Source organism: Rosa chinensis, chromosome 6 (assembly GCF_002994745.2).
Source record: "Rosa chinensis cultivar Old Blush chromosome 6, RchiOBHm-V2, whole genome shotgun sequence".
NCBI classification, from domain to species: Eukaryota; Viridiplantae; Streptophyta; class Magnoliopsida; order Rosales; family Rosaceae; genus Rosa; species Rosa chinensis.
This window is the reverse complement of record NC_037093.1, coordinates 36,965,281-37,034,981: the sequence shown is the minus strand read 5'-3', so window position 1 is coordinate 37,034,981 and position 69,701 is coordinate 36,965,281. Positions and strand designations below refer to the sequence as shown.

Below are 69,701 nucleotides of genomic sequence, written 5' to 3'. Positions count from 1 at the left end.
CGAATGTCAGGACCTGTTTGGTTCATCAGAAAATTAAAAATGGATTAAATCAGTGACTAGATTCTTGTTTAGCTGATTAGTATGGATGATTTTAGTCGTGGTTGGATCAATAATCATTGAGTAAGCTTGTAATGTTTTCGCAGGTTACGTCGGTTTTCTGGAAGGAGAATGAGCTTGATTCGCCGGGACATGCAGACTTTGGTGGGGAAGGTCTGCTAGCACAGACCAAGTTTGTGCTTAAAATACGGGATGCGTCCTATTCTTCTTCTAAACAAAGTAGATTGGCCTGCAGGTACTTATTCTCGTCTTCAATTTGCAAATTAAACAATTGCATGAATAATATGATAGTGGAAAGACTAATTAAGGAAAACATGTAGTAGACCCGTTTACCCAAATCATTGTAGCTCCAGCATGCTGGGTGAATTCCTTGAGTTGAAGAATTGTTTTGAGTTGTGTGAGAAGATGAAGATTAATGGGGTTGTTCATAACATGCGTACTTATACTTGTTTAATCAGTGGCTGTTGCATCGATGAAAATATAGTGCCTTGAACCTGTTCGATGAAATGCGTGAGAGAGGAATGGCCTGCAATGTGGTCACAGACAATATCCTAATTGGTGGGTTGTGTCGAGAAATGAAGGTTTGGGAAGACGACATATACAATTGTAATTGATGCCTTGGTTCGATCCAATGACATTGGGAAGAGCTTTTCATGTTTTTTTTTTTTTTTGAAGTACATGTTTCTCTTCCTTTATATTGAGAAAATTGAAAATAAATATTACTTTTTTTTCCTTTTTTTTTTGTTCATTTAGGTTTGACAAGGGGTATTATAGAAATTTCACAATTTTGTATCCTGCCACGTCATCACTTGACAGAAGAATTGGACGGAGAATGAGACATTGGACACGGTTGAAGAAAATTGAACAGCTCGGGGGTAAACTGATTAAATTAAGAGGACATATGGACTAACATGAAGTTACCCCTGAACCTCAGGGGGGTAAACTGAATTTAATTCTTTATTTTATATTGATGTATTGTTTAAAGACATCCCTTCTTGTTTTTTTAGTAAACAATTAATATTACAATTAAGAATGTATAACAACTAGTCTATCACTTTAAAGCAATTACTAATGCTAATAAATCAATTTGTACCAGGCAAGGAAAACTATTCTAATTAAGGACATTTATACTATTTAACAAAAGTTTCTTTCGGTTCACTAAACAACATGTATATATTTAGATGTATATATTTTTTATTTTGAAGAAAAAATTGATTTCAATATGAAAAAGTATAGCCCACTGGGTATGTTTGATATGGTTGTGCTTTTAAAAAAAGTTGGCTTCTGCTTGTTTCTGGGAATAAGTAGCTGAAAAGCAAAGCAACGGAGTGTTTTGGTAAATTCAAAACTGGCTTGTGTTTTTTGTTTGTGGAATGACCAATTTGGACATGAAAGATTATTTTATCTGGACTGTTTGATAATACAATATTGTTGTTCAAATGCTCTTGTTATCATTTTTTTATCTTTATTATGTCCTTATAAATTTTTGTTAATTTTTAATTTTTATTAATCATGGTGACCATATGATTAATATTGGACATTTTTAAAAATAATTTATACAAATATCTTAGTAACATTAATAACAATTGGTTTCTGAATAGCATCAAGTAACCACAAAAAAAATCATAACATATTCAAATGTCCATTATTACGCACATTCATCAAACTTTGAGTAAGATTCATTGAATAATTGAGCAAGATTTGTAACAGTGAATGGTACTGGGTGTCCTTATGGAATGTTTGTATGTGTCGTTCTGGCCGTTCTATTAATGGAATTTAGTTGAACTCAAAAAAAAAAAAATCAAACTTTGAGTAATATTATTTCTTATTGTTTCCATTTCTTGTGCACCATGACTATGATATTCTTCTTCTACATCATCATCCATCTCTATCCCACAACTTGACCCATCACCTTCTCTTTCTTCACTACGGACAAATATTGTGGATGTCTCCGTATATACTTATGAAGTGTCATGGTGGCAATGACAATCTTCATTTACTTCTCAAATGAAATTCCTTGCATGTCCTTTAAAATCTTCCGCTTTTTTCTTTTCAAAAGTGGAACTGTCTTCACTGTCAAAAGTACCCCAAGCTTTAGTAACAATGGAAGAAAAATGAATGCAAACATATCAATCGGAGAAAGCAAGGACACAGCTACAGTTGAAACAATAGTTTATCAGCCAAATAGGACACCAAACGTTGAAGCTAGCATGCAAACATGATAACCAAGAAGCAACCTCACTATACCTTTAGCCATTTACATGATAGCTATTTACATGATGCAAACATGATAGCTATTTACATGATGCAAACAAGAGTGATGACATTTGCAGATTGGAAATTGTATGAAGAAAGGGCAGCTTTCTTGAACATTATCAAGAGAACTGCAGAATGAAGGAACAAGCATAACCATACATGTTATATAGCTTCGAATAATTAGTGACCATTGCATAGAAAAGTAGATAGGATAAACTAGTGACAAACTTAGATGACATAGCACTGAGAAAGCAATGCTAAAACCCCATAAAAGAAAAACAAGTATAAGATCGTAAATCAGCAAGTATAAGTCTCCTCCATCATTTGTGCCCTTGATCCCATCAATTCATCCACTATAAAATCTTTTTATCTTCCCAGACCCCTATCCCCACCAGTCCACCACATTATCTCTTCAAAGAAACACAAGTTAACCAAAAAAATCACATCTCTGTGCGTATAAATCATATTACACATTATGTCCTAATCTTTTCTCATTCACTCCCATAGTTTTACAATCTGGTCCTGAACCTAAATAACAGTCTTTAACTCAAATAAGCATACATTACATATAAATTGTAATACAATGCCGGACCTCCTTCGCGTAATTGTAACATTAATGATCACATAAATACTCATACTTCAGAATTATTGAAACTATTTCCTCTACCAAAAACAAAAACCAAAGCAGATAACTGATATTACTTAACTGCACAGTGGCAGCCTAGATTTAAGACCATTTAAAAGAGATATAAGGTCATAACTCATAACTGTAGTTGCAAATACTAAGGCCAAGACCAATAACAAACTAAGCAACTGGCAGGAGCAAATCCTAATATTGCCGCACAGAGAGTGTAAATTCCAATATACAATTCTGAATCTAAACAAGTGAAATAAAAACAACAAGATCAGTACAGAGAGTGAGAACATAACCATCATGTTGAGATCAATACCCAAAACTAGAAGGCAACATTTCTCAAAATAAACACTCCTCGATTCCAACTTTACATGTACCTAGTAACCTAACAAAAACTATTTTTGCATTCATGGAATGAGAACCGAGGAGTGTTTATTGCTGCCCTTTACATGTACCTATTAACCTAACAAAAACGTAGAGATAGAGTGAGCCATATCCCTTTTTCCCATGATCATTGTGAATGAACCAAAATCACAGTTCCAACTTAAATATCTAGTTAGATGGGTGGATACCAATTTCAGAATCTCAACATCTCAAACATTTTAAAGCATCACAGGAACCAAGCCCCGAGTTCTAAAATAACCCGAAAACAGCTTGAAGTTTTAGTCTTTTGTGTCTGTGCTAGAAGTAGAAACAAAAGGAATAAGCTTTACCTTGCTTATCTCTGAGAAGTCAGATTTAGTTTATGTCTCTGTGAAGGATGTAAAAGTGCAAAGCTTTCTCTTGAAGATACTGATTTGATCTCCAAAACCAGGAGAAGGAATGACAACCAAGGAGTGTTTGTTGCTGCCCAAAACCAGAAAAGATATGTTAGTGAAGCCAAACCTGCAAAGCTAGTCCTACTAATTCAAGTAGTGGAAGCACCAGAAGAACATGAATAATGGCATTCCAAAAGGTTGGGAACAATGGAAACGAAGTAATCACAAAAATTAGACAACCATATTTATAGAAGTTAAACATTATGTCGAATAGTTACAATTTTCAGCTCAGATTTTTAGTAGCAAAAGTGGTGATATTAGAGGACATTTTGGTCTCACCCGTTTGGTCTGTCAATGGACTTAATGATGATGCATATATATCCGTCATTGCAACTAGCATATCTTTGACCTTTGCCGCCCTCTCTTTAACAGTTTGCACATCAAAATGCAACATCCTACAACAAATATGTAAAATAACCATATACATGCTCACAACATATGCACACAATCATAAAAGGGATTAAGGCTTACCTTCAGCAATTACTGGCATGGATTCCATCTTATGCAACTGCAAACACGAACACTGAATATAGCCTTCTGTTACTTACCAACTTGCTTCTCAATGGACAGAACAATATGCAAAACGTCGGTAGTAATCAGGGACCAATTCATCTGTATATATAGGTGACTTAAACCTCAAGAAGCTTCCCATTAAAGCTATCCATATCGGTTTAGGTTTCCTAGTTAGATTCTTAATGTATCACAACTTGTAGCCTTCCTTGTAGACTAAGCAATAGATTACTATCCTTAATGAATTGATACACTATTCATTAAGTCACTAGTATTGATTTACTGTTTGTATCCATGTTAAACTAGGATTGATATTAAGCTAATCATCAATTACTTTATGATGATATGTGTTATGTCCATATTTGATCTTACAATCTCCCCTTTGGACTCACACATATCATGCTCGATGATTTGCACCAGAGAACATCAAAACCTACTTAACTTACTGAAGTGCGCGCCAGATAACAAACTTAAATCGAAAATCCATTCCAACATGGTCAGATCACAGTTACTTATGCAGAGCAAGAAACAGTATACATTTTAACAAAAATGCAGAGTTTCAAAACCACAAACACAAGCTCCTGCAATCCACATATGTCAAACCAGAAGTGATACAATATATGTTAATGTGTATCAACAAGTAAACATATATTAGGTCCTACTTTATGTTTCTAAAACCAAAAACTCAAGCAAATTTACTGAACACTGATGGCTTAAAGATATTGCTTGAACCTTAACATCATGCTTCACATGATTTAAGCCATCTGATAGCAAGTATAACTTTAAACACAAAATCGATAATTTTCAGAACATTCAACAAAAACTGCAGTAATAACCAAAATCTGAAAATACCTCAAAATTTATTAATAATAAAATCTGTCATTACAAACAAGTTGTGATAAACAAAATAAAAGATCACAACTAAAACACAAGAACTCAAAAAACCTTAGAATTTTAAATGCTCCAACTGGACTAACTCTCTACTGAACCTAAGCATCTAAATTAGCTAAAATTCCAATGCTTGCTGTATGTTTCTGGAATGCTGCTACTGACAATGCCTTGGTGAAAGGATCTGCTAGCTGTGAATTTGTGTCAATACTCAAAACAGCTATTTCACCATGCTTTACTCTTTCTCTAACACTGTAATACTTTAGATCAATATGCTTGGAATTATTTGACCTTTTACTGTTCTTGCTAAAGAAAACTGCAGCCTCATTGTCACAATAAATCACAAGTGTTCCAGCCACAATGTGACTCAATACTTTGGTCTGCATGAGAAAATTCCTAATCCAAAGTCCTTCACACACAGTTTCATATACTGCAATAAATTCAGCTTGCATAGTAGAAGTTGAAACAAGTGTTTGTTTCATGGTTTTCCAAGCAATAGCACCTCCTGCAAGCATGAACACATATCCACAAGTCGACTTCTTGGAGTCTGGATAATTCCCTGCAAAATCCGAGTCTGAGAATCCTATGAGTTTCAGATCCTCCACTTGCCTATAAACTAGCATATGGCTTTTAGTTCTCTGCAGGTATCTCAACACTTTCTTCCCAGCTACCCAATGTTCATAGCCTGGATTAGATTGGAATCTTGACAAAATCCCTACTGCAAAAGACAAGTCTGGCCTAGTGCAGACTTGCGCATACATGAGACTTCCTACAAGTCTGGCATAAGGCTTTGACTCCATATTTTCCTTTTCAACATTACTATTGGGACTTTGCTTCTTGGTTAACTTATCTCCTTTGGACATGGGAACTTCTCCAGCTGCACACTTCTCCATACCAAACCTCTTTAAAACTTTGGTAATATAATTGTGTTGAGACAAACCAAGTAGTCTCTGTGCCCTATCTCTTTTAATCTCAATACCTAGTACATAGGATGCTTCTCCTAAGTCTTTCATGTCAAAATTCATTGACAGAAAACTCTTAGTATCTTTAAGCAATTTAATGTTACTGCTAGCCAAAAGTATATCATCCACATAGAGTACCAGAAAAATAAAATTGTTCCCAACTGTCTTCAAATAAACACACTCATCAACAAGATTTTCTGTTAATCCAAAAGTAGAAATCACAGAATCAAATTTCTTGTACCACTGTCTAGAAGCTTGTTTTAGGCCATAAATTGATTTTCTTAATTTGCACACTAAGTTTTCACTTCCAGCTCGCACAAAACCTTCTGGTTGCCTCATATAAATCACTTCATCTAGTTCACCATTCAAGAAAGCTGTTTTAACATCCATCTGGTGCAGCTCCATATCAAAATGAGCCACCAAAGCCATGATTATCCTAAACGAGTCTTTTGTAGAAACTGGAGAAAAAGTCTCAGTAAAATCAATGCCCTCCTTCTGTGTAAAACCTTTGGCAACTAATCTTGCTTTATGTCTCTCTACATTGCCATTTGCATCTCTTTTGGTTTTGAAAACCCATTTACAACCTATAGGCTTCTGGTTGGGGTCAGGTTCAACTAATTCCCAAACTGTATTTTGACTCATGGAATTAATTTCTGCTTCCATTGCTTGCTGCCATTGATGAGATTCATTACTTTCAATGGCCTGATTAAATGTAGTTGGATCATTGTCCTCTGTACAGTCCATTTCAATTTCTGCTTCTTGCAGATAAACAATGTAGTCACTCTCTTCCCCCCCATAAGTTGGTTTTCTTGCTCTCTGTGATCTTCTAGGTTGAGCCACTGGATGATTTTGAGGTTCAGTTACTTGACCAGTTACGTGGTCAGTTACTTGGTCAGTGACATGGGCAGTGACATGGTCAGTGACATGGGCAGTGACTTGACCAGGTACAGTTACTTGGGTAGTTACATGGTCAGTGACATGGTCAGTTACTTGGCCAGTTACTCGACCAGGTACAGTTACTTGGTCAGTGACATGGTCAGTTACGTGACCAGTGACATGATCAGTTACATCTTGTTCTAAAGGCAATGCTACACTTATATTCTCATCTGACACAATTTCCTCAAAATCTGAGGTTAAATCCTCAAGGTTTGTATTGTGAACTTTTTCACTTAGAAACTTTACTTGATGTGTTTCAAAAATTCTAGGTGAATGATGAGCAGAATATAATTTATAGCCTTTAGATTTATCTGGATAACCTATAAAATAGCAACTAACAGTTTTGGGGTCAAGTTTATTCAAGCTTGGATTATAAATCCTAGCTTCTGCATGACATCCCCAAACATGACAGTGATGAAGACTAGGTTTCCTGCCACACCAAAGCTCAAAAGCAGTATTTTCTATGGCTTTGCTAGGTGTTCTGTTGCAAATATAATTTGCAGTTTTTAAAGCCTCACCCCACAGAAATTTAGGCAAACCAGTTGTACACATCATGCATCTAACCATGTTCAAAAGAGTCCTATTCTTTCTCTCTGCAACACCATTCTGTTGTGGATTATAGGGTGTTGTGTATTGAGCTTTAATTCCATTGTCTTGCAAAAACAAGGCAAATGGACCCTTTTGTTGGCCGGATTCAGTGTACTTTCCATAGAACTCTCCCCCTCTATCTGACCTTACTGTTTTGATTTTCTTTTCTAGTTGATTTTCTACCTCAGACTTAAAGATTTGAAAGGCTTTCAATGCTTGTGCCTTTTCTGAAAGTAGATAAATATAACTGTATCTAGAAAAGTCATCAATGAATGTGATAAAATACACATTCCCACAGATAGTTTGATGCCTAAATGGTCCACATATATCAGTGTGTATGAGTTCTAATAAATTTTGGCTTCTATATGCAGTCTTCTTTCTAGTATTAGTTATTTTTCCCTTAAAGCATTCAACACAGTCTGTTAGATCAGAAAAATCAAGTTCATTTAGGATGTTGTTTTTCACCAAAATTTTCAGTCTCTCTTTTGAAACATGGCCGAGTCTTCTATGCCATAAAAATGCAGACTTTTCATTTAGTTTGGTTCTTTTAACACCTGTTAAAGTGCTAGTACTGTTTGTGTTATCTTCAACAAGTAAAATTTCTTGTTGAGCCATTGAACAACTTAACTGTAAATAATCATTCGAGATAACACCAGAACCAATTTGAACAGAATTTTTAGAAATAAGAATTCCATTACTATCAATAACAAGTCTACAACCAGATTTTACTAAAAGAGAAACTGAAACCAAATTCCTTCTCATGGAAGGTACATAAAAAACATTATCCAAAACTAACAATTTTCCTAATCCTAGATCGAGCTTTAAGGTTCCAATAGCCTTGACTGCCACTCTCATGCCATTGCCTACACACAGGTTCACTTCATCACTTTTTGGGATTCTCCTCCTTATGAATCCCTGCAAAGAATTAGTAATATGAATAGGTGAGCCTGAATCTATCCACCAAGACTGTGGTTCAACATTTATAAGATTAATTTCTAAAGAAAAAACTGTATTAGAAAAAATCTTACCCTTTTTGGCTAACCAATTTTTATAGCCAGTGCAGTCCTTTTTCATGTGTCCTACTCTTTTGCAAAAGTAGCACTTGAACCTAAATGGCCTATTTTCCTTGGCCACTGCAGCTGTTGAACTCTTAGTTATGGCTTTGATAGGCTTGAGCTTATTTTGGGGCTTTTTCCTTTTAGGCTTCTCAATGAGGTTAATGGTTGTAGCAGGTTCCTTTTCTTCCTTGATCCTAGATTCTTCATCCACACAGATGGATATAAGTTCATCTAGAGTCCAGTTTCCCTTTTGAGAGTTGTAACTGGTCCTAAGATGACTAAAACTGTTAGGCGAGGAATGTAGTGCATAATGCACTACCTGCTCATCCCTAACCCCCATCAAGAGCTCCCTGAGTCTGCCATTTATATTGATCATCTTCATAATATGCTCTCTAACTCCCCCTGAACCCATGTACTTCAAATCATGAAACTCCTTGGTTAGCCTAGCAGCTTCTGCCTTTTCACTTTCTTTAAACTTAGCACCTATGAGTTCCAAAAAATCTGATGCTAGCTCAGGTTCTTCTATACTTCCCCTGACAGTCTTGGACATAGAGGTACGAATGAGATTCTTAGCCATTCTATTGGATCTATGCCACTTCTTGTAAAGGTCAGTTTCTTTCTTGGTGCTCTTTTCATTCAACTCTATAGGCTTATCCTCAGTAAAGCAATAGTCTATATTCTCATGCATTCCCATATAGTTTTCTACAGAATCTAGCCAAGCTCTATAGTTGGTTCCAGTTAGCATCAAGACACTGTTCAAGTTCATGTAAGAGTTACCTAAGGAGCAAAACAAAAATTCGTGTGAGTTCTCAATTTGTAAAGAAAATAACTTTAAGTTTTCTGTGTTTTATTTAGCTTTAAGCAACCAAAACAAGAACATACAGAAAACCTAAACAATCCATACTTGCATTCATATCAGTCCATAACCAAAAATAATGTTAAGCAACACTTTTGAGCAGAAGCATAACATCCTGGAGTTCTTTATCAATATACCATGTTCAATGAAAACAAGTTATCCAAAGAAATTTATCCACATCTTTAGACAGAAGAAAAATTTCTAAGTATCCGTATTTATTTTCATCAAGCACGCATATTGCTGTTTTGTATTCTAAAACCATACTTGACCACTTCTTTGGAAGATAAAACTGAGGCATAGTTTTAAAACACAAAACACAATTTCAGTTTTGTTATTCGATCAGTTACTTGATTAGTTACCTGACCAGTTACTTGGTCAGTGACCTGGCCAGTTACATGGTCAGTGACCTGGCCAGTTACATGGTCAGTGACCTGGCCAGTTACATGGTCAGTGACCTGGCCAGTTACATGGTCAGTGACCTGACCAGTTACATGGTCAGTGACCTGACCAGTTACTTGGTCAGTGACCCGACCAGTTACATGGTCAGTGACCTGACTAGTTGGTCAGTTACCTGATCATCGTTTTCTGCCAACATCAATGAAGAATGCTTTGTGCATCATAATCACTTATGCCAACAGAAAACCACAAAACCCATGAGCTTTTAACTTTATATTCTACCCAGATTCATCCTTGTAAGAAAATTAAGCTCTCGTATCTGTCAATTTTAATAATGTGTAAACAAAATCTGGGAGATTTTTGTTCTTCATGCAATTTTTACACAATCACAGATACAATACCATATCATCAATTAATTCATCATGCATATTCAAGCACAATCAAAATTGTTTCGATTCCAAGAAACCACAGAACAATCAAGAAATTGTAAATTTCATCCGGTCACCATCTACTCTAACCTAACGCACGCCGGGAATGCAACTAGTGTTCTTGAGCACAATCAAAATTCAATTATCATGCTATGAATCGAAATCAATTTCACAGAAAAACCTGTTTTTGCTTTTTCCCCAATTTGCTGCTAAAAATCACAGCGGAAGCGTGAACTTGATATTTAACCAGATGCAGCAATTGACTTAAGTAACTTACCTTGATCAGTTACATGACCAGTTACATGGTCAGTTACCTGATCAGTGACTTGGTCCGTAAAGCAAAAACCCTTTTTTTTTTTTTTTTTTTTTTTTTTTGTGTTTGTTTTGCAAAACCCTAAAACGATTTTGATACTTGTGAGCCTATGCTCTGATACCAATTGTAAAATAACCATATACATGCTCACAACATATGCACACAATCATAAAAGGGATTAAGGCTTACCTTCAGCAATTACTGGCATGGATTCCATCTTATGCAACTGCAAACACGAACACTGAATATAGCCTTCTGTTACTTACCAACTTGCTTCTCAATGGACAGAACAATATGCAAAACGTCGGTAGTAATCAGGGACCAATTCATCTGTATATATAGGTGACTTAAACCTCAAGAAGCTTCCCATTAAAGCTATCCATATCGGTTTAGGTTTCCTAGTTAGATTCTTAATGTATCACAACTTGTAGCCTTCCTTGTAGACTAAGCAATAGATTACTATCCTTAATGAATTGATACACTATTCATTAAGTCACTAGTATTGATTTACTGTTTGTATCCATGTTAAACTAGGATTGATATTAAGCTAATCATCAATTACTTTATGATGATATGTGTTATGTCCATATTTGATCTTACAAAATATGGCTGAAAATTGCGCAATTTATACCTAGGATCCATAATCAACACAACCAAAAATAACTAATTAATATCATCAGTCTTGCCAAAGTATTTTTGGAACTTATTTCTAATCCTCACTGCCATTTGAGCCATAATCCTCTCGATTCACTTCCATCAGCCATCTCAGGGCTCACAAACAAGACACTAATGATATTAGTCTATTGTAATAATATCATGAAAGCCTTTGGGCAGTAGGCTTCATTGATGCATTTATCCCCATTGTAACATAAAAAATAAAAAATAAAAAATAATAATAAAAAAACCTCTTTCAAACTTCACAAAAATTTATGCCATTTCCCAATCTGCATCATCGGGTGACCCAACCCTCTTCCTACAAGTTTTAGACTTTGAATCCTCTGCATTTCTAAATCTTCCTCAACTAGTTGATCATCCTCATCGAAGTAGGAGTAATATATATGTTTGCTCTTCCTCTTCTGCTAACCTCTCAAAAGCTTTTCTTAACTCGATTGTTTCTCCAACATTGAAAAGGTGGAGTTCCACCTAGTCGGAACATCAAGAATATAGACTTTCTTGCAGTTACGCATCTCATTTTCAACACACAACTTGAAATCATCGAGCCTAGATGGAGAAGACCTAACATACCTGCTCATTGCATTTCTAATACAAGAACTTGTCCAAAATAAAACCGGATCTGACTATAAGGTTTAAAATATGAGCTAGGCACCTCACATGTAAATGCTGACCTCCCGAAACAAGGGGAACGGTCCAATTCAGCATTTTCTTCCTAAAATACTCCACTGCACCCTTATTGCCTACAACATTATCTACTGAAATGGTCAACTACATGGTTACCATTAAAGGATCGCATTACGGGACACACTAATTTGGTGTACACATTCTTTAGTACAAGGAAGACTAGAAGACGCTGTTTTTAAAAAGATGGTCTCATAAGTGAAGTTGGTTTAACATGATGTTAATAATCTCACCTGCAAGCTTTAGTTCAAGCGCGATGTATCATTGATGCATAAATTACAAATGACACATAATTGGAGAAGATAGAAAAAGCTTAAAAGAAGGTTACACGCAGAACTCTCAGAGCTCGTATCTATTATAGGTAAATGAACTGTACAATGATTTCCACTACTGTTGTCCATCTCCTAATTCACGCCTAACATGTCAATCTTAAGATACAATGGCGAATTCCTTCTGCTGCACAGGCACCAATACAGCTAACTTCAGTTGGCGAAGCTGGCATAACTTTGCCAGATTGTTGTACACTCTGACCTTTGCAACATTATTATCTAATAAGATGACATGAGCTATGCTAAAAGCTTCACCTTTCTCAACTGCAAATTGCAACTCATTCATTGATATTTCAAACCAATCTTTTCTTGCAGATTTCGTTGCTTTCACTTCAATGTACTCCTTATTGTTCTCCCCCAGCACTATGTCATAGGGTAGCCCTGTTTCATTGTGCTCATTAACCCACTTGACTGCTGACTTGCCGCCTTTCTCAACAAAATATTTAAAAGCAACAAGCTCTCCAAGTCTCCCGGTCATAATTGCTTGTGTAGCATTGGGTGTGCCATATCTAAGCTGCTCTCTCTTGCCAACACTGGATGAGCCCAACTCTGGAGGGTCGGAAACAAGACCAAGATTGATGGGATCAAATTCAATATGTGAGGCAAAGTCAGAGTCATTGAAATGCTCCCCACGATGTTCTAGCAAATCATTATTGTCTGGCAAAGCTAAAGATGCAGTTGCTGAATAATCTTCCAACGTCCAATTAGCATCCACAGAACTGTGAGCCAAATTATCTATTTGTCCAACAATTCCTTCAGAATCATCATCCACCTTATTTTGTAAGGCGCCATAGGGCTGTAAAACTGTTGGCTGTGTCTTAAAACCATGTGCACGAGCATACGCAAACCCTGGTGCAGTTTTCCAATCAACAGGCGGCCAGTTTTCTGCTTTCCTTTTGGGTTTCCAACTGTTTTGTTCATTTGCTTCCATTGAAGTATTACTTGTCTGGAGTGATTCATCATCCTTAGTCAATGAGTGCAAAGAAGAAAGGGACCAAACACATTCCCCATCAGGAAGCTTCGGCACCTTTTGGCTATTGAGGATAAATAACTCTATCTGCTCCTCGTTCGAACCTGATTTTTCCATGGTTGTGATGATATGAAGGAAATTCGCCAAGTGCAGTTCAGGATTTCCATTAAAAAACAAACGAGAAAGTTCCATAAATAATGTGTGAGAATCTGATTCTCGGGTTGTATACAACATGCTACCCTGTATTGAAATGAATAAAGGAACAAGGTTATGAGAGAAATCTATCAAAATCATAAACCAGTTGCAAAGAACATTTGATAGATTTGATTAAAAGGAGAAGAGTCTGCACATTTGGACAATACATTTCATATTACCTTTTTCTTTTTCTTTTTTAACAAACAAAGTAGGATTTTGGATGATGCATGTTATATAACTGACATGATATGTTATAAAGTGCTAATTCCCCGTAGTTTAGCATGCTGTATAAACATATTTTGGTTCCGATAAACCTCTAAATCAGTTCGCAATACACTAAAAGCAGTAACGTATAGACATGAGTGTGCATAATACGCATTCAACATACCTTCAGAAGACAACTACATGCAACCCGCTTCTTAGATTCACTTCCAGCAACTTTTATAACATTTCGATAGTACAGCTCTTCAACAACTACTACTTGCAAACAATTTAGGATATCAAATCCTGACTGCTTGAGTTGAGAATATTTATCTGGGTGTAGACTATGCAAGTAGCGCTGTGCATATGGAAGAGCTGAATTTACCAATGCAGCTTCATTGCTACTGTCTTGCAGGCCATAATATATTGCCTCACGAGTCACAACCTGCATATAAATGCAAGAAGAAGAAGGGTGATTCAAGTGTTAAAAGGACCTTTCATTTAGATTACAGGATTATATATTACACAATGTTGTATGGCAAAAATATGCATGGGAAATCAATGATTATTATGACTTATTGAAGTTAAACGGTTTTCTTAAATCATGTCTCCCACTGCACACATGCGTGAAACCACACACCTGGGTATAGCACATATCTTACCTGTGACAGAGCAGGAATCCCTAAAGTTTGCATGAGGTTCGACACTTTCGTACGTAGTATCTCTTCATTGTCCTTGGTCAATTGCCCAAAGTATAAAAAATCAATACCATCCAAATGCTTAAACTGCTTGCTTAATTTCTTCTCATCACACCAGCATACAAGACCGAAGGATGGATGTAAAGAAACCCACTTATCATGTACAGTAGGAAGCACCATGCATTCCATCTTCTTAAGAGAATCTCTAATGTAAACAATATCCTCAGAGCTCATTCCTGACTTCAGTCCATCAGTCCACTTAAGAAAGACTTGGAAAACCTGAGACAAGGAACACTTGGGTTATCCTGCAACTAACATTAGTTTTAATATTCTTCTATATTTGATTACTTACGGCATTAGCTGCTTGTGAAGGCAGAGCAACCTTTGATAAATGCAGCAAAATCTGTAGGTAGCTACGGAGAGGAGGGGTCTCAGGTACTCCACATCCATCAACAAAGAAGTCATGAAGGCCAGGATAAAAGTTGCACAATGTCTTATTCAAGGGGCCATGAGTAACACCTGTTGGGCTGCACTGAGGATGTATCTGCTTGATTTGGTCCACGAAGGAAGTCGAATCATACCAATATACTTCCTCAGGGGACAAAAATGTACCAGACACCACATCCTCATGCCTTGAGCTAGATGCATATGGAACAAAAATAGAAGGTTTGGAATGGAACTCCTCTAAAACTCTTGGCTTCGAAGTGGCCATTTCGTTCCAGATTAATGTGTAAAATTTGAACATTTGCGCTATGCTGGAAGACGTAAAATTCAGTGCCAAAATGTCAGCATCGTGCAAAACTAAACAAATAAAAGATAAAATGCAAATAAAGATTCGAGTTTCATTTGGTATCAGAAGGATAATGCTCAACGTAAGAAGATGCACTTAAATTGAGGTTTCTTTTATGTAATTCTTGGGCTTGATGGTAATAATGGTAACAATATCAAATGGCATACATTATTGAAACAAAAACTAAATCACCAAAGATCCTTCATCCAAATATTCTGTTATTGTCTTCATACAAATTACAGATCACGAAAGTTCTTTCATACTAACCCAACACTCTAGTCCTCAACAGCAAAGATAAAAATATTGTGGCCAGACCCAAACCACAACGAACAAGTGAGAAACTTAACCCAAATACCTGATATAAAAGCTAACAGAAAGTATTTGCACTGCAGATCAAATTGTTCAAAAGCTTTTTATTTTTATTTTTTTTTATACCCAGAACCAGAAATACCGGTCCCGCTTGTGGAGTCGGGCTAAAAACTGGGGCCACTTGGCGAACTTTAGGAGACAGTAAACTCTAGTAATTAGCAAGGTAGATAGCATGAGGAGATTTGGATTTTGGACCCCACACCACATGGAAGAAAATCACGGGCCTGATCAGTCCTATTAAACCCTCACCAGAACTTGCAAAGGTTCTTATCGTATGCATAGCTTAATACTTTGTGCGGATATAAAAAAAAAGACAGACATGAATTCTTTGTTCTGTGAGCAATAAATATATTGCCGAACCCCAATAAATTAGGATATGATATCCAATCTAAAAAAGAGAAGCTAATAAAAGCACTTCAAAATAAATGAGGAAGATCACTATAGGGAAAAGCATACCTGGCCCTGAATGGGTTATCACACCTCCATAGTTTCAATACCTCTAGACCATCGTCAAGAGAAACTAATGTCTTGAACCCCATAGCACTTGCAAAATTTCCACTCCCTATCTGTTTCCAAAAAAAAAAATGCACAGCATGAAAGATTGCTTTAAAAGGAGATATGATACTATCATACACCTTAAACTGTAATTCATGAGTAAACTGGATAAGCACAATAACAAGTAATCTATTGTCATAGAGTAGGAGGCTAAAGATAAAAAAACACTTGAATTATTGAAAAAGATACAAAATTTCTACCAGTGAAATCAATTAGGACAGAATTTGATATAAGAAAGATACAGCCATCTCCAGATTGTGTTAATGTATAACTATCATTACTCTAAAGATGATAAATTACCACAAAAAGAGGAGTAGAGGACACTAAAAGAATGCAGAAAGGGACCAAATAACTAACGGATTCTTAAAGGTTGGCCATAAAGACTTCTGGGCAGCATGTATCAAAAGGGAACATACCGCAAGTCCTTGCCTCTGAGATGTAGGGATTTGTGTTAAAAAAAAAAAAAATTAAAAGCTACAACTTCACATCTTGTTTTTCTATTGAACACATCCAATTTTACACTAGAAAAATTATGTTTAAATACTAGAGCAATAAGTATCATTTATAGTATCATAACAAATACAATTAAAAAATTTATAGCTTTCTCGATAAAGAATTGTGCACACACACACACACAATAAGGGATCACTTTTTTTGTCTAAGTTGAGGGACTGCATATGTGGCCCACTCCAGCCCGTACAATGTTTAGGTCTCTCTCTGTACCAACATCAGCCGAATCCGAAATAAGGTATCTAGTTGGAACCAAGCAAACACCCAAATGGTGTCCAATGTCCAATACTAACAGTTGATTATCATAATGAAAGCTATTTGCAAAATTATTTTTAATTTAACTGATGTTTTACAGAGATCTATGAGCCTAGAACTTGGACAGTTATTATCATGGAAACAGAATTGCATGGTGAGTCCCACATGTAATCTTTCAAATTGTGCAATTTAAGGGACCCTTATGTGATAGATATATAGATAAACAGACAAGTAACATGCATGTACTGCTAAAGCATAGCACATAAACTACTGTATATGCCAAAATTAAGCTCCACTAGCTCCATTTTTTTTTTCGTTTCCGCATATTTCAAACTGTAATGGGGTACATCAGGAATACCATGACCTTAGATCTCTTGCAAAGAGGAGAGTAGAGAATACAGGACAGGAGACTGAATTGAGGACATATTCACATATGCTAATTCTCATAAAGTCCCAATCCAACAACTCTGTGTTGGGAAGTATGGCTAAACAACTTAAGAAACAATAAAGCGGGAAGTAATTTAAGATGGAAATATTTCAAACGAACCTTTGGAACAGAAAATGGAGCAGATGGACCAAGAACCGAGCGCACTGCATCACAGTCGTGGAATAAATCTCTAGGATAGTGAAGTGCATCATCCATTGTTGATACTACCCATTGTGCATCACAGATGCTGCTTATAAATGAAGATTTAAAAGGCTTTTTCTCCACTACATCTTTAGAAGCGCAGTAGCCTGTAGCTTTTTCAAGATAGCATTCATCCCATAAACTATCAAGCACCTGTAAAAGATATTCACAGCCTTTTTTGTTGCCAGTTCTGGTCAACAGGGACAATAAACTGACCAATTCAGGGGACTCCCAATCTGTGACATTTGATCCAAGAGAAACCAAGTCCTTACATGTATCATTAAATCCTTTTTCAATGTGAACTACTTTCACGAAATCCACAATGCCAATTTGCTGGAAAAATTCCCTCCACTTCGTTAGTCCACATTGGAATGACTTTGTAACTGGATGCTTCAAATAGGAGATGTCAACCTCATGCCACATCATATCCACCATATTTATCAACTTATTTATGGCGATAGGATTTCCATATTCCTTACTGAAATGAATAGATATCTCAGCAGGTCGTTTAAAGCCATGATTTGTTAGTATATAAGCTTTATTTCGTAATTCTGACATTATGTATTCCTTTTCACCATGACAATCGGAGCAGGTCGACTGTAGGTGAACCATTACAAAGCAGAGATATTCGGTCATCAAATTCTTATCCCTAGCTGCATTTCTGTTATCAGATATAGCGGGCAAGATGTGTACCTTGACAATTTCATGCGCGGACAACTGCTGGACACCAATTCTACGAAGCATACGTATTTGTTTGTCAATTGTAGTCACATCCATGGATGACATATCTACACATGATGTTGAAAGGAAGGCAGGGCTTACGATACGAAGATTAGCATACAAGTTAGGAAAAGACTCAAGTCCATGCTGACCTTCAAACCCAGTGCTCAAGGCATCAAAATGTAACCAAATTGGGTCTTTGTCTACTGCACCATATGTACCATCTGAAAGAGGAATGAATGGAATTTTTCGGAGTTCTTCTATCAAATCCATTCCAAGTCCAGAGTCAAATGATGTTTCCACAGAAGCATTGAATGACATTGCATACAGTTCACTTAGCCAAGAGGTCAACCAACCCAGTCCCATTGATGTGAGGCCATTTTGCAAACGACATAAGGAGTCCATAACTTGAAGCAGAACTTTGGGTCCATAGTCTGCAATGCCGAGTGCTCTTGCAAGTGAATCAGGCAGAACTATATTTTTATCCAACAACCCAAGGCCAAGATGCTCCCGAAGTAAACTATCAGGCAGAAGCAATCGGGCCTGCTCATTCCAACCTCTTAGGACCTTGCAAGGAGGAACCCACTCGTTATTTCCTCCTTCCAGGAGTAAGCAATTTGACATCCGTAATTTAGAAATGATTAATCGAGGAAGAGAAGAAAAAAACCCATGCACTTCCCCAACAAGTGGAACAAATGACATATAAGCTGCCACTCCTCTCCCGGGGTTCTCTCTAAAGCAGGGAAGAGAACAAAAAGACCTCTCAGCATTGACAAATAAACCAGGAAATTCTGATAATAGCCACTGGTTCCAGGGACTATCTCCATCCACTTCCTCTCTAGATGAAGGAAGAACAAAATCACCCTGAACAATAAACTTCAGGCCATAGGTTCTTAGAGGAAGAAATGCAAAAGCAGGCTGTTGCTCTAGATCTGGTCCATAATCACCATTATCTAATTCCTTCAATGTAAATGCTATGGAGATTTCTGTTGTTTGTACATCACTACGTATAAAATCCGCTTGCAATTTCTGAGATACTAAGAACCATGTCATTTTCTCTTTCCCATGTGAAACCTTTACTATACCATCTCCCACAGTTTCTTTTCTCATGACAGTCAGTGAATTATCAAGCAAGTTTCTAAACTTTATACATTGGAGGCGGTGAAGGAAGAGTAATAAAGATGGATGAAGATCTGAAAACATATTTATAATGCTTTTCATGACAGATCCATCTGAAAACTTCAATCTGAAAGGAAGAACAATACAAGTGTTCCAGAAGTTACTGTCCTGTTGATCACTGTCACTAGAAGTCAGCCTACTTAACATGTCAATGTTGCAAGGAGGTACTACTGTTGGCAGAAGAAAACCAATCTGACCCTGACTTATATCAAACTTGATATGGAATCCATTGGAATGAATTTCTGGAGCATCTGTGACCTGCAGAAAACGTACATGTATTAAGGAAAGTAGTACAACAGGAAATTGGCTTTCTTAGTTTGAACACCAGATTACAGAGGCCCCTTCAACCTATATAACAAGTTTCTAACCAAAAGATCTCTCTTTTAGGATCAATGTATTACTTTGGGTATTTCTATTTGCACCCTTAGAGTCTCACCACACCCAATGAATAAGATAAAAACATGAGACAAATATCACCAGGGAAAGACATCTCCAACTACTATCAATAATCTGAGTAAGAAACATATTGCTGAGATTGAGCTTTTCCCCAGCAACATTTTCAACAATTACTCCATAGTGCAGGTGATCAGAGAAAAATAAAAATTAAGAGAATAAACTGATTAGCTGATGGACCATGACAGGAAACAAAATATTTTGTATGACATGTTCTGTTCCATCTCTCCCTTCTTTTGTCTCATATCTGGACCAAACAATATTTGAACCATAAAGTAAAAACTTAAGACTGTAGAGGGGGATCCCAAAATAACCATGTATCCAGTAGAGGAGATCTTTAAAACAGGAAATAGGTCCTATAACAGCGTGCATGCATGCTGGGATAGAGTAATTTTTGGGGTGTCCCTCTGTTCTAAACCAGTTTGTGAGATTGGACTACCACTGTCAGTTAATTTCTTTCTTCCATTCTGCAGATTGGGACTGTGGCTTTGGTTTTGAATCTCATATATGTATAGAAGTGATCTCCTTTTCATGCTATGTAAGATATGATTTGGTTATTAATAAAAAAAAAAAAAAAATTGGGGGAGGGGGGGGGGGGGGGGGGGGGGGGGGATTTAACAAGAATTAATATGCAATCAGAAAAACTAGTAATTTTAGTGACCTACCCGAAACACAGATTTGAAACCAATGCCCTTCCGCCCAATATAGCCAGCATTAGATCCTTTCTTGGTTGAACTTCCAACATCACAAAGTGCTCTAATGTTCTCGGCAGAGAAGCCTTGCTCATTATTTAAAACAATAATACCCGAGTCTTGAAGAATGAATGTTAAAGTTGGTTCTACATATGTTGGGTATGTATTATCATCTGCATTTTGAACCTGAACAACAAAGAAGAATAAATATGTATGGAATTGAATATAAAGCATCAAAAGGTTATCAGTCAGAGGCTTATTTTCAACTGTAGACTCAACTATAGTGTCAAATACAAGATCGTATAAATCCAAAATAATATAGACTTTAGAGTATTAAAAAGATCATGAAACAATCGTGCAATACATACTATAAACAAAAATTTGGTAAGAGTCCTGCCCAAGGGTGTTACAATAACATTGATGATTCCCCACCCCAGGGACAACTTTATCCCTGCACCAGGGAATCATGTTGATCCCTTTTGATGGAACTAGAAAGGAATCAGGGTTTGATCAAATTTGCTAACAGGATCACCCAAGGGTGTTAATAAATTTTTTTGACCACAGCAGTAACATTGGGAATTTCTTTTGTAGCCCAAGATAAATGAAAGAAGAGCAAAACAAACAAGGAAACAAAACTGTCCTATATGGTTACGTTCATCATTATTGTAGATAACTGCACAAAGCACAATAAAGAGTAAAAAATAAAAAAGTGGTCTTACCAGCTCAAGAAGAAAATGTGAATCCTGAGAATACAATTCCTGTGAAAGACAATGTAGAGCTCTCCCTAAGCGAGCATGATGCTTCTTCAACATGATACTTTCAGAGGTCGTTTGGCTTGAATGAAGACCAAATTCATCTCTTCTGATTGACTCAATCACCTGGGATGCATCTTCATATTCATTAATTTTGGCAGAATGTTGTGTGTAACCACAGCCAGCTCTCTCGTCAGAGATTTCCGCACCACCAATTTTCAGAGAGACATCAGTACATCCAACTTCCTGCACATCTTCCACAACAGATCCAGCCATGCTCGCTCCAGAAGTCAAAAACTTATCTGAAACATCTTGCAAGGGCTTTGAACCTGACCCCATTTCATATCCAACAGCATTGGAACATGAGGCCCCAGATATGAATGACTGACCCGTACCATTGGAAAGAAATGTGTAGTAATCATTAATCCACTCAACTATACCAAGAGACAAACCAACTTCATGAAGCATGATACGTTGCTCTGATTGGCTGCACTCACTCAATATGGCCGAAGCAGCATGTTTGACAACAGACTGCATTCCCGAAAGCAATACATCAGCAGCAAAACCACGAAATTCTGCAGGTAAATACCCAAGACATTCAAGGACAAATCTTGATATAATGGGTTTTCCAATATCTGTCTTGTGTAAGTCTCTGTTTGATAGTTTACCAGCTGCAATTTCACCAATCATTTGTTGTCCAGACAACGCTTTTCCATAATTAAGAGAATTCTTATTGTCATGTACTACCATGTCATCTATAAAATTTTTCAAAATGACTTCAAATGCATGTTGCATGTGGATTTTCAAAAGAGGCACAGGGACATGTTTTTCTCCCCCAACTAGTGAAAACAGAGATAACAATTTCACTGCTGTTTGGAAAGAGGATCCTTGAAGGGCAGCTTCCACGAAGGAATCTACAGTAGCTGATTGGTCTAACCGAAAGACTTTTCCATCTTTGGTCACCAAACACAACAATTCATCTGTGTTAACTTCATTTAATAACCATGGTACAAGAGGACCAAGTGAAGGAGCAAACAAAAGGTCCCAGTGTGACCATAAGTTTAAGTCAGACATCATTGGAGCCCTAGCTAAGACTTTAATTGCATCCTTGGATGTAACATGGGTTTTTGCTTTCTGGCCAGTGTCAGAACTCAATGACATGCTTTTCAATAGGACGTTCTCATAATGTACTAATGAGTCTATCGCATAGCTAGTGCCATGTAATGCCATTGAGAACAGAACACATTTGGAAATCACAGCATTTTTATGCTTTCCTACTATGCTTAAAAAATCTTCTACTGAACCATTTTCAATAGTTTTGAAACTAACCAATGGGAATTGCTTCCTAAGCAGCAACAGAATGTCCTGTTTTGTGATATTTTCATCCTCCCATAAACTATTTAAAGCTTGAGATAGTAAAACAACCAAATGGTGCTGGAGCATGCAAACTTCCAAAGGGCACTTCTCAATTACATCATCAGTCAGGAACTTGCACAGGTCTTGTGGAAGTAGACCAGCATAATTTTCTAAGAACCTTAAAAACTCTCCATGACCAAGCGATCTAAATTCCTTGACAGAAAATTCTTCCACTAACCACAGTTCACAACTGTAAAGCTTTGTCAAGAAGGTACATATTTTCTCCTGAAGTGATTTACCATTGCCATGTACACCTCGATCAATCTCAAAATACATTGTAAGTTTCCTGATTATGTCCTCAACAGAAACACCTGTGAAATTTAATTACAAAATACTATAAGGTTTACAAATCTACTGAAAGAACACATATAAAAAGGGGTGCCAATGTAAAAGAGGAAAGGGCTTTGTGAATATCTCTTCTTTTTTTTTCTTTTTTTCTTTTTTTTGACAAGAAACAGCTTTTTATTACTGAAAAGGGTCTGAATATCTATTAATAAAATGGGCACCATAATGATCATTTGCGAGGCTAACCTGCTATTGAATCCATTTACAATAATCAAACAGACATCTCTGTATTCATGAACATCAATAAATAAAAAAAGGAAAAAAAAAAAAAAAAAAAAACCTCTGAGACAGAGAATTGACCAAATATGAGTGCCAACCCTCTATTAAATAATATGGCAAGTGAACTCCAGCAGCTTCAGACAACCAATAGTCAATTTACTCTTTAAACCATAAATCTAGTTACCAGCTAAACTAATTAGGAAAGTTCATCATTGGTGTTGATTCAACAATAATCACCAACAACTAGCCTCGCCAGCAATATGGTAAGGATTCTGGATAGGGAAAGGGCTACTTCCAATGTAATACAGCCTTCTGCCATTGAACCATACCAGAATTGACTGAACTAGAGAACAAAACTGGTAGTGCTAAAAATATTCGTTGAGCTAATTTTCAACTAGCAAATAGTCAAAATACTAAAGATGATGTCATGTCCTAGATGGACATACTTTATGTTATTTTCCTTTCTACCTAAAGGGTACATAATGTATAATTTTTCAAAACACTATCTGATAGTGTACATAAGGCTTAGTTAGCTGTTAAAATATTATTTGATTTCTAGGATTCAAATCTTCTCAACAGTGGATCTACAAATAAAGAAGACATCTCGTTTTCCTTACTCATACAGGCAGTCCTAACCCATGAACTTTTATGAAGGACACGTAACTTTTGCAAAACAAGACAATTACCTTGATCAAGCAGTGGCTCTTACTTCCAAACACTAAACACTACAAATATTAATGGGATAACTGACATTTCATATACCATCCAAAGATATACTTTCAGCTGCTCACTTATTCAACATTCAGTTATCTAATCAGGGTTAGTAGAAAAAAATAAATAAATAAATAAAGAATAACCAAAAGAAAAAGAAAGAAAAAAAACAATGATGTTTTATCAAAGAAAATAGAAGATGAACGAAAAATGCAAACGAGACAATACATCACCACCCTTTAAGTAGAATGCCAACTTTTCAAAGCAGCATTACTTAGATTATATGTGCTCTTCAGACATCAGGACTAAACATTTAGGAGAAACCTATATGATGGAGGTGGAGGAATCTCTGTAACAGAAAGCGTGGACTCTTCAGGAGAGGAATCTCTGTAACACATGTTACTAGAAACTGTGGTATTTTCACTAACTAAATCTAATGCAAGGAGATACATTGGACTCTTTAGGAGAATTATCATGTGATTTGTATGTTATGCTCTTATACTTCAGCATTTCAGGCAGATTAGGGGAGCAAAGGCTCCACATGGAGTGCAAGTTTTGACATGGGAAAGTTTATATGTGTAAGGTAATCCAAAGTGGGTATTATGCATGCCTTTTCTCATTAAAGTATTTTGTGCAAAGCAGGAATGTAAAGTGGACAAGATTTTGTTTTATTTAATAAAATCTAGTTCTAGTCAAAAGAAATGAAAAGCCAACACGACTCACTCTGCCTGTGGTCTACAGCGTGTTCAGGAATGACTGGTGCATCCTTGGTACTTTTCACATCTTTAATACTTGGTTCAACATCTATGTTCACATATTCAGGACAGTTATCCGGAAAAATGTCAGTTAACTGACCAACAGTTTGGAATGTATCATACATGCTATCCCACAATCCGGATTTGATAGATGAGACCTGCAACATGGAAGCAACAACTTCAGCTAAGTGACCATATATAGTTCCATAACAGTAATGAAGCATTGCACCCATGTAGTCACAGTAAAATCTATATATTTTAGAGACAAGAGTATTGCAGAAGTTAAATAATTTGTTCATAATATAACAATCAACCATCAATAGCGATAAAACTAATCAGTAGTCTTTCAATAAGAATATTTAACTTTCCTTTATACAGTAGAACTAGATGGCAAAGCAAACTAACAGGAAAAATAGCTAAGAAACTGAACACTTTTTGTATTTTGCCGCATAAACCAAACAACCATTTGAAGCTATTACTGATCGAGGATTTATGCTAAAAGCCACCAAAAAATTTCATCAATTTCATTAAAGATCATATTCTTTTGAACCTGTTTGGCACAGATGGAGACATCAAGGGAATTAATTATATAAAGGTTCAGTTGAAAGTTACCCTGAAGGAGTAAAGTACAGGATACTTGAATGTATCCAGTGGCAAAATTAAAATGAAAGCATGTGGATAAACGAGGATTTTGTAAAGCGATATACATACACGCATGACATAAGCCATATTGTTATTCAAACTTTAACAACTTCTTGAACAAAACAGTTAAACATCCGCAAAATAATGTTATATTACTTGAACAATAAACCGATAAATGGAACACAATGACTTACAGCAACATTTAACAATCCAATTAATGGATCCAAAGAAAACATTGACCTGATTTCCTTTTTCTTCTGAGCTTCTATGTTATTAAGCTGCAGTAATCTATCAAGTACCTACAAGAAACAGAAGGTATTTTCTAAGAACCCATTATTTTTAGAAACAAATATAAATAATAAAACAGTAGCTAAAAAGTTAACACTAAACTAATTTGACATGTACTTATTCTTGTGAGAAATATCAGCAAATACCTCCAATTCTTCCCAAAATGATTTCCCTTTTTAAGTAGCCTTCCCATAAACCCATTATATCAAAACTTCTACTCAGAAAATGAGGCAAACTTTCTAGCATTATGTTTCTTCAAAAAAGTGATTTGGTCAAATTCAATATTACTTTTATTTCAATAGAAATTTCATTGGAAATTCTAAATAGCAGTCACAGTATGTGGAAATGTAAAGTTTGTGTATTCTTGTACGACAATTTCGACCACATGATGTAGCAGTCAACCATTGTCATGTGGTCTCTCTAGCACTATCCAATGGTAAGTGCTACATTCATGTGCTTTGAATGTAGTACACAAAAAAATTTTGCTGTCTTCAGCATTATTCTCTCTTTCCTAGTTAACAGAAAACAAAAATTAATTTCATAATGGATACAAAATTATATACAGGTGTTACTACACTGTAAATGCAATCTTATGGTCAGCTGTACATATAATAACAACAGGATGAACATACCTCAGCCACAGTTTTCTGCCGACATGCCTCCTTCCAAGTTGTAATGAAGGTCTTTAAACAGCTATCAGTAATTGAGAGATCATTTTCATCCAAATTGTTAACCTCATTGGTTTTCCAGCCATGCTCTGTTCGAGGAGCATTTTCTCCCGTCTTATCTCTCTTACGCAATTTGGTGGGCACTGAGATTGGACTGTTTACATCTTCAGAGTTTCTTTTCTTTTTAGCTGACTGATTACTCTCACCAAGCTTTTGGGAGCAACTAGCTGGGGAATGCTGGTTCAATCCTAGCCGTTTCTTCTCTTCTAATTCAGAAGGGTAAGGACATCTGCTAGCTCGATCAGAAGTTGTAACAGATTTTGATAATAAGTTAACCTGATTGCCTGTCGAATGGTCATTAACTTCATCATCTTCTTCATATGAATTATCATCACTACTGTCAGCCTCCGAGTCTTTTGAAGAATCAAACCTAATGTGCTTGCCACAAAACTTCTGTACGGAGGAAAATGATTCAACACGCTGAGAAATGTCGTTGAAACGTTCGTCTAGCTGCCTTTTCAATGAGAAGTAACGCTTATTGTTACCTTTCTTAGATGTTTGCTTAAGAACCTGTTCAGTTTTCTTCACATCCCGGATAGCAGAAATATGCATCCTATGATCATAAAAATTTGCTTTAATGAGCGGCATTGTAAGTTTGCATAATTTCATAGGTATAAATATGTATTGTGTGCCTGTCTGTATTGAAACGGACAGTTCAATTTACTTGAATACAAAATATTGTTAAGTAATCTTGGCCCATTGAAAACTAAATTATGATTGAAAAAGTTGCCTAATTGAAAACTAACACCTGTACCCTTTCTGCCTGCTCATAAGAGAAGCTACCCTTATAACCCAACAACCATAACATAGAATATTAACTGCTAATGTTACGGTGAATCTTTAAAGAAATATGATGCAACACCGGTAAAAAGGTATCTAACAAACCAGCTCATATTAATCATTCCTGTGTATCAAAATGTAGAAACAAATAATTGTGACATACCCCATGCTCTGAATTCGTATTCCAAGATCTTCCTTGCTTGCAACTGATCGCTTCTTTACAATGAAATCTAAAAATTCTTCAATCTTAATTTCTTTATTCTTGCAGGTATCCATGTACTCAGAGAGTAAAGATATTATCTCATCGCTAGTAATCTTATAAACTTCATTAGTATCAGGCTTCACTGAGTAATAATGCAAAACAAGTGGGTGTCGCACCAAAGGGCCCAACCCTAGCTCTTCAAACTTCTCGATGCCCTCATTCTTGCAGACTGCTACTTCCAGATCGTATAATGAAGAAATTCTTCGAACCGCAACAAAACACTGAATAAATGCATTTATCTATATCCCAACAGAAAATACGTAATTAGAGGCAGGATTTAATCAAGAGAGACAAAAAATTTAACCAGGTATATTATTCTTCATTGCCACGTAAACAGAGAAATCATATAGCATGCTCCTCGTGATTGCTTCTATTATGACAATGGCCAATTACTCATTCCCCCTAAGCAACTAATCATAGGTGAATCCAGAAGACAAACAACACCGGACTCGCATAATCACAGAAAGTCTAGCTCTCATTCAAGTCGAGAATTATTATCGAAAACCACATGAGTATCTAGTGTAAATGAATTCACTACATTCCTACCGAGTATTTTAGTTACAAAAGCGAAACGTTTCTCTCTTATCTTGTATATCAATTACAATTTTTTTCCATACAATTGTTGCAACCACACAAAGCATTTACCAGATTAACAAAGAAAATCGGAAATGGAATTTCCATTACCTTGCCTTCAGTGAACATGAGGCGGTGTAGAGACGGCACCTGCTGCATCTGAAACCCCAGAGAGCTCCAGCCATCAATTTGGAGCATCAGAAGCGCCGACTGCGAGACCTTCCACGCCGAGACGCTGTCGCCGGCGGCAACAAGGTCCGACCGAGCCTTCGCCACGGCGCGGTCGACTTTCTCCAGCAGCTCTTTGGAGTTACCCTGAGGCGGCGGAGGCCGAAACGGCGAATTCGAGAACAGCTGGGGAACGAAGCTAGGGTTTTGCGGTGGGAGATTGCTGGGGGAGAAGTTTCGGAAGGCATGGTGGGGCGTAAAGGCAGGGTTTATAGGGTAGATGTATGGAGAGTTGGGGTTTTGGAGTGAGAAATTAGAGTTTAGAGGCTGTGCAAGCGGCGGTGGCTGACCCCATGCGCCGCCGGAGGAGCGAGAAGGACGTCCGTACATGGCGGCAAGGGACTCTACCCTTGCTTAATTTGGCGCCAACTCCTTATTCCGGTGCGCTTCGTTTTATGTTCTTATGTTGGGCAATTTGGCCTGTCTTTCTCCGTAGGGTTTAGGGGGACTTTTTTTTGTTGTTTTATTCTGAGGGTTTTAGAGGACTTTAGGGTTTAGGCGTCTAGCTTTACACGCCTAAACCCAAAAATAAATTCATATTTGGTTTATTCTTTTTTATTTTACGAGAATATTTGAGTAGTTAAAAAAGGGAAAGAAAAATGAGATGGCTGAGAATTGAGTTAGAATTATGATAGGAGGGTGCAGTCCAACATCTCATACTCGATCGAATTAAACTGATCTGATCAACAAGTGAAAGAGTCCATGAACCCAGAGAAAACCCTGACCAGAGGCTCAAGATGCCCAACACCTATTATTGAACTCTCTATCGATGAATGATCACCACTCTAGGGTTAGCAAGTCTGTATGTCTCTCCTTCTGTAGAGGATCTCTAGCAGTTTCTAAAGGAAACATGTATTGAACTTAAAATGATTTGCCATAGTACATGAGTTGATCATTGTGGAGGATTTTTCTTTAAGTTTGTGACATAAGCACTTAAGCACATGAGTGAGAAAAACTTTCATATGCAATATGCTAAAGCAACACGAGTTTAAAGATACTCATATGTAGGAATTTTAACTTACTGTGACTGAACATTGGTCCTCTTATACACGTTATACGTATCAAGCCAACTACTTGTTATAGCAAATTGCCACTTTATAAATTGAGTTAATTTGATTAAGTGCAAAAGCTAGACCCTATACATCAATTTTTTTGTTAATTGCAGTCCAATGATTCAACTGTGACCACAGATTTATTTCTTTTTCTATCTTGTTGACTCAACCCTCATTAATTTTTCTTTTTACATGACTAATATGCCCTTATTGAATGTCTTTGCACATAAAAGTCAAAAATTAATATGATTAAAATTAGCAATCTTATTAGTAATTTAAAGAGGTTTTTGAATATAAGTCCAATTTTATTCCACCATAATGGATGCAATCCATAGGTAATTTTATCATCAATCTAGGTCCATTGACTTTTGTCATTATATTTTCATGTCCATTGTGCCCCTTGAGTTAAATATAGAAACAAATTAATTGCCTTTAAGCATTAATTTATTCATTTTTTTTTTCAATTTGAATTTTGAACCCATGATGAACCTGCAATAATTCAAAATATAATTAGTACTATAAAATTAGTAAATAGAGATGGGAAATCAACCTAACTGGAAGGTGCAAAAAAAAAGTTCATCAAAACATTCTAGCTAAAAGATATGTAGAATCTAAGTAAGAGATATAAATTTAAGGATTTCTTTTAGTGTAGGTATACCATAAGTAAGAGATATACGATTACAAATTAATGTTCTTTGATTACTTAATTGAGACATGTACCTAAGTAAGAGATATAAATTTACGAATTAGTTTTCTTCTATTGTAGGTATATATAATTAAGATACATATGGTGAGAAAAACCACATATATATGAGCCGACGACTTAGTAACAAGTCTGCCATACTGTCATCAAATCGAACCTAGTTCACTTTGATTTTGAGGAGAGTCTGTTGTTGCTGATTATGCTTGGTGTCGTCGCTTTTGATGTAGCCTTGCTTCATTTGTTCAATGCAAGCGTCATTATCCTCATAAATGGTTGTAGACTCATTTGTTAGACTTCAAACTTTATAAGTGCTTCGAACATGCATAATTATGAATCCAATCCATAAACATTCACTAACTGCTTTGTGAAGAGCAATAATTTTTGCATGGTTCGAAAATATAGCGACAATGGTCTGTTTTGTAGACCTCCAAGATATCGCAGTCTTATCCATGATGAACACATAATTAGTTTGAGAATGACCTTTGTGTGGGTCAGAGAGATACCCAGCATCAGCAAAACCTTCCAAAACACTAATGTTGTTTTGGGATAGAGATAGAGAAGGAATGCCAGTGTTGGAGGTGTTTCTAGTGTATGACGGGTCCAAATCTATCATCTCTCTGTAGGGATAGAACAAGCTCATATCAATTGTACATCTCAAGTATCGAAAGATATCTTTTACACCAGTCCAATGGCGTTGCGTTGGCGCAGAGCTATATCTAGCTAACAAGTTCACCACAAATGAGAAGTCAGGTCTTGTGCATTGGGGTAAGTACAATAATGCGCCTATTGTACTTAAGTAGGGCACTTCTGGCTCTAGCACATCTTCGTCATCACCCTTCGGATGAAGAGAATCATTTTTAGGATCAAAACTACAGACGATCATGGGTGTGCTTGAAGGCTTGACCTTGTCAAACAGCCTCAACATCTATCAACACGATACTCAAGTTTCAAACCGAGACATAATCGTGTTCTCTCAAGATCCATCATTTCAAACTTGGATTTCAAGTGTTTAACGGTTTCCCTTAACTCTTTAAGGGCTTCCAATGAAGACCATGTCCAACATGAACCGCAATAGAATCTGGAACTTATCATGAAAACACACGGGCATATCCTTTCCCAATCAAGTAGTCACTTTAGTGAGCGTTTCAACCTCATTGCAAACATGCTTTGTGATCTAGAGCCACTTGACTTGGGTAAATGAAGTTCACCATGAACCTTCATGTATATTCCGTATCTGGATCCCCATAGAGATATGTAGTGACCACATTCATAAGCTGCATGTTTAGTTATTTGGAAACTACCAAACTGACAGGGTAGTGGAGTGTAATGACATCCATTACGAGAGAATGTCTCATCGTAGTTGATTCCAGTGCGTTTTGTGAGAATCCTTGCACCATAAGGCGAGATTACCATCTTCTTTTCTCATCAAGCTTTCTAATGAAGACCCATTAGTCAACAGGTTTTATGTAAGAGGTGTTGGCACCTGTGGCTCGAAAAACCTTCCTCTTCGTTAGAGAATCTAACTTAACCTAGATCGCATCTTTCTATTTAGGCCAAATTTCTCTACGTTGGCATTCATTCATCAATGGAGCATGGTTCGATATCATTGGACTCAACAAACTCATGCACAATGAAATACGCAACTACATCATCAATCATGATGGAGTTTCTATCCCACGTCTCATGTACACTGGTGTAATTATCAGAGAGCTCTATATTCTCAAGAATAGGTTATGACGTTGAGGCGTCCCCCAATGATAACCATAATCTGGAAGGTTCTCATGAGACGGATTTTGAGTGTGGATGATCAAAGGATTGAGTTATATATAACAAAGTATCCTTCGAACCCACGGGCCTCCCATGCATCCTAGCTGGGGCCATGGCCTGTAACACCAGAGTGCCACTCTCTATGGTGTTGGTGTCATGCCTACCTCTATGTAGGGTAGCGTTTCGTCCTCTCGTAGGGACGTCCATCTTTGCAGGCATGTTTGCAATAGATATATATGATCTCGTCACTTTAGCGGGGATTAAGATGAGACATAGTGGGGATATACCATGACAATTCCTGTCGTTCCTGCTGAATATCCGTGTTCTTATTTCCCTCTAACGACGGGAAGACTGTTTCATCAAAGTGACAATCCACAAATCTAGCGATAAGGAGATCGCCTTGCAAAGGCATTAAGTGGCAGACAATTTGTTGGAGTCTCAAATCCAACTTAGTTGCCCATTCGTCTGTAAAGACTCATCACAGCGCAATTGGCACATAACTGACACACTTAAATATGCGTAAGTACGAGATACGTGTACCCAGTCACTAGCTGTAACGCAGAGATTGTTTGAGTGGCGGTGGGCTTTGACGAATTAGTATAGTTGCATGCCATATTGCATTACCCCAAGCAGATATAGGGAGATTAGTGCGCATTGCCAATGTCCGGCATACCATCGTAGTTGTCTTTGTGAGACCATTTGGGTGTGTATATGGGAATATGATATCTAACATCAGTCCCAGTGATATGCAATAATCATCGAAAGTCTTCGATGTAAACTCTCTAGCATTGTCAAGTCCGATTGACTGAATGGGATGATCCGGGGAGTGAGCCCGTTGTCATATGATATGTGCTAGAAGTGTAGTATAAGCAGCATGACAAGTAGATAATGACACAACACGTGACCAGCATGTTTGCTTGTCAACCAACTTCATGAAATATTTAAACGTCCGCAAGTTGGTTGAATCAATCCACATAATCCCCTCAGATTCTATGTAAGAACAGAATGAGTATTTTTGTATCCTTTGCATAGGACGGTCTCGGTCCTAATTTCCATAAGGAACAGAATTTGTAAAATGAGCGAGGGGCTCTGGAAGCAACTAATGAGGATTTTGGTTGGACCGTACCTGAGCGTCTGAAGCGTTATTTGAAGCAAAATTTGCGACTACATCATCAATCATGATGGAGGAATTAAAGAAACTTAACAGGGTAAGTGGGATAAATGACCCTAGAATTTGGGTAAATTGACAAAAACTCAAAGGAAGAAACCCGCGGCATCGCGCAGGCCAATTTGTTGGTCTAATCCAAGGTTTCAAATTTATCTGAAACTGCCGAAATTTCCATAATTTTCAATTAATGAGACGAAATTCATATGCTATATCAATTCCGTCAGGTGTTTCCCAAAATTTTCCATACATTTTCGTGAAATTCTTATTTTCCGATATATCTATACACACAAAATATATTTAAAAATTCAAACCAAAATTTTGTCCGAAATTTATATGTCACTGACAATGAATTTTTTACTTCAAACTTTCATAGAAAAATATGAAATTTTGATTTTTTTTTTTTTTTTTTTGCAATCAATTTGAATACAACAAAAAACCTTTTTGGCTTTTATCTGCTACAGAGTTGAATGCTCCAACCACAATATGATTCCCTTTTTGCTTCGTCTCAAATGTTGTATGCTTCATACAATGAAACACTATTTTGGGTAATTCCACAATATCAGATATATAGATTACATGTGGGAAGAGATCAACAGATGTACAATACCCATGTAATGAAGTACTAAAATCATTTCCAAAATTCATGTACTTAGGAGCAGTATTGTATGATTCTAAATGGAAGCACTTCAACCAGCTAGATCAAACCACATCATAGTAGATTTTATATTCCTTTTGTTGTACTTGTTCAATTTCATTCATGGGGTTTTGGTATTATGTCCCTCCCCCCTGGGGCCCAGCTCTGTTGTAATTTTTTAATTATTAGTGAAAAAAGGGTGATGACCAAGCCTTTCATTGGGTTCCAGCCATAAAAAAAAAAAGTAAATTATACTCACATTATCAATATAGAGTACGTTTATATATAATTACACTGTTCAAAACAGTAGGTCAAGTTAACTGGAACCTCCCCCTCCAACATGTTCTCACTGACACTGAGATATCGCAGTCAAGATTTAGGACAAGTGATAAACTTGGTATGAAATGTTGCAAGAGAGGCTGTTGATTTGAAGGTTGATGTACCTAAGAAAGGAGAGGCTTCATGAAAGGTAATATAGTGCCATGCAAATCATGGCCTTGTAGATTCAAGACTACTACGTACTATTTGATGCCTTCTGCCGCAAGTAATTCCATGCCAACTTAAAAGATTCATTCTATGGTTTCAAGAAGTCATGTAGATCGTGGCTATGAGTTCTTTGAATCCGAGTTAAGCCACATGATCCATATCATTTGCGAGTTTGAGACACTAGCAGGAAAGAAGTTCATAAGAAGGATAAGGGTGATCACATGACCAGGGACGTAGCTATGCCTAGGGCTACTTGGGCTGTAGCCCAAGGGAAAATTTGGGCCAAAAGCTGCCAAATAGGGGTATAGCCCAAATATAAAAAAATATATATACTAATACTTTAGGTCGACATACGCTCAGACCCAAGACCATAGGGCGCAGCCGCTTCAGCCTTCCAACCGCAAGTCTGCGACTCCTTCAGTTCTTCAGCCTCTTAGCCCCACCAGTCCGTCATCGAACCACCTCCACCACTCCACGCAGCCAAGCCTGAGCCACCTCCACGGCCACCAAGCCACCTCCACTGCGACTCCTTCAATCCTTTGCTACTGCTAGTATGCTACTCTGCTTCCCAGAATCCTAGGTAAAAACCAATGTATTCGTACCCTTTAATGAATAGAAGGAATTAATGATCGATTACCCATGTCTTTGACTCTTTGTTTTTTATCGTTTCTATGGGTTTTGGACTTTTAGTTGATCTAAGATTTCTACTTGGTGGGTGTTGATGGGTTTGATTGTTTTATCACTTCATGATGTTTGATTGTTTGGTTTCACTGATTTGGTTTACAGAATGAATAGATTACCAAAGGTTTCTTTCTAATGCCTGCGTACATAGATGAATATAATGAAATATTGATTACATATATATAAAAACAGAGATTTTGACATAACATACAGGTATGTCAATATGTTAGGTTAATAATTGCGTTACTGATTTCCATCTTGCTTGTCAATTGTCATGTTTGTGGGAAGTTCTTGTAGAGTGATAACATTTGTCAAAGTAATAATATTCTATAGATTTCCATCTTGCTTGTCAATTGTTATGTTTGCCATCTATACTATGCTGTGTGCCTATGTCTATTTTGTTGATTTGATTTATATTGAAATGTATGTGTATATATTATAGGTATTGAACAAAATGACGGATCGCTGAAAAACCAAGCGGTACAAAAATATTCTTTCATAGTGGACCTCGGAGGGTACGATTCAGTTAGATTTATGCTTGTAATTTTTAATTTACGGGGTTTTAGTTTTAGGTTACCACCCCCCCCCCCCCCCCCAATTGTATGTTTTTAATAATAAAGGCATGAGAATGAGTCTCCCACTGGGTTCCAAACCTAAAAAAAAAAAAAAAGAGTTCTTCGCAAAAGTTTTGTATAGGTAAAATTAGCTTGACCCTCCTAGGATTCCTGGCTATGTCCCTGACATGACAGCATATGAACCAAAATGGACATAAGCAGAGTACATGAAGCTCCATTGTAAATACCTCGAGCCAAAGCCTCTCTCCTGACCTCCCAAGTACTAGCATTTAAGAACCCGTCCGGCAGCGACTCGTTAGCGGCAAGGCGAACCCAAACCGACCTCAAGCCGCCATCGGAGGAGTAGAAATTTCTTCAAACCCTAGACCAAGGGATCCGGGTTTTTTGGAGCTCTAGAGAGAAAAGCACGTATGTAATGTGTTCCAATTTATGAGATAACTAAATCTCTAACAAACTTTTTAATTTTTCAGAATGTTGTTAGACATATTCATATATCTCACCCTCTTAATAAAGTGAAATTTCATATTATTTAGTGATGATGTCTCTAATTTTGATGGTTGATCATATCCCCTAATTGTATCATGAGTCTCTGTCGGTGTGGAAAAATTCAATCGAAAATTTCCTTACCTACTTCTCTTTGGCTGGAGTGAGAGCGAAAGTTTCACGATCAAGAAAATGACTATGCATCTTCGGAATATGAATTGGTGTTTGACAAATAAAGTTTGAAAAAAGGGGGTATCTACAACTTCAATGCTCAAGTTACTAATAGTTTGAGCTGTAGTAAGTGTATATGGGATTGATTGCTTACTTCAAATGTTCACTTTACCAAGTATTTGTAGGGAGCAGATATCTTGACTAATGCGCGTAGGGGTGTGCAAAGTCTGCAAGTCATGCATTAGCGGATCCACTACACTCAATATTCAAATTTCTCCAAAACTGCCGACATTTCTGTAATTTTGAAGCACCGAAACGAAATTCATATGTTATATCATTTCCGTCAGGATTTTCCCAAAGTTTTTCAAAATTTTCCATATATTTATGCGAAATTCTTAATTTCCGAATAATCTACACACACAAAATATATTTAAAAATTCACACCGAAATTTTGTCCTAAATTTTTCTGAAATTTCTGTGAAATTCACCGACAATAAATTTTTTACTTCATACTTTCATATAGAAAATATGAAATTTTGATCTCTTTTTTTTTTTGGGCAATCAAGTTGAATACAACAAAAAATCTTGTTGCTTTTATGTGCTACAAAGTTGAATGCTCCAACCACAACATGATTTCCTTTTTGCTTTGTCTCAAATGTCATATACTTCATACAATGAAACACCATATTGGATAATTCCACAATATCCGATATATGGATTATATGTGGAAAGAGATCAACACACATATAATACCCATGTGATGAAGTACAAAAATCATTTCCAAAATTCATGTACTTGGAAACAATATTATATGATATTAAATGGAAGCAGTTCAACCAGCTAGATCGAACCGCATCATAATAGCTTTTATATTCCTTTTGTTGTACTTGTTCATTTTCATTCACGGGGTTTTGGTATTACGTGCTCCGTCCAGTCTTGTTGTAATTTTTTAATTATTATGAAAAGGGAAAATGATCATTTACTCAATTTTGGGGTTAATTAACCACACTTACCCAAACACTGTAAGAGATTGCCCACTTACCCAATATTTAGTATATATTTTTCCCTAATACCCAATTAAGTATTTTTTTTATTACTTTTTATTTATTTTTGGGACAATTTTGCCCTCTCCTTCTTTGTCACTTAGAGAGAGAAGTCATCGGAGACCTTGCCGGACTCTGGTGACCAGTGGCTGAACGTGGACTCCGGCGACCGGTGACGGGAATCCGGAAACCTGAATCCTGCTACCGTACTGGTGACAGGATTCCGGCTTCCGATTTTATCGCCCATTAATAATACCCAATAATCATATTATTGCCCCCCCCAATAAACATATTATTTCCCCCCAATAACAAGTTTATTGGGGATCAATAATTAATGAAAAATGAAGATGTTTTTAATTTTGAAAGCTTTAGGAGGTTTATCCAGATAAATAATCTTATTATTGCTCCAATAAACATTTTATTGCCCCTCAATAATCTTATTATTGCCCAACCAAATCATAATAAAAAAGGATTAATTTCAGTTTACCCCCCGAGGTTTGGGGGTGTCATCATTTCACCCCCCCCCCCCCCGACTCTCAATTTAACTTATTTACCCCTTGAACTTTCCAATTTTTGTCTTCCGTTCCCAATGTCTCATTTTCCGTCCAAATTAGACGTTAAGTCTGATAATGGGTCTCACTTTGAGGGCTAAAATGGTCATTTCAAGACAAAAAAAATAGGATTAATTTCATTTTCTCCACCTACTGATCTGGGCCATTGATTTCACTTTAAAGGGAGGGGGACCAGATCAGATCGATCTAGAAGACGCGAGAGAAGCTTGAAGCTTCTAACCCGAAAACGCGTCGCCGACCCGAGGAAGAAATCCAACCAAAACGCCGTCCTCCGGCCACCTCTCCGAGGCGGACCACTGGCAATAGCCTCGTCTCACCGTCGCCTACGTCCCTACGGTCTCGGATCATACATGCATCAATAGTGAACGGAGAATCGACGACTGGAAGCTCTGAGACTTCTCCGGTGATTTCCGCAAGTCCCGGCGACTCCGGCCACCTTTTGGGCTGCATTTGGTATGAAATCTCATCTCCTCGTCATATTCTACAAGCTTGTACAATTAGATTTTGAATTTGATCGAGTTTTGAAAATTTCGTTTATGGGTTCCTCTCAACTTCGACGCCATCACTGACGCCGGCAACTTCCCCGGCCTTTCTGGGCTTGGTTTCTGGTTCAACTGCTTCTCTGGACGAGGCCTAACTTCGATTGAGAGCTAAAGTCTAGAAATTTCTAGGTGGGTGTTGTTGAATCCTCAGTTCATCGTCATTCAAGTTTCTGGAAAACGTTTGGTTCCGAGATCGAAATAAGGTGAGTTGAGTTGCATATGGTTTTGGTGAATTTCGACTGTTGTTACATTGTTAATGAACTGAGTTGGTTGGTTTGGTTGAAATCAGATTATCTTGGTTTTGTGTGAGTTGAGTTTAATTTTGAGGTAGTTGGAATTGTGAGGAATCTGTTATGGGTATCGCCATTTTGGACTGAAATTGGTTGCTATGTTGTGTGCTTGCTGTGAATCAGAACCTTGCTGAGATTGGTGAATTAGATTGTTGTTATTCCAGTGAATTGGTAAAAGATGTGAATAGGTAAATGGGTTGTTTGTGTATGCTGTTAATTGTTAATAAGTAAGGGAAGGAAAATAACATATTGGGTCGCCTTAGTAAATTCGGGTGCACCTAATATGTTTGAAATTTAAGTCGTTGCTTGATTTATTTCGACATAGTCGTTGGGGGGGTAAACTGAAATTAATCATATTTATTGGACTTAACGTCCAATTTGGACGGAAAATAAGACATTGGGCACGGAAGACAAAAATTGGAAAGTTCAGGGGGTAAAAAGTGAAATTGAGAGTCGGGGGGGGGGGGGGGGGGTTAAATGATGACACCCCCAAACCTCAGGGGGTAAACTGAAATTAATCCATAAAAAAAACAATCACTACTGGCAAAATTCCCTTCCATTCTCAGAGTTCACAGTTTACCTCAAAAAATAAAATAAAATGAAATTTAACCACCCAGAAAATGCTATGGGTAGCAAAGAGTAAAAGGAAAATTGGATATGATCTTCAACAATATCCGATTCGATCTTTTTGATCTTCATCATCAATGGATTGCAGGCCTTTGGAAATAACGGTGTTCAGCGCAAATGATATCAAGGACGTGAACATGTTCTCCAAGATGGACGTCTATGTCGTTGTCTCCGTCTCCAGTAACAGCGACAAGAAGCAAAAGCTCCGCACCCCCGTCCACAAAGATGTCGGCACCAACCCCAAATGGAACCACACCCTCAAGTTCACCCTGGACAACTCCGCCCTCGACTGCCTCCAAATCAAAATCAAGCTCATCTGTGACCGCTCCTTCGGCGAGACCAAGATCGGAATGGTCGTCATTCCGGTCAAGGACCTCCTGCAAAATGAGAAGAACGACAAGCACGTGATCTATCCGGTCATCACTGCCAAGGAGAGACCCAAAGGCAACGAGATAAGAACGACGACGGCGACGAAGCCGCAGATGATGGAGGCCTAGGGCTCAACGATGGAGTAGCCGGCGGTGATGGCCGAGAAGTCGCCAAGGAGGCTGTTGCCAGATCGACAACGGTGGTCTGGGTGAGGAGGCGGATGTGAGAGAGAGAGACAGAGAGAGAGAGAGAGAGAGAGAGAGAGAGAGAGAGAGAGAGAGAGAGAGAAGTGTAATTTATTAATTAAAATGCAAAACTGTCAATAAATGTTAAATTGGATAAATGAGAGTAAAAAACTCTTAGTGGAGTAAGTGGGCAATTTTTAGGCTCAAATTGTGTAAATGGTCAGTATCCCTTATGAAAAAGGGGTGATGGCCAAGCCTCCCACTGGGTTCCAGGCATAAAAAAAAAAAAAAAAGTAAATCACATTTACATTATCAATATACAACACATTTATAATTATACATAGATAAAAACACCAGTTTAGCAACCTACTACAGTACTAGTTAATTACTCGTCCATATTAGATATCACAATTCTATTATAAATTTATAATTTTAGAGAGGTTACATTGTAAGTAGGTTTATTATAGGTTAGTTTAGTCTATGTAAAAGTTTCATTCAAAAATATCATTTTATAAATGCAAGTAATGTTATTTCTTTATTTTTAACCGAAATTTTTACCGAAATCGAAACTTTCTCCGAAATTTTCTTAAATTTAAAGTACCGAAATCAAAACCGAAACTGAAATTTGATTCCTTGGTCTAATCTATATTAGAAAGAGAAAATATTTCAAACAGTACCCGAACTAAGGCCGACTCCTAACTTCAGTACCTGACTATGCAACACTATCACTTTGGTACCCCAAGTTTGAAGCTCGACCCAAGAATGGTACACGCCGTCCATCACAGCATTAAGTCTTTGCTACGTGGCAAACCATGAGGGCCCTCAAAATATGCCACGTGGTTAGCTAGTTAACGCCGTGATGGACGACGTGTACCATTCTTGGGTCGGACTTCAAACTTGGGGTACCAAAGTGATAGTTTTGCATAGTTGGATACTGAAGTTAAGAATGAGCCTTAGTTCGAGTACTGTTTGTAACATTTTCTCTATTAGAAATTTGTAATCAATTAATTAAATTAAAGGCGGTGAGAGGCGGCTGGGTGGGTGGCGCCTAGGCCTGTAGCTCTTCCTTGTCCAATGTTTGGTGTTGTATACGGCACGTAAACGGAGAGTGATTGATACTACTAAAAGATAATTATAATGGTCATTCCACAAAGATAATTGATTATCAATTAGTCTTAGGAACTTGGATGCTTCATGATTAACTTTGAAATTATGTAAGGTGATTACGAATAGTTTAGACTCAAAAGTTTAATATAAACGCTGGGCTGGTCTTAATCTAAGATTTTTGTGGCTACACTCTTTTCTTTGAATATTGGAAACATATAAGTTTGTTTAAGTTGAGGAAGGAGACTGTTACTTGCCGAGCTTGCTCACGTGTATAATAGGATGTGGATTATATCCAAAGGTTTTTGGCATGGTAGGTTCTATTAATATATGCAGCTAGCCCCAGCAGGAGGTTGGGACTTGGGGACTGTATATAAAGTAGTCCTATATATGTTTGTCTCAGACCCAAAAAAAAAAAAAAAAATATATATATATATATATATATATGTTTGTCTCGTAGCTGCAGCGCAGTTTCTCGGGTCAGAACATGTGCTTTCAGATTGTTCTCTAGGGTTAATGTTCTTAACTGAATAGTAGCTGATAAACTTATGAGAGAATTGTGTGTGTATAATATATATATATATATATATATATTTATTTATTAATTCAATCAATATATTGAAAATGATTCTACAGTTAGCAACAGATTCATAAATTTTTCTTCTCTATTAGATGAGAATAAGAAGGCATACTGGCGAATAGGTATAAATTTTTCTTGCGATAATGAATATATTCTTGCGTAAAATGGCATACTGGCGCCTATTCGTATTCTTGTCTTTTGAATATACTCAGTTTTAAGTATTCCATATGCCTATGTGCTTTTGCATAATGATTTTAAGCTGTTTTATCACTTACTATAAATTTAATTAGAAATAATTGCTGACATTCACATGCTAAATGATTCTGAGTATTATTCAATTAAGTTGGGCGCAGTTTCAATTGTAATTAGGAGAGAGATATATAAGATATAAATTATTATTATATGTCGATTTGATGTCATGATGATCGATATCGATCATCATGATCTTCCAAGAAGTATGGTAGAATAAATCAGGAATTGAAACTAATGACCAGTACACTAATGTTATTGGTTCAAGTCAACTTTAATTTCCACTAGTTTTTCCTCTTCATTCGAATTGATATGTTGACCATGTCATATCACCATTTGAGTGTCTCATCCAAACATCCTCTTGGAAATAAGATCATCTCACCTAAAACTTATGACTCTCCAAAATCCAAATGATGCTTTTAAATTTCTAGGAACCTCGAGACTCAGAGCACAAGGTCAACTATTGCTTTCTCCCAAGTCTATCAACATGAAACTAGGCATCGACCCCGCGCGATGTTGTGGGTATGTTACATGTCTAACTATAGCAATTATAAACGTTTGGAATATTATATAAATAACTAAATATCTTTTACAAATTCTAAAAATTGGTATGCTAACCAGATATGCACACTTAGTGTTTCATCTATGGTGGAATGATATTATAACAATTTAAAAATGACTTTACTGAAAGGTCATAATTGTTAACTCTACATTAGTGTTTCATCGATAGTGGAATGATATATATTATAACAATCTAAGGTAAACTAAATATATTACCTTACTGAAGGGTATGCTATGGGGAAAAAAAACCACCAGAAGTAATTAATCATACCAAGACCATATTGGGAACATACAACTAGAGGATTGATCTAGGAGAAAAGATACGTACGGAAGATAAGATGATAGTAGTGCATATAAAGCATTTAAGAGCATCTTCCATGGTAGCCAAATGGTTTTAGCCTACCAAAAACAGAATATTCTTTCTAATATGCTTTTTTGGCCTACCAACAAAAAGCAGTGCTGCCACCGTATGCCAAATTCCGTAAGCCAAAAATCAAATATCATCACATCCAACGGCTATAATTTGAAAATGACAAAAAAAAGGGCTAGTTTTTTATGTGTATTTCAATAATTGTTAGTTTCGTTGTTTTACTTTATGTTGTTGTTTATGTTTTAGTATTTCACATTCTAGTACTCTTTTTCTCAACTCAGAATATATTTCCGAGTATGGTTTTGACGAGGCTATCAATAAAACTAGTCGTTTTAGTTAAATAAAAATAAGTATATCATAAAAATTAATGATTACACATTTATTTTAAAAATTCTAAACATATCAAATATTGGGCTCATATTGAAGATCTCAACAAGATATTTATAATGATGTAATTTTAATATTTAGAAACATTATAAATAACCCATGTATAGAGGAAAAATGATTCATCTTAAGGGTTTTTATCCATTTACCCCATTTCTAGGGATTTTTTTCTCACTAACCCCATTAAGTTTTTTTAATTCCCTCTTACCCAATACACTCTAAGAGAGTCTTCCCTAATACCCCATTAAGATTTTTTTTTGTTTTTAATTTTTTTAAATACCATTTTACCCCTCATCCATTTGCTACTTAGAGAGAGAGAAAATGGAAGAGAGAGAAACCATAGGAGACTTCGCCGGAGCCCGGTACCGGTCGCCTGAATCCGGTCACCGGCCGCCGGAATCCGGTCACCGGCCGCCTGATTCCAGTCACCGGCCGCCGCCCACCGGAAAGGTGTATTGCCCCAATAGACATCTATTGCCCCCCAAATAGAAGGGCAATAGATGTCTATTGCCCCCCAATAGACGTTTATCAGCCATGTATTACCCCCAATAGACGTTTAGGGAAGACCAATAGACGTCTATTGCCCCCCAATAGATCTTTATGTAGCCGAAATGATAACTAATCTTCCTAAAATTAGACAAAATAAAATTGAGTACATAAAAAAAAATGAAGATATTATATCAATTTAAAAACGTCTATTGCCCTCCAATAGACTTGTATTGCCCCCCAACAGACATTAAAAAAAAATTTCCCTTCTGTCCCATTACTTTAAAAAAATTAAAAAAATCTGATTTGGGCACCCAGAAAATGATCCGGGCACCCATCGTTGCACCTTCCTTCGTCGGTTTTTCTCGGTTGCAGATTCTCAGCGCTCAGATGTCTGAATATTAGATCGAAACCCTCAGTTGCAGACCCTCAGTTGTTGTTGTGCGGAGACCGGGTTGTCGGAATATGCCGGATCGTCGGAATCTGCAAGAGAGAGAGAGAAGTCGTGCTGGAGATAGAGCGGAGAGAAACGATGATGTTCAGATCGAGATCCGAGTTCGCCACCGGCGAGGTAGCTCTGACCAGAGCTTCTTCGTCGTCTTCAGGCAAGCCGGTGCTTTTCGTCTGTGATTCAGGCAAGCCGGAGCTTCTTCGTTGTCTTCAGGTAGCTCCAACCGGAGCTTCAGGCATGATGCCGGAGTTCAACGCTGCAGCGGGCGGAGAGAGAGAGAGAATTGTGTCGGGGACGAGGGGGTGAAGAGAGAGAGATGAGTGTGATAAAATGTAATTTTTTAATTAGGCCAAGGCTAAAATTGTCATTTTGCTTCAAATTTAAATTGTGTTAGTGAGAACAAAAATTTGTTGTTGGGATAAGTGAGACAAATTTAGCTGATTTTGGGGCTTTGGGTCAAGGACCATTTTCTTAAATGTAAAATTCATGTTCTTAAAGAAACAAAAAAAAAAGTCAGCAGAGCCCACCATTTGGCTTACCAAATCTGAGCCCAAATTTGAGAAGGCCAAATTTTTTTCTTGGTCCATGGGAAATAGCTTATGGTGGGAGCATGTTTTAGGCTGTAAATGAGATTATAGCCTATGGTGGGAGATGCCCTAAGCATGGTCAAAAAATCCAATCTGGGAGGAAGAGAGAGTAAATGGCAGAGTTGTAAAAAAATTTAACATGGGAGGCAGAAGGAGGAAGAAAAGTTCAGTGGCAGAGCTGTAAAATTTATTAAAATGGCTAAATATTGGTTACTACCTCGTACTTTAGGTCCAAAATCGATTCAGTCCCTGAATTTCTAATTTCATAAAAAACACTCATACGCTATAAGTTTTCATCTAATAGATCATTCCGTTAGATCTCTATCAAAGTTGAATGTTAACCCGTTGATGTGTCAACTCGGTGGGGCCCATTTCAAAGGTAAACTTTTCATTATAACCCTGACTTGAGATTGACCTAAACAAAAAAATAATAACTTACTTGATTCCTTCCCTATTTTTTTGTTCCCATCTTTTTTTTTTTTTTATGCAAATTCAAAAGCTCTATATTTCCATTAGCAAAGAGTCTTCTGTGGACCAAGGTCCACCTGCACCAAGCCGTTACGGTGCGCCTGACCGACACGTGCGGTCACCTAACCGCGTCTGATTTTTGATGGGTACAGTCGAGATACACATGGGAGGCATGTGATAGCAATACAACCCTATAGCCTATCTCAAATCTCAGATGTATCGATCCCTCTCTCTGTCATCGTTCTCAGTGTCTCTCCACCCCCGAATCAGAGGAGGTGATTGAGGTTGCGAGTTCCGGCAGCGATCGGAGGCACCTGATCGATAAGCTTCTCCTTCTCATCGTCATCTCGCTCATCGTTATCCTTGACCCCCCAATTTGATTCACCTCCCCGATTCAGAAATTAGAAGGTCTTGATACATTGGGGTTTCGAATAAGTCATTGGATTGGCGGCGGCGTCGTATTGGGTTTTGGGTAAGCCACTTTACTTGACTCTCTCAATTGCTAGGTGTTCATATATTGGGGTTTCCAATTAGGTCTGTGATTCATCAAGCAGGATAGATTTTTGTAATTGCTGAATAGGTTTTGCGGTTCATCAATGATTTTTGATTCATCAACCAGAATAGATGAGCTTGAGCAGTGGTATTGTAAATGCTGACTGGGTTTTGTGATTATTTCTTAAACCCCCGACTTCTTCAGGATCGGATTTTGATTGTTTATGTTCTCGGGGTTTGAATCTGGATTGCTTATTCAATTTGTTGCTGTAATTGTTTGTTTGGTGCAAAAATGTGAGAAATTTACTGCTATCCACTGCCAAGGTTAATGGGTTTGTGGAAACAATTGTAGGTCTGAAATTTTCAGTTGCCAAATTATTGAGGAACCTAGTGGAATGTTGAATTCAATTTACTATGAGGGAATTTGGTAGCTTCCGCTCACATATCTTATAGTCAGTCATTCTAATATAAACTGGACTTAAGTATGAGCCTCCTAGGAATCCAATTTTCAAACACAGATTTTAACTATGGGAAAACCACTTTGTTAAGCTAGCTTGTTTTACAACCATGCATTATTTGGTTTTATGGTAGGCTGGATTAAGTAGGGTGATGCTTCTGTTTCTTAATAGAATGCAATGCATTACCATTTTTTGAAGACAAACATAGGTAGTTTGTCTTCATGCGAAGCTGGTTATATTCACCACCAAATGGTCAATTGGTTTGTTATCTAACATTACTTATGCTTATACTAGGCTGGTTTGTATGAAATCCCTCTTGAACTTTAGTTCAATTGATTATGATCTAGTCAATTCAGCCTGAAAGATTGACCTTTTGTGCTGGGCCCATTTATCATTGATGCCAGTTAATGTGTAAATATTTGTGTTTGCAGGTGACTGTTTCGAGCAAGAAGCTTGATTTCCTGCTGGGACTAAACGTTAAGAACTGCTATGCTTATTTTGACCCTGCAGTCCTCAGATCAAACCGACCAATTGTCCAACTGTGTCTGTGAGTTAATTTCTCCTTAGTTTCATTCAGCAAAGCAGGAACCCTTGTCTGAAATTATTAAATTTTGCTCCTACCATCACTTGGTTTATGATTGATTTTTTTTTCTTATATTGCTTTTGCAGGAAACTAAGTTGCACAGGAAAGGCCCAAATCGAACGTGGATTCAGCTCTAGATAGAGTACGTGTGAGTGAAGTCTCTCCTTTTGTTAGATTGAAACGTGTTGTTTGTTTTCATTGATAGGAATTCTCTGCAAATGATTTATAATCAGTTCACGGAAAATGATTAGATATTGATTAAATGGAAAATGATGATACATTGATTATAGTTGAGTTATTAGCTGTACTGGGAGTATGACTCTTTCTTCATTGTGAACGCTTTTTGTAGTTATTAACTTTGAAATGTGACCAAGTTAATCTCATTGCCATATGAAAATGAGCGATGGTAATTTTGTGGTCAACTTATTCATTCATTTTCTTTAAAGCTTACTTTAGTATACTTACATTTAGGAGCTATATATTGTTCCTTTTTATATGATCGTAGAGTCGTTTTAGTTCCTCTTACATTGCAAACCCTTGTTTCCTAATGTGGCTGAGGTTTGGGCTCATGCTGGCCGATGTTGTTAGGTGTTTTTGCAGTGTTCAGGGTCCAAAAAACACTAGACACTGAGACGTGTGTTGGGGTTTGATTTTGGTCGGTTAACTTGGTAAGGAAAAGGGGGTATTATGACAGCAATTGACTGTAGTTAATAAATGGGTATTTTTTTAAGGTGTGCGAATAGTACTTTGTGATGTGAAGACTGTTAACTGGACCTATCTTCGAATAATGTTGAATATCCACTGATTTTGGTTCTTTCTACGTGTATTTAAAAATGAATGCGCTACTGCTGAACAGACCTTTTGAACTTCTGTATCAAAATGAAAATGTCGTATTAGTATTGTCTGAATATGCAACTGCCGAACAGACCATATGAACTTCTGTAAGAAATAGAACTTCCCGTAAGTGTTATATGGCTGAATAGGCAACTGCCGAATATACTATTTAAACTTGTGTATATTTATGCTGAATGGAAAAGATGTCATATCAATTTGTAGTGTTGTTTGTGTGCGTAAGCTGAAGCATCATTGAATGGGTTGATTACGGGGACTGATTTATGACATGCAGGTGATGTGGAGAAATATGACTGCAAAAAAGGTGTACCAGAAAGAAGATAATACCAGGGATACTGCAAGGAAGTTGAAAACCGAACGAGTTGTGGGATATCGTAATTGTGTGTAAGTATTTTGATAGTAGGGAACTAATGCTATTGCAATGAGTTGATTTTGTGCGTTTTAATCGAAACCAATAAACTGGTGACTATACTGTAATTTTGATATATGTTGTGATCTAAACATAGGAAAACCGTGGTCAAGGAGCATAGGGCAAAACGGAGAAGATTGAAGGTACATAAATTATTGGAGGACAGTAAGAAGTTATTTTGACCGTATGTTTTTTTGTTTGTACAACTGATCTGTACCCCATCTTCATAGCTACTAATAAAATGAATTCATTTACAGAAGACGGAGGCATTCAATCTGAAAAGCAGTTTGAAAGACAATGATGAAGGTCATTTGGGTGTTTGTAAGATGGAGGAGAAAGGATTAGAAGAGAATATGCATCCAATTCCCAAGTCAAATAGTTGGGACTGTGTAAGAGAAGATGTTGAAGAATTGAAGTCCCATATGGAAAGACTACAGTCGACCGTTTCATGTATTGTATCCAATATAGGAGCCATTGGAAGACAATTATTTGATGCGGAACGTTCAATGGTGGTTAGCAAAGGCGCTAGCATCGAAGCAATTGTAACAGAGGTATTGAGAGTGATTGGTTCAAATGGAACCAAAGGATGTAAGGGCTACAAAAAAGCTGAAGCACGCATACATTATTTTAGTAATGAAACGTTCCATAACGATGGGAAAACAAAGGTAATGGAGAGCAATGTATGTTGGCAACGACTTTCATAAATACACCGATGTTTAATTTATATGTATTCTTTGGTTAGATGATATAAATTTTTAAAATAATAGCATCCTTAATCTTGGGGTAGATGGTTTATCTGAATATATGAAACTTGGGTGCGTGTTGATAAGCTGATTTTTGTCCCAGGTACATGAAAGAGAAGAAATTGGTATTTGCGGAAAGGAGAAGGCGGGACATGAACAGAAACTGGAAACTTTTTCATGGGTTGAAAAAGTTTCTAGAAAGGAATCTAATATGTTGGCTTACTTGATCAGAAATAGTGGAATTGGTGAAGAGGAATGGAGGTAAATATCGTCCACTTCATAGTAACTTAATATCTAAAACAAAGGCGTCGGCGTTCGACCATATAACCTACCATATAACCATTATCCAATTGTTTGAGAAATCATATGTGGTAAATCTTTTAATAATGTGTCGATGTGTTAATTTTTTTCTTAATAATGACGGCGGATTATGGTACATATACTATATTGTCTGTCAAGAAATGCTGTATTAGTTATGAAGGGGTGACATAAATGGTCAATATTTATACCGATCATCATCACTGTTATAAAACCCTGAAAGCCATTGCATTATGTTTCATCATTTATGACTATTTTGTTTGTCATATTCAACTCTGGTATTTGGTTTTGTTGAAATGAAGTCTGGCATCTAACATTTTGTGCCAACACAGGGACGATGTTGCCAAGTTTGGTGATTTTATGCTGTCACTTGGGGAAATACAGTGTCTATCACCAAATGTTCCACTGTTGTCCAATATATGAATAATTTCATTGTTTATCATTTGATTCACTGATGTCGAATAATACAGCATTTGAACAGAACTGCTCAATTTATGCCCCATGATTAGGTCATTAATATATGGGCAGCATACCTGAATGAAAATCAGTTAGAGAACTGGTTTCTCCCCACATCATTTGCGGTATGTAACGTTTATAGGAATGCAGTGGCAAATCTACAATGTTACCAATGTCTGATATTGTATTGATTTTGGATGTTTACTTTCATGATACAGCTGACAGCAAACCGTCTTAATGCAGGGCTTGATGCGAAGGCTTTGGTGGCTTTAACAATTCGAACATGTCGGCTGCGGCGGTTTTATAAGCGACTTAATAAATGCTCCAAGGTATGAGTTGTGTCCAATCATACGAATGTTTTTATTATAGTATGCTAATCTTATTTTGTTTTACCTCAATTGTGTAGATATTCATACCTATGGAGGACCAACATGCTGGACACTGGTTTCTTTTGGTGATGAACCTTGTCCAGCGAAGAGGTACATTGTGGGATAGCTTGCCGGATGTTGGAGGTTTAGAAAGGCGAATGAAGCTGGCAACAACAAGCGTAAGTTATATTGGTTATATGTAAATAACCCATCAAATTTTCTGCTGTACACAATTGTTGTATCCTTAAATTTGTAATGCAAGTTTTGGTTGCAAGCAGATTAATTTGTTGCAGCGTGTTTTTGAGAACGACATGACAAGATCAAGTGATGTACAATACCATTTTCCCTCATTTGAGTTGAGGGTTGGCCCAAGCAACCCCACCCACGGGAATACTAATGAAAGTGGGATATACGTCATACGTCATATGCAGCACCCTATGACGAATTGGTTTGAAGAGGTAGGGAGTTGATAAAATTGTTAATCTGAATGCGTTATGTTTCTGCTATTCTGATTCAATGTTAATATCATATGGAAAATGCAACATTTGCTGACCCTTTATTATTAAAATTGATAGTTTGTTGCTGAGGATCATAGGGAAAGTTTGTGCATTGAGACTGTGAAGCACCCCAGCAATGAAGTCCTTAAGAAAGTTAAAGCTGCAGTTGAATCGTTCTGCAGTCAAATGGAACCAAATTGATGTTTGTAACAATCCCCCCCCCCCCCCCCCCATTTACATGAAAGCATCCGCGATGGCCCCGTTATGCTTCAGACCAAATTAGACAACACCGGGAAGGTGAGGAATCCCCCCATTCCGACGGGCCGAAAGTTTCGAAGCCATCGAAAGAGGAGAGATCGTGCTTGAAAACTCACTTCCGATCATTTTATTATGTATTCATATTGAATAACTCTTTCGTGTTTATGTACTCGAGGTTGTTTTATGAGTCCCCCGACACCAATACTTTTGATATGAAACTATATTCTATACATCTGTTTGCATCGAAGCACAATGATTGGGTTGTTGGCTGATGTTTATAACAATATACTTGGTTTGTATAAAGGAGCTGCGTGCATGTTTAGCGATTAATCACTATCGTTTTGAAGTAACTGTACACCATTACTTGACATGTGATGTGTTACAGTGTTTTGCCGATAAATATTCATTTGGTTTTTGATTTGTAGTTAAGATTTTGTGGTTTGAACAAGACGTTTGGTTTTTTTAAATTAAATTAGCTCGTACTTGTCAATTGTCCCTTGTTTTTCATTGGATGTAGTGTGGTTGAAAGTGTTATTAGTGTTAGGTTTCCTCATTATAAATTTAATTTCTGATGCATGTCATTAGTAACAACGAATCCTATGCTATATGTTAAATATAAGGGTAAATTCCTCCTATGGTACCTGAGGTATTGCTACTTGGACAGTTTGATACCTGATGTATTAAAGGGGACAGTTTGGTACTTGAAGTTAGACTCCGTTTGACACTTTGGTACTTCTGTTAATTTTTCTGTTAAATGTAAGGATAAAATTGACATTTAGAATATATGTATAAAAACATAATAAAAAAACATGAGTTTGTGGGTTGATTTTCTTCATAATTTTATAGGTATGAATTAATGCTTATGGGTTATGTTGAAGGTGAAATATTCGAATTTTATGTTTAAGAAATATAGTAATCATATAGTGAACACCCATGAGAGTACTCCATTGAAACTAGTCTCGTACAACTAAATTTTTTTAAACATAAAATTCAATTATGTCAACTTTAACATAACCCAAAAACATTAATTCATTTTCATTTTCTCCTAAATGACCCAAAAAATGATGAGGACCTAAAATAATACCAAATAATATCATTGCATTGTGTTTATGAAGAGGAGGAAAAATCCAAGTTTTGGAGGAAAAATAAGTGGATTCATAGAGAATAGTACAAAAAAAATATTTGATTATTATATTTCTTTAACATAAAATTCGAATATTTCACCTTCAACATAACTCATAAACATTAATTCATACCTATAAAATTATGAAGAACGGCAATCAACCCACAAACTCATGTTTTTTTAGTATGTTTTTATACATATATTCTAAACGTCAATTTTATCCTTACAAGGCCCTAATATCTATAAGACTGAAAGCCCTACAAGGCCGATTCAATACATTCATTTCAAATTTATAATTTTTTTTTTTTAAATTTTATTTTAAAATTTTTTCTTTTCGATTAGACGATTAGAGACTTAGCGTGCTCAACAAAACCCCATTTTCCGTAGCGTTTATGACTTTTTCACTAATTTCCCAAACTCTTCCCAACTTTCCATTACCTTAGGCACCTCATGAGCGATATTTGTACTTGTTTTAGTTTCCCTTGAAAGCCTATACCCAAAATCACCAGCTCCAAGTTCGACGCTGTCAATCGTCATAGGGTTGGAGAACTATAACCCTAATTTCCTTAAACCCATCAGCAAATCACCTTATGTCGTCTGATAATCTATGTGCATGCCTCATCCGCTTCCACCCGCCACTCCTCAACTATTGGATTTGTAAGTGAAGGGATACGGGTGTGTTGGTCTTAACGTTGGTTTGTTTAGTTAACAGTGGATTGAAGGTAGGAGCCGACAAAAAATCACAACTTAAATAAGAAGGGCAGGGGCAGGGGCGGGGCGGATCTAGCCATATTTGGGTTGGGCTGAAGCCACACCAACATTTTTGGGCCCCAAAAATAATTAGGTTTTATAAGTTGATCAATATATATATATAAATTTTGTTTTGTTTTTTTTTAAATGGTTCTTTCCTCTAAAAACCCGCCGAAGCCCTAAGCTCGAACACACCAACCTAGCTGCACTCAACTGCGCCATTTCTGACTCTCTCCGTGACTCCGGCTTGATGTCTCGGCCGTTTATGAGTCTCTCCGTCCCCGACTCTCCGGTCTCCCACTGGAAAGTCTCCGTCTCCGAGTTCCAGGTATCTCTTTCCCAGTCTCCGTCCCCGTCTCCGCCTCCTCCTCTTCCTCTTATTCTCTTCCTGTAACGCCCCCAAACCGCACCTCACCAGCTTGGGCACGTCACAGTGCCGCGGGGCTCTAAAATATAAACCGAAAGCTCGATTCACATTCTAGAGGACCGCTAGGCATTTTGTTAGAAAACTTTTTGCCACACACAGCGGAAGCTATCGATATTTTTGAGGTGAAAAACTTGAGTTGCTGGAATCTATTTCACTCATCCAGTACTTGGATAAGGATCACACGAGGTATGAATTTCAATGAAAGAGAATTCAACTAACTTTGACACGATGCTAAATAACCACAAGTTCCGAAACACGGAGTTCGAGAACTGGAAATCAGAATAAAGCTCAGAAGGTGGTTTACCAAACTTGTTCTGCACACCCAGCTCCGTCCGCCGTTGTCCCGTCACCAGTGCACAGTACCTGCATCCATACTGTTGTAGGGGGTGAGCTTTCGTCCTCGCTGCTCAACAGGAACTCTACCTCCACTAAACTCAAAACCAATAAACAAACATTTGGGCTGCCCAGTATGAAAACATATTTAAACCAAATATTTAAAAGAACGACAAACTTTAATGTTTTTCAACTTGAAATGATGCTTAAATAAATACGGCGCCAAAACCAAGTATTACCTGATGGCCGGTCCCATAGACCCACTACACGACCTTACCTCAAATTAATTTATCACCAGGTAAGCGTAGCGAGAGCGTCCACTACCTAGCTACACACACGTACCGGGCCCGTTATTACGATCGGAATACCCAGACGACCGGCGTAACTAACCCTCCGGAGGTTAAGGGGATCGAACCCAAGGAAGTCAGAGCCACCCTTCGCTCTCAGGCCATCACACATTTTCTCACGGATTGGTTAGTATGCATTGCATTTTACATAACCAACCCATACCACTTATCATGCATCACATTAATAAAATATAAAAGAAAATCACCAACCGAGGAGAGTCCTGAATCCCTACCTGGATTCCGATGCTTTCTCTCACGTACTCCGAGAGTTGCGAACCTTCTGTTCCTCGGGCAACTGGAGTCCTAGATTCCGACATTTCGATCGTTAATAATCTAATGAACAATTATATGAAATATCGACGATTAATAAATCGTCTAAACCAACTGTTCCTGGTTGGACCAGTAGTTGACCAAGGTTTGACCAACCTTTCCTGATTTGACCAGGATTGACCGTTTTTACCATTGTTTGACCAACGTCTGACCAATTGTAATAGGTTCGATAATTAACCCAAATTACCGAACATTTTACTTAAATCACGATATCGACCACATATATTAGGTGCACCCAAATTTTATCAAGGCCACCCAATATATACACATTTCTTTTCTTTACTCACTAACATTTTTACAAAATGCTTATGCAAACCAATGTTATAACAAATTCCCAACTTCATGAACAAATGAATTCGAGTATCCTTAACAATTTCGTCACATAGTAATTCGTCGGAAGTTACTATGGACACCCAATATTATTTTAGGCCATTTTCCACATCATAATTCCAATTTTAGTAATGATACTTGAACTGGCCTTGAACACAGATGTAACAAGAACACCATTTGACACACTGCCACAATACAATCTTTATAATCACAGTCCATTCAAAACGACACACAGCCCATTCTGCACACGCAATCAAGCTTATACAACATTCAACCAAACTGTCGAAGAGTACAGAAAAGCAGGATTTCAATCTCAATCAAGCCCAACCAACTCAGTTCACTAACTCTGGATTACCATAACAAGAACAAAACTTTAACACATGGTTCGAATTATACCTTCAAGAACTACTTGAATCGAGCTCAGTTTTACACTCTTACTGTCGAAACTGGCCGATGATGAACTAGTGAGTTTCGATGCAAACGACGCAGCAAGCTTCACAATTTCTCCTCTGCAAGTGTAGTGACGACTGAAACCAAGCCCAGAAGCGTTGGAGCAGTCGTCGGCGGCATCCACGACGTCGAACCCGAAACCAACCCAGAAACCAGTTTGTCAAAACTTGATTTAATCGAAAATCTAATTACAAAGGCTTGTTAAGCACGACGAGGAGGTGAGGTTTCATACCATAGGTGGCCCAAACGGTGCCGGAAATCGCAGAAATTCACCGGAGCAGTCAAGTCTCCTCACCGTCGATTCTCCCTCCTCGCCGAGTGCATGGGCGATCCGAGACCGCAGACGTGACGACGATGAATAGAGGAAGACATCGGTGGTCGTGCGTCGTCGATCGGTGGCCGGACGGCGTCACTCCGGTCGGGTCACATGATCGGGTCGCCAAGTCTCAAGAACGGGTCGACCTCTCTCAATCTCTCTCGATGTTTCTGATGCAATCTGGTCCCTTCCACAGGATTTATAGTCCAAACAGATCAAATCCAACGGTAGAGATCAAACGGTGGAGTCAACGGACGGCCCAGATTGGTCCACGACATTTTCTATTTTCTTAAATGATTTCCAAAATGTCAAAACTTTGAAAAATCATAACAAATAGGTCGGGTATCCGAAAAATCTCCCGAAAAGTCTCACGAACTCGTCGTGTCGTGTACTTTATCATCCAATCCTTAAATCGAGGATTTCACTTTATGAAATTTCTGAAAATTTTCTCGAGCATCTTAACATTTATCGAGACCGTAAATAAATAACTTGTTGAACGATCTCAATTTAAGCTCGATAAATTTTCCGGGGCCCACACTTCCTATCTTCTTCAGTCTCTTAATCTGATTAAATCATGAATCACCCATTTGAAATTGAAATTCAATTCCTCATACTAATGAAATTGTATGTATGAATGTATCCTGATAATCTGATTATGTTGGTCCGGCCCAGGTTGGACCTACTATCATGGTCAGGTGGCCAGCAGAATGTAGATGACTAGATCGGGAAAATCTATCCCATTTATCTGCTATGATGCTTCATTGCTTCGGTCAATCTCGACCAGACGACCTCAATAAAAATTGAAATCGTCAGTTATTTATTTTTCTATAATTGTAATTGTTCAATGTTGAATTGTTGATGTGTTGATGATATATATATATATATATATATATATTGTGGTATTGCCGATTTACCGAATATATTTACAATGAGATTGGCTGTTAATCTGAAAGTTGAAAGCTTCAAAGTTGAATGCTTTCCTGGGTAACTTAAGCTGCCTTAATTTGCAGGCTTGCTGCCTTATTGTTCTTCTTCTTAATTTGCAGGCTTGGTGATTGCTGCCGTAGGGGGGACAGCCCAGAGTATGCAAAGGGGAAGGGAATGTAGTTAGAATGAAAAAAACACTTAGGAGAAGGAAGAAGAATTGTTGAGGAAACAAAGCAGAGGCCTGTCTATACAGATTTGTAGCTGTGAGAAACCGAGAAAGGAGTACATCCTGGTTAAGTACTTGGTCACCCTGTATATCAATATTGAAAGTGAAGCTGTTTCGTCATGCCGAGACGTAAGCAAAAAGCTCAACGTATTCGCAGTTCGACCTCAGGTCCGACTGGTCAAAACACTGGAGGTCGAAGCCGTGTTGGAAGACACCAAAGGATACCCGTCATACCACCAATAACCCGCCCGGCGGATTCACTCAGTCATGGTGTTAAAGCTCACAAGCCAGAGCACAGGAATCCTTCGGCACCTATTGTGCATGTTGATCCTGATATCCATTTGTCATCGAAGGTACCGACTAAATTTGTTTAAACTCACTCGAACATAGAAATTCTATGATGGTGTTCCATGCAACTGAACCTTGTAGGTTGAATATGTTTGTTAAATTTGTATTATTCAACGTAGTCAAATATGAAAATCTCACTATCATTTTGTGACTGTGGTGAAGGTCGTTAAGATGGTCCTAACACATACGGGTACTATTGTCAGTAACGATGCTGCCCATTTTGTATCATTTTCGGTCAACTTATTCATAGTTTAAATTGTTATATTTTACCTATTAACTGTCTTCGCATGTTAGTATTCACTACCCTAACACATGTCCATTGTGATGCAGGAGTTTTCTGGTGAAGTAAAGGGATGTGGAAGTAATAGGTTTTGTGCGCATTGGTATGCTAGGTTGCCTCAAAATGTGAAGGATAAGATTGTGGCAGCTAGTTTTGGAGAATTTGTGAAATGCCTAGTATCAACCGGAAGGCGTGACCGTAAATTGCTGATTGCGTTGGCGGAGAAATGGTGGGATACGACTCACACCTTCCATTTTGACAACATAGGGGAAATGACCATGACGCCCAAGGATTTCAGTGCAATAATAGGAATTCCTGTTAGTGGAAAACCACTTGAGTATGACATGGATGCACACAGGAAGAAGGCACATCTTTTGCAGTTATGTGGAAAAAGACTTGCTGACCTTGCAAACCAATCTGTAAAGTACACGCAGGGGAAATGACCATGACGCCCAAGGATTTCAGTGCAATAATAGGAATTCCTGTTAGTGGAAAACCACTTGAGTATGACATGGATGCACACAGGAAGAAGGCACATCTTTTGCAGTTATGTGGAAAAAGACTTGCTGACCTTGCAAACCAATCTGTAAAGTACACGCAGGTACGCGATGCTCATTTGGACTGGGTGTTAAAAACCCCGGGTGACGAGGATAAGATGGTCAGAGTCTTCCTTCTATGTTTGTTGGGTTCAACTTTGTTTGCCGGAAGGACAAACACCATCAATCTTTGGTTCCTTCCTAGTTTGAAGGTCATTAGTGAAATTGGGACGTACAATTGGGGTGGGCAAGCACTGTCCTCTCTCTACCTCCATATGGATTCACTTAGTCGTGCAAAGATCTAGAGCATTGCTGGATTCTGGCGAGCTTGGGAGGTATCCCCGCATTATTACAAAAATATAAATGAATTTCATAAACTTGTTCAAAACTAGGGCTCCATACATGTGCACACATTACGTCATTGTGCTTGTTAATTATATATGTTGATCATGTCATGTGACTATTTAGTTGATACCTATGTTGCAGATATGGGCTTGCGAGTACTTGAAACCGTTGGCTCTGTTACATCCTTTGGGCTGAGATGACCAGTGGCCTCGGGCAACTCGTTGGTTTGGTGCAAAGGATGTCCGAGAGTGCGCTCAAAGCTTGAACGATTTCAGAGTCACTCTGAGGTCCCTTACTACCGATCAGGTATAGCAATGCGTAGGTGATTTACAGTTTTATCATCTTATGTAATAGCATGACAGTTGATGTTTGTTTTATTTATAGATTGTCAGAGACCCTTGGGTGACCTCTGACGCATCCACCCCGCATTACGTCCTATCTAGCATTCCAGCAACGAAGCTAAAGATTTTACTCGAAGGGCCAGCTGGTTACGCTTGGTACTTGGGGGAAAGAGTTTCCATTTAGAGCCTTAACACCACTTCCCCCCGCGTACCAAGACTACCACCTAGATCTATGCTGTGTGATTATCGCCCTCGTACTGAAGATATTTCTCTTGGTGTCATTGGTTGGGATGCAAATCAATTCTTACTGGATGAGGATGCTGACTATGACAAATACCGGAATGACTATCTGGTTTATAAGCACCATACCATCCGTACCGATGAGGTTTGTATCTATATTTCTTCACAATTAAGGCTTCTTTGATAATATGTATTAATTCGTGTAATGTTTTAGTCACCGTAACTGTTTAGGTCGAAAACCAAGAACACCACCCCAATGAAGAATCCATGGAGAACATTAACCGTTCAATACCTCATCAAGATGCAAGTTCAGACGCCATCGGTAGCATTACAATGCCTCCACGCACCATAACTGTTGTCGGGTGGAAGAGTGGCGATTGCGAGGTTTTGGAGATTCCTAGGGGTTGAAAACCCCTACCCTTCCCTTGCCATCATCACCTAAATACGTAAGTCGCTTCCACATTGATACCTTTGGCTGCAATAGTGAAATAAACAGTGACATCACAACCAAAGTTATATGCCTTATTTCAGTCTGTTCCTTTTTAAGGTTTTGGCTGTATACTTTAAAGTCCATTATTTATCAGTCACTTTATGCAGTATCAGTCTTGTTTTTGACTGACCTAATATATAACGAATGATAAATCCATCCTCCTTTCTAGGTGCATGCATCACAAGCGTTCGAGTTGCTGGACATAATAGCTGGTCAAACATCCCTTATATTCAAGTTGTGCATGGATGGCAATCGCGAGTACCAAAGAACCTTGGAGGTGCATAATTTAATCACATCAACAATTTATAATATTACCTCTACTCTTATATTATACATGACTACACTAGAGGTTGACATACCCTTAATTTCTTTTGCAGGAGCAAATTGCTGCCAGCAATATCATTGCTCCCGAGCATCGGACCGCTGGTCGTTCCTCCGTTTCTTTAAGCCCCCTTCGGGTATAAGAACATGTTTTATGGCTATTGAATGTAATTTGACTTTCTCCATTTCATATGACATATAATTCTGTGATAATTTAACCAAACCATCTTTAATTATGACATGTTTTTAGTTAATTTCAATTAATCGCATACCAACATGTTTCCAGCTTGATGATGCGGATGACATAGGTGATGTCCATGCAACTAACACCGAAGAGTGTCAGCATGAGGCTGATGGTGCAAATTTAAGTCCGACCGATAACACTCAACCTCGCAAAAAACCAAGGACGGTTCGGTAATATATTGCATAATGGTAGTTGGTAATATATTTAGCATTGCGTGCTGACTCGGCAGTTTATCTCGGTATTTTTGAACGATTGTATGATATGCCCTTCAAGTATGGCCTGGCAATTGATTTTGTACAAGTTACATTTGTAACATGAACTCCCTGTGTCCTGTTCGGGAGTTGCCCAGTCAGCCATGCATCTTTTGGAACTTACGTTTTCAAACGGAAGTTCAGTTAGTCTGTTTGGAAGTTCCGTTTCCAAACAGAAGTTCAGTTAGACTGTTCGGCATTTTCGTTTTAATCATGTAATGTCTTTTGGAATTTGCACAATATAATGGTAGTTCAGAGGGCCTGTTCGGCAGTTTCGTGGTCCGATATTCATACTGTCGCTTACTGTGTTTAGTTAGATAAGTTGCTATTGATCGAGACTGGGTTATGCTTCATATTCCAATATATGGATCTAAAATTGACATTGATGGTAACACATATAACCAAATGCATAGATGTTATTCCTTTTCTATTTTCCTTCAATCACACTACAATCGAAATCATTTTGTTCATTCATTTGCATAATTGTGAGACGGAAAAACACTCATCAAACTGCAGTGAAGTCAACTTGTAATAGCATCAACACACTAGTCATTATAACATTTCCGTTTACAGCACCATTTCAAACAACGACCAACAAATTTGAATGGGCAACTCCTAGCATATGAACTCATATATAAATACAACATCCATCCATAATACAAATATCAGCATAGTTGTACCGAATATTTCACTTTACAAAAAACTTTGCTTACACATTGGCCTGTACTTGATGTCACAAAATCATTAAAAACGAGAGTTTTGGCTAGCGCTTAGCATGCAGGGTGATCTCAGCCCATCGGGAATACCACAAAAATATTGGTTCAAAACATTCATATGTTTTATCGTCTCCCCCTGTACATTATTAGGCATGCGGTGCTTTTGTTCGGCATCTTAAAATCAAATATTATGAGTATCAATGCAGGGTGCCTAGTTCAATGACACGGCAACCATTTCCATTGAAACCCATTACCCTAATTCGGTTTCCCCACTCCTCCTTCATTCATTTCGTATAACTGCAGAATTGGTAGTTGCTCAAGATTGTGCAAGCATTCCACCATCATTTCCTCCAAATTCTCGACCTCGTTTCGGTTGTTCCCTATACATTCCATAACAAGGGAAGCTCTGTGGTCTTCTGACATATACTGCATGTGAATTTGATTTCAGTGACTCAAATTTTCATAGAATAACAAATAACATGCGCAATTTAGCCACAGTCATGTGCCCATTACCTTCTTTGCCCAATCACGACCACAGTTCTGCATATTCTGTATTAGAAAAACCCCACAGTCCACAACTCCCTCCTGCCTGGGACTTGCAATGGGATCCACCATTGTAAAGTCTTTGAACACCAGTGCACGCTGAATACCTGCTCCTACAATTTCATTCTTAAAAACCGCGTCCAACATGACCAACTGCAACATAGGAGAAGAAAATATGCCGGGTCAACTTCCATATCCTTCGTGTCATACATACTAAGCATAATGACTGCATTCAATGACTACTCTGCCCTACATGACAACAGAGATCGGGTACCAGAAGTATCCACAGACATCTATTTCCATATAGTTTCAATATATCTCATTCAATTACAATTTCACATACCGCATTAGTAGCCCATTGTTCCCTCCTTGCTTCTGTATCTTTTTCAGGGTAGCTGTCAACTTCTCAACAGTTTTAGCCTTAGGTTTAACCACCAACATATACCAATGTCCAATCCCAGCCAGATCACGCAATGGAATGAATATCTGCACATTATCCTCTTGTTTTTAGTAGTGCAATGGTAGACCTTCATCGATGTTAATAACCGATGAACCATATCTTTTAGTCTCTCCAATTGATTAACAAACAAGTTTCCATACCTTTGTGCATTCCTTCAATGTAGGAGCTAAATCATTCAGTCTACATACGCTTCTAATACGCTCCTCCCATCCAATGTACCCAGTTGAGACATCGAAATTGGTTGCGCCACCCTAATAAAGATAAAAATGCAACTCCGACAGTTATCATTGCATATCTATTCAGCCGGGGCCGGGGAAATTCATGTGCTGACATATACTAAAACTATGGGACAAAGTCGTTTACCCCAAAGTATGTGTTGAAGTACCAAACATGGCCTTTTGGCTCATTCAGGTACGTAGCAAACATGTTTATAACCTACACCAACCACACTTTCATAACACAACCTTCCAAACTCGTTTAATGCCATATTTCAATAAAAATGAAATGATCTTTACTTACATGGCTACAAACTAGTCCATCTGGTGCAAGAGAAGCTTCAAGGTCGTCCCAATTTACGCTACCATAGCCATACCTTGCAACAGTAGCGTTATCGTACCTGTGAAGAACATGGAATACCAAATATCACGTCACTATATATGTAATTTATTAACTTTCTTACATTTGAACACATATCTTTCACAGTTTTCTTGACACACCGTGCCATCTTTGTAGTTAGTGGCCGCGGCATAAACACAAACTTCAACATTTCTATGACCGTGTCAGATGTATCCCGGTTTACCATGAACGGCCCTGCCAAAACACCTTCCTTTTTCCTGTTTATGGTTACCCTCTGCCTTCCATTGAGGAAATTTGCTGCAACCCTTGACGGTGACTTGGGGAATAATTTCCGAACATATCTCTTCGATATTACTGTTTTCGGCCTCCGAGTTTTATCTTTCGTCCTTCTATGCGCTGCCTTGGGAGGCCCTCTCGAGCTTACTGATACTGCTGATCGCTCTGAAACCTGCGGCTCTCCCTTACCTTCCGTACATAGATCATGTGGCTGCTTCAAATATTTTGATTCAGCAACATATATAATGAACAAATACAGTTGTGCATATTAGAAAATATGAATTTTGGATTTTTATTTCTTACCTGCGTTCTTGTCCCATCCCGACGTTCGCCTTTGTTGACATACAAGAACTTCAATGAGTAACTCCCCGAACCTTCCTCGCGTTCCCTTCCATGATTGAAGTGTGTTGATTCTACACCTTTATCACGTTGCTGTGAGCTCGATATGTTTCTGTTTTTGTTCTTTTCCTGATCAAACTTGTTCCCACCTCCATCATTTAGTCGACTCACCACCTGTGATACAATGTGTTCAATTCTCTCCATATCATGTACACCAACCAACCTACTCATCCTGTCAACGGTTTCCTTCATGGTAGCTATCTCTGGCATTATAACCACAATAGCTTTCTCCAGCTTAACAAAACCCATTTTCAGCTGTTCAACTTCCTCCTCAACTGCCATCGCCTCCCCACCTCTTTCCCACTTATCGGTCCCTTCCCTTTCAGCAACATTCGCTCCATGTATCGTTATCCTCGATACCTTCGTCGGTACCCAAACTTCGTGGTTAGAAGAGTATACCCCTCCATGATCCTCCACCCACTTTAACAGTTTAAATACCTGATCATCTCCCCATTGACACACTGGTCTTGCATTCTTGTCCACCCATCCGTACATTTTGTTAACCGAATCAAAGTAGAACACTTGCAGGAATAACATACACCCGGATAATGCAGCAGCTTTGCCTGATTTGAACATCAACACACCCATGATCAACTTCTGATAAGCATAGGTCGCCCAATTCTGGGAATTTATATAGGACGTATCCATAAGAGCAAACAACAATGCAGACTCTACTTCTTCGCCTCCTACTGGACACAACAGCGTTGCCATGGCATAAAGGATGAAACCCATCACGAACAAATTGTCAGCTCCCTTTCTTTCAACCACAATCTCCCTCAATGTTGCTATTGTGATAGCATCTCCTCCCCCCGCCAAACGTAGTTTCAACCTGTTTACGAGATCTTCATCACTCTTCTCACTCAACTCTATATCACTTCCACCATCGTTGATTCCCATTATCCGAGCAAAGTCCTTTGCCGAAATGACATGCTCCTTTCCATGTATGATAACAAGTTCATTCAACGGATTCAACCCCTCCACCATTAGTTGGCAGACTTTCGGGTGCAATGTGGGAGACCCTATCATCTGTATTGACCCAAATCCAATCTCGCAAATTGCCACCACTTTCTTAATAGACATTTCTCGTACCGTATCGTTAAACAACTGTGGACTTAGTACTTTGGTCTTCCTAACCAACCCATCCTCGCCCTTAACCGATATTTCATCATTTCCTTCTAAGTTATAGGTTTCTTTGGAAGATCCCCCCGCTTTTCTTTTAGTTCCCTGCATTGTCGCAACATATACGGTCAATTAAACACTTTTACCTGGTGGGAAAAAAAAAATTAATCATAAAATTTACCGTTGTCATTTATTGTTGAGTAGCCCCAACATACCTTGCTAAATTCACCGAATCTCATTATGCCCCTGCCTGAATGATTGCTGACATATGAAATTCCATTCCGTTATTGTCAATCATTGCCTTCCAATTCAACAATGTCATAAAAAAAACATGTAATCATAGTGGTCTTTTATTTAAGAAGTTTTACATTTTGTTCAACCTAGTAGGGGGGGCAATGAACCTACTATAACAAAACCATTCTATGATATATCACAACCTACAGGCCCAGCTGTACTTGAAGCTTTCATTTACAACTTCTTATGGGCCACCTACACTATATGTGGTTTACGTTTTGGAATCCAATAACTTCCACTTATCACTCGTTGTCCTTTCCTGTTTCCCTCAAATGCTATAATACGGTGACCTTCGTTTTCAATCATTTTGTTCTCCTCCTCATTCATTTCGATGTGGGAACAGTTAACAACCACCCTATGGCATAAATAGGATAACACCAAAAACAGTCAACTTCTTCTTTACTTCTCTCATCTTAACTCATGTCTGCTTAACTCCCAATATTAGTCCAACTCAACTTATCCATGTCTTTAATATATATCAACAAATAGATTTTAATATACAAGAACTCAATAAAGATAGGAGCTTTATGGTTGAGCATGCCAATAAACGAATAAAAGATACCCATTAGTTCGGTCCTTGAAGACAAACCCTCACCTTCTTTGATGCCGACAATCCACGTATTGAACCCACCACTACCGACAATACTTGGCCTATAATAGCTGCGCTGCCTTCCTTATCTTCTTCAGACCAGACCAGCCGAGCCCGTGACTGACCTTTCAGCTCAATGACCAGGTTAATATTGATAGGCTGTGAATGAAAGATGAAAGAGAATGCTGCTCCTTATCCCTTCCGTTCAATGTATGTGGGTGACAGCTATCCCTTCTATTATTATCACTTCCCTAGTTGCATTAATAAAATACAGTTTTCAGAATTGGTTTATTCAGCCCAGGTTGGTGTTGAACTTGTGAAAGACAATTAGCCCATATACTTTGACCGCCCACTTTGGCCATAACTAAATGTTATGATATGTGTTACTGAATACTCAGACCAATACATGTTATTTAATCAACTACATATAGCAAATAGATATATCCTATGGAACATGCCATATCTTGTCACGTAGGTCATATCTTCTTAAGGATTAAATATACTGTTGACGATGTGATATCGTTAGGAGGAGGTCATATTTTGTAACGTAAGGCATATCTTGCACTTGAGGAAATATGACTCTAACAATGACGCATCGCTTGGACGAAGATATATATTGTCCAATAGGCGATATCTTGTAGATAGGACATGAAAGAGTTGTTTAGGAAGCGATATCCTTTGGAGAATGAAATATCTAGTGAAGGACGACATTTGTTGTGAAGATAGCACATATGTCCTTGACAATCCGGTATCATTTGCATCAGAGAATTTCCTGTCGAGGACACCATACCTTGTCATCAAATAAATAATTTTTTGGGAAGCGATATCCTTTGGAGAATTAAATATGTAGTGAATTGCGTCATTTGTTGTGAAGTAGGAAATATGTCCTTGACAATGCGGTATCCTTTGGATGAGAGAATTTCCTATACAGGAGGCGATATCTTGTGATGGAGGAAATAATCTTTTAGAAAGCGGTATCCTTTGGAAGAGCAAATATGTAGTGAAGGACGGCATTTGTTATGAAGGTACCACATATGTCCTTGACAATCAGGTATCATTTGCATGAGGGAATTTCCTGTCGAGGACGCCATATCTAGTCATCAAATAAATAATCGTTTAGGAAGCGATATCCTTTCGAGAATGAAATATGTAGTGAATTGCGTCATTTGTTGTGAAGGAGGAAATATGTCCTTGACAAGCAAGATTTCTTTGGATGATTGAATTTCCTGTAGAGGATGCGATATCTTGTGATGGAGGAAATATCTAATAGCCGATGTGCAAAATATACTGTTCAGGAATTGAAGTTCATAGCCAGGAATAATGTACTAAATCGTGTTCATTATAATTAATTTCATATGGGATGGCCATCTTAAACTGTGGTTTTTTTTCAAAAGTTCAAACTATACTAAATTGTACGTTCCCCGTTACATTGTATAGCGTAAACGCATATTCCAAACAACAACAATGATCACATTTATTTAGGTTTCAACCACACTATGCTTACATACTGGAACTATATACAGAGTTTTTATATAACAATTTCTTATTACAAACATTTATCACACGCCCTCCTTCTTTGTCGATCTCTAACCTCGCCGCGGAGTTTTGCGAATGATAGGCTTATGTGGGGATCCATTACAGTCGGAATCACTGTCGGGGACTACCATGTCCATTAGCGGGTTGGAGGCATGGGGATGAATGGCCAAACTCCCTTCTCCAGTTTCCGCGGCTAGTCCTAAAACAATTTCTTTTATACTGGACTTATCTTCTGTAATATCCATTGCAGGTTCATTGCCAATCCCGCCACCACTCATCAGAGTAATTTCCTTACCACTCATTGTTTAAGTGCTTCTAGTATACAATGTTGTTCATGTATCATGGTTGTGTATAGATGCTTATATACTACATTTATTAATGTGGCCGGCTGACGCGTACATACAAGTGTCTCTCATTGCTCCTCTTCATCCACAAAATTGGATATTCACTTACCCAAACTGTTTGGTCCGTGGTCATCATCCCTGCCAAAACTGCAAAAGTAAATAGAGTAAAGCTAGCATTCATGTACATCTAGTTTTCCTATGCCACAATCATTTAGATGCCTCTTCCAAATATGGCAGCACTGTATACACGGACTATGTAGCCTCAGTTATCTTCAATAATGGATGCACATTACATGACATAGATTTGACTTTGTAGTGACTGCATCAACAGCAATATAAAACTATGAGTGTTTTTGTTGATGTATTTTTTTATCCTCAACCCTTTTTCGGCAATTCTTAATCGGATTTATGATTTTTTAGATTTGACAGATTTTTTTTCAGATGCGTGGAAATTTTGGTTTTTTTTTTTGGAGTCGTCGACGTCGGGTTTTCTAACCCGATATGTTTCACACACAACAAGGTTACGCCAGTGAAACTTAAGTTAGTCTTCTTTGCACAATACAGTATGATAAGAGGAACATTTGTATGATATTCTCATAAGAACACCAATTGTTCGTCTTTGAAATGGATCTTGGAATGGTATATGATCACCTTTAAATGGCCGATAATGCATTTATTGAAATGGTGAGGTCTTCAGACTTAAATGTATATGCACAGGTCGGGTTCATGGCTAGTTATTGAATGTACACAACAGTTTAGTCAGTAGTTAATAACAAATGACTAGGTTTTGCAGCAAAGGACAATCCTTTAAATACATCGGTAATATTTTAGGGTTGGATTTTGTAGTATGAGGAAATTTTCTTGCCCTTATTATGTGAGATCAGAAATTTATGGGATTCTGCAGTTGAATCTATCAGAATGAATAGACATGTCTCTGCATTGATATACATAGCCATGTTAGCTAACAGTTGACCAAAATAAGGACAAGATATGGCTGCCAAATAATGAATGACTACTCACTTAATTTGTACATATTGAATTACAAGTCACTTTCTCCAACACCCACCCGTGTTCTACAGATTCCCTTGATTGCATTCCTTCTCCATTCTGACCTCTTCGTAAAGTTGGTGCAATGGTTCAAAATATAAATTTACTTGTTTCCACTAAAGTCCCCAATAATAGATTCTTCAAAAGGTGCCACTGCCTATGAATATCCTCACATTACATTAACAATTTGCTAAACTCTTCCATTGCCTCCATTCCATAAACAATTGTCTCTACTCTTCAAAAACAGAGGTTCGAAGGAGGAATATTGAATCACTTTCAGGTTCGAAGTTTGGCTTACATCATCCTTATTGAAATCCTTTTTCTGTACTTAGTCTTTACGATTAATAGAATGGAAATGTCTATATCGTAAGTTAATGTAATTGGATATCATTGTGCAGGGAAGATGACATTGAACAACAACAACCCTGCGAGGAGTTACGAGTTGCCTATGTTCTATGCCAGCATCGACAACAGTAATGACACTGCACACCCAGTAAGTTAATGGACATATAGAACATGAATATTATTTTACATATCCCTATTTTAATTAGAACACTTCCACGATTAATTCCTATGCTATGTTTGGCAGATAATTCCAAGAGAGTTCAGGAAGGCAAACTTGTTTTATGACAAGTCAAATATAGCTTTGCTGAGTCTAAATGGGTTCCCTCAGTGGGCTTGGGAGTGTGAGGTTGTTCATTTTGAGAACAACTTATTGTTCGGTACACACTTTTATAAGTTTTGTGGTGCTGTTAGTGATGGAAACAGAAACATCCATCTAGTTTTCAACTACGAAGGTATTCCCATGCGGTTCACGGTGACAAGATTTGATTGTAATGGGCATATGCTGTGATCCCCACCAAACCTATATTCATACAAGGGACCTCCCCTCATTTACGAGGGTTTGGAACATCTAAAGGAAGAGTGGTTCTGCATTAACACACTTGTAATAGAGGACCACATGGTAAGCAAAGAGTCTATATATGTGAAATAAAATTCATCATGACCAACTACATATGAATTTTGACAATTCGTACATTACAGTATGCATATATAACCGTAGGTTGACGAATACTGTTTTTGCACTGTCTTACAGTTTGTTTGTTATCTATATTTATGTATATTTCAAATCAACATGAAGGATCGTATTTTATGTAGGACTTGCCCATGGGTAGATTTGTGGAAAAAATGGTAGCAAATGGCCTACCGGCCACATATACTCTGTTACTTGAAACCCACCCATCAATGAGTTGGAACGTTACAGTGGGTTACAATATGGACAATACCGTCGGTCTCCAGCAAGGGTGGCTACCATTTGCATATGCAATCGGACTGGATGGCTGTCAATGTATTTGCTTCAAGTTACATCAAGATGGGGAAACCATGTCTGTATTGATTTTCAATGCATACACCGGTGCAGTGACATTGCCTGATTTTGAAGGGGCGGGACCTCCTAACGCGATTCCGTTGCTAACCCCAGCCAGGGTTCACACGTCAATTGAGATGCCCGGCACTAGTAATGAGGCTGCAATTGATGATGACTTTAACGACGACGAAGTTTGGCAAGGGTTTGGAAAACTTAGTTCGACCGAAAGCCTAAAAGATTTTCCCAAATTCACATGCCTGATGTCCTCTACCTTCGGGGTTAGTCATCCTGTTGTTATGTGAACCAACATCATGAAACATGTGCAAACATCAGTATATTGTGATATGATTATTCTTCAATATTGGTTTAAGTCGACATATTATATTTACTAAAGTTAACTGCCTTATAATGTCACTAAAATTGAAACGCTATCGGTTTTGCAGAAGATGCCCCCGCAATTTGTCCGTCAAGAAAAACTGAAGGCGAAGTGGTACACACTACAATCCATGGAGGGAACTGCCATGAAGGTATTTTTCAAGAAAGTCGGCAAGACACTACATCTAACAACACGGTACATGAAGTTCTTGAGGGTATTTGACATTGATCCCGATCAAATAATGTGCATGTATCTTGTCGGGCCGGATCATTTTATTTTCCACCCCACTAATTAACTTAAGTAACGGCTTTCTGTGTTATGTCTAGATGGGAATGGCGAGTAGTGATGAATATATCTCAAGCATGAGAATTATCTATTTAGGCTTTATTATGAAATGACGTATATCCCTTGTTATAATATAGATGTAATATGTTTTTATCACATATCCCTATTATCTTATGCAGATAAGTCAGTTTTCATTTCATTCACTAAATATTTGTTGAATTTGTTATTGCTCAAATTTATATGTTTTATGCTATAGTGATGTTAAGATGCCACCCAGGAATCATTCTCCTCCAACAACTGCAAACCGTGTTTTTGCCGACATAAGTGAAGTGTCGGTCATTAAATGGAAGTGGGTCGGTCTCATAAAATGGAAAACAAAGTTTTCAGTTAAGCAAATTGATGCGTAATTAAATATGAAAAGAACATCCTCAAAACAAATGATGAAGGAAATTTATATACAAAATATGTGATTGACTTCGATGGACAATTGAAAAACGCT

General features: G+C 37.7%; 2 protein-coding genes and 1 long non-coding RNA gene across 5 annotated transcripts in view; 2 read left to right on the top strand and 1 right to left on the bottom strand.

Annotated features, from left to right (window-relative positions):
• The window catches only part of LOC112173648, a 1,722-nt gene extending 504 nt beyond the window's left edge, over positions 1 to 1,218 (top strand). Inside the window, exons 2-4 of one of the 2 annotated variants that reach the window (XR_005802075.1) lie at positions 144 to 292; positions 516 to 663; positions 811 to 1,218. This is a non-coding gene — a long non-coding RNA (uncharacterized LOC112173648). Of the gene's footprint in view, positions 1 to 143; positions 293 to 515 lie in introns of both variants that reach the window. The other variant, XR_002925652.2, reaches the window with a different exon arrangement.
• Positions 1,219 to 12,349: 11,131 nt separating this feature from the next.
• LOC112169731 (protein NO VEIN) lies at positions 12,350 to 28,757 on the bottom strand. Of its 2 annotated transcripts, XM_024306786.2 has the most exons (13): positions 28,183 to 28,757; positions 27,400 to 27,737; positions 26,361 to 27,009; positions 25,635 to 25,739; positions 24,767 to 24,956; positions 21,320 to 23,079; positions 20,574 to 20,786; positions 17,476 to 19,713; positions 16,065 to 16,174; positions 14,802 to 15,204; positions 14,414 to 14,728; positions 13,939 to 14,196; positions 12,350 to 13,595 (listed from the first exon to the last, which is right to left on the bottom strand). In XM_024306786.2, exons 1-13 carry the CDS (start codon positions 28,627 to 28,629, stop codon positions 12,486 to 12,488), a joined length of 8,136 nt encoding a protein of 2,711 aa, XP_024162554.1. In that variant the 5' UTR covers positions 28,630 to 28,757; the 3' UTR covers positions 12,350 to 12,485. The 2 variants fall into 2 exon arrangements, with proteins under 2 accessions (XP_024162554.1, XP_040363434.1); XM_040507500.1 differs by lacking the exons at positions 26,361 to 27,009; positions 27,400 to 27,737; positions 28,183 to 28,757 and having other exon boundaries at positions 25,681 to 25,739.
• A 10,413-nt stretch (positions 28,758 to 39,170) lies between these two features.
• LOC112171265 (protein SRC2-like) lies at positions 39,171 to 39,590 on the top strand. The gene has a single exon (XM_024308475.1). The coding sequence runs from the start codon at positions 39,171 to 39,173 to the stop codon at positions 39,588 to 39,590; it is 420 nt and encodes a 139-aa protein (XP_024164243.1).
• Positions 39,591 to 69,701: the final 30,111 nt, after the last annotated feature.

Coding starts and splice junctions, on each gene's coding strand:
- LOC112169731 (XM_024306786.2), bottom strand. CDS start 28,629: ATGTACGGACGTCCTTCTCGCTCCTCCGGCGGCGCATGGGGTCAGCCA. Junction 27,010..27,399: donor ATACGAATTCAGAGCATGGG/GTATGTCACAAT, acceptor TTATGATCATAG/GATGCATATTTCTGCTATCC. Junction 19,714..20,573: donor GTTTCAAATCTGTGTTTCGG/GTAGGTCACTAA, acceptor CGTTTTCTGCAG/GTCACAGATGCTCCAGAAAT.
- LOC112171265 (XM_024308475.1), top strand. CDS start 39,171: ATGGATTGCAGGCCTTTGGAAATAACGGTGTTCAGCGCAAATGATATC.